The following is a 70,610-nucleotide window of genomic DNA, read 5'->3' as shown; positions in this document are numbered from 1 at the left end:
CGTCGCCATGACATCGCCTACAAGTGTGATCGGGGATTTCTATTGGAGAAGCAGCTTTAGCCTGTCTTTGGTGAAATATTTCTAAACAGAATGTTAAATGTCCCAGTCCTGTGGTTCAATGTGTGAGGGGTGTAAGGTGTTTGTAGTGCTTCTCACCTGATCTCTAACGTTCTTGTCAGGGTCAAAAGTGAGGGTACAGAGCGTTGGCAGTACTCGTGCTGCGCTCTCCGTCACACTGTAATAGTTGTGCGTTGCCGCGAAGCCCAGAACCCCGGCCGCCCGAGAAGCAGGAAACGGGTCCTTAGTGGCCCGAGAGAACGCAGAGATCAACACTCGCTGCCGCGTCTGTGGAGGAAAGGAGAGGGGCATAAATAAGAGGGGCAGGCAGAGGGAGAAGAGGTGGGCAGGCAGAGGGAGGGGAAAAAAGGGGCAGGCAGAGGGAGAGAAGAAAGGGTCAGGCAGAGGGAGGGAGAGAAAAGGGGAGATGGGTAAAGAGAGAGAGTGAGTTACCCCAGCGTTGAGGTAGGGGGCGATCTTTCCCAGGCACACGGTGGTGTTGCAGCGGATTGGTCCCTGCTCGTCTCTCGCCTGCAGTCGTGCAAAGTGCCTCATCAGCTCCTGATTCACATTACTCTCATTCAGTTTGGGGGCCAGCAGCAGCATGGACTGGGAGACAGAGAGAAAGACAGAGGCATAAAAAACACAACAACAGAGCGTTGGGAACACCATTAACCACAGGGAAGGAACCCTGTCAGTTCCACTTGAATGAAGAAGTGAGTGAAGCCATCAGGTCGTGTGAGTATGTTAATCACAGTCTGACAGACTGGGTGAGCCAGTTATACCTTGACAGTCTGTTCTCTGATGGCTGGGTTTGTGTCTGTGAAACCGTGAACAACATGAGGGAAGATCTGCGAGTTCACCGCTGCATCGTTTAGATACTGAATAAACTGCTCCATCTGAAGGAAAGAGAGATGAGGACGGGGTTGGAAAGAGGAATAAAACAAGAGATCTGCAGCAAACACTCATTCTGGTGTAATGGCCGTCTCTGTACTCTGACGTGTGGTACACTACCTGTTGAAGCAGTCGTATCCTCATGGCCCGGTCTGTAGAGGAGAACATCTTTACAATGACAGGAATGATCTTCTGCTGGTACTCCTCCGCAGACAGGAACTTACCCACCTGACAGAGACAGAAAGAACAAGGCGAGATGGAAAAGGGAACCTTCTGCTAAACACCAGTCGGAACGTCAACAGTGAAGAGGCGACTCCAGGATGCTGGCCTTCTAGGCCGATTTCCTCTGTCCAGTCTCAACATCAACAGTGAGGAGGCGACTCCAAGATGCTGGCCTTCTAGGCCGATTTCCTCTGTCCAGTCTCAACATCAACAGTGAAGAGGCGACTCCAGGATGCTGGCCTTCTAGGCCGATTTCCTCTGTCCAGTCTCAACATCAACAGTGAGGAGGCGACTCCAGGATGCTGGCCTTCTAGGCCGATTTCCTCTGTCCAGTGTCTGTGTTCTTTTGCCCATCTTAATCTTTTCTTTTTATTGGCCAGTCTGAGATATGGCTTTTTCTTTGCAACTCTGCCAAGAAGCCCAGCATCCAGGAGTCACCTCTTCACTGTTGACGTTGAGATTGGTGTTTTGCGGGTACTATTTAAGGAAGCTGCCAGTTGAGGACTTGTGAGGCGTCTGTTTCTCAAATTAGACACTAATGTACTTGTCCTCTTGCTCAGTTGTGCACGAGGGCCTCCCACTCCTCTTTCTATTCTGGTTAGAGCCAGTTTGCGCTGTCCTGTGAAGGGTGTAGTACACAGCGTTGTACGAGATCTAAAGTTTCTTGGCAATTTCTTGCATGGAATAATAGACTGATCAGTTTTCAGAAGAAAGTTCTGTTTCTGGCCATTTTGAGCCTGTAATCGAACCCACAAATTCTGATGCTCCAGATACTCAACTAGTCTATAGAAGTTTTATTTCTTTTATTACAGTTTTCAGCTGTGCTAACATAATTGCAAAAGGGTTTTCTAATGATCAATTAGCCTTTTAAAATGATAAACTTGGATTAGCTAACACAACATGCCATTGGAACACAGGAGTGATGGTTGCTGATAATGGGCCTCCGTACACATATGTAGGTAGATATCCAGCTACAATAGTCATTACAACATTAATGTCTACACTATTTCTGATCAATTTGATGTTATTTTAATGGCACAAAAAAAAAAAGTGCTTTTCTTTCAAAAACAAGGAAATTGTAGTGACCCCAAACTTTTGAACGGTAGTGTGTGTGTGTGTGTATACAGTTGAAGTCGGAAGTTTACATACACTTAGCTTGGAGTCATTAAAACTCGTTTTTCAACCACTCCACAGATTTCTTGTTAACAAACTATAGTTTTGGCAAGTCGGTTAGGACATCTACTTTGTGCATGACACAAGTAATTTTTCCAACAATTGTTTACAGACAGATTATTTCACTTATAATTGACTGTATCACAATTCCAGTGGGTCAGAAGTTCACATACATTAAGTTGACTGTGCCTTTAAACAGCTTGATAAAATCCAGAAAACGATTTCATGACTTTAGAAGCTTCTGATAGGCTAGTTGACATCATTTGAGTCAATTGGAGGTGTACCTGTGGATGTATTTCAAGGCCTACCTTCAAGCTCAGTGCCTCTTTGCTTGACATCATGGGAAAATCAAAAGAAATCAGCCAAGACCTCAGAAAAACAATTGTAGACCTCCACAAGTCTGTTTCATCCTTGGGAGCAATTTCCAAACACCTGAAGGTACGACGTTGATCTGTACAAACAATAGTATGCAAGTATAATCACCATGGGACCACGCAGCCATCATACCGCTCAGGAAGGAGATGCGTTCTGTCTCCTGGAGATGAACGTACTTTGGTGCGAAAAGTGCAAATCAATCACAGAACAGCAGCAAAAAGACCTTGTGAAGATGCTGGAGGAAACAGGTACAAAAGTATCTATATCCACAGTAAAACGAGTCCTATATAGACATAACCTGAAAGGCCGCTCAGCAAGGAAGAAGCCACTGCTCCAAAACCGCCATAAAAAAGCCAGACTACGGTTTGTAACTGCACATGGGGACAAAGATTGTACTTTCTTGAGAAATGTCCTCTGGTCTGATGAAACAAAAATAGAACTGTTTGGCCATAATGACCATTGTTATGGTTGGAGGAAAAACGGGGAGGCTTGCAAGCCGAAGAACACCATCCCTACCGTGAAGCACGGGGGTGGCAGCATCATGTTGTGGGGGTGCTTTGCTGCAGGAGGGTCTGGTGCACTCCACAAAATAGATGGCATCATGAGGATGGGAAATTATGTGGATATATTGAAGCAACATCTCAAGACATCAGTCAGGAAGTCAAAGCTTGGTCGCAAATGGGTTTTCCAAATGGACAATGACCCCAGGCATACTTCCAAAGTTGTGGCAAAATGGCTTAGGACAACAAAGTCAAGGTATTGGAGTGGCCATCACGAAGCCCTGACCTCAATCCCATAGAAAAGTTTTGGGCAGAACTGAAAAAGCGTGTGCGAGCAAGGAGGCCTACAAACCTGACTCAGTTACACCAGCTCTGTCAGGAGGAATGGGCCAAAATTCACCCAACCTATTGTGGGAAGCTTGTGGAAGGCTACCCAAAATGTTTGACCCAAGTTAAACCATTTAAAGGTAATGCTACCAAATACTAATAGACCCACTGGGAATGTGATGAAAGAAATAAAAGCTGAAATAAATCATTCTATCTACTATTATTCTGACATTTCACATTCTTAAAATAAAGTGGTGATCCTAACTGACCTAAAACAGGGAATTTTTACTTGGATTAAATGTCAGGAATTGTGAAAAACGGAGTTTAAATCTATTTGGCTAAGGTGTATGTAAACTTCCGACTTCAACTGTATGCGTGTGTGTGTATACACACACACACACACATACATACATATATACACATACACGATGTGTTCTTCAGACATACTACATATTCTATCCATCTACTCTTCATAATGTCTATACATCCCATCATGTGCACAAAAATATAAATGCAACATGTAAAGTGTTGGTCCCGTGTTTCATGAGCTGAAATAAAAGATCCCAGAATCTTTCTATTTGCACAAAAAGCTTATTTCTCTCAAATTTGGTGCACAAATTTGTTTACATCCCCGTTAGAGAACATTTATCCCAAGAAAATTCATCCACCTAAACAGGTGTGGCATTTCCACGAAGCTGATTAAACAGCATGAACATTACAAAGTTGCACCTTGTGCTGGGGGCAATAAAAGACCACTCTAAAATGTGCAGTTTTGTCACACAAAACAATGCCACAGATGTCAAGTTTTGAGGGTGTGTGCAATTGGCATGATGATTGCAGGTATGTCCACCAGAGCTGTTGCCAGAGATTGAATGTTCATTTCTCTTCCATAAGCCAACTCCGTCGTTTTAGAGAATTTGACAGTACGTCCAACTGGCCTCACAATCACAGACCACGTGTAACCACGCCAGCCCAGGACCTCCACATTCCGTTTCTTCACCTGCGGGATCTTCTGAGACCAGCCACCTGGATAGCTGATGAAACTGAGGAGTTTTTCTGTCTGTAATAAAGCCCATTCTGATTGGCTGGGCCTGGCTCCCCAGTGGGTGGGCCTATGCCCTCCGAGGCCCAACCATGGCTGCGCTCCTGCCCAGTCATGTGAAATCCATAGATTAGGGCCTAATGAATTTATTTCAATTGACTGACTTCCTTATATGAACTGTAACTCAGTAAAATCGTGGAAATTGTTGCATGTTGCATTTATATTTTTGAAGCTGATCGTGAGAATGCCAAGAGTGTGCAAAGCTGTCATCAAGGTAGAGGGTGGCTGCTTTGAAGAATCTAAAATATATATTTTGATTTGTTTAACACTTTTTTAGTTACTACATGATTCCATGTGTGTTATTTCATAGTTTTGATGTCTTCATTATTATTCTACAATGTAGAAAATAGTAAAAATAAAGAAAAATCCTTGAATTTGTAGGTGTGTCCAAACTTTTGACTAGTACTATATCTATCTATATACACACACGGACTCCGACATTGCTCGTCCTAATATTTCTTAGTTCCATTCTTTTACTTTATAGATGTGTGAATTGTTAGATATTACACTGCACTGTTGGAGCTAGGAACACAAGCATTTCGCTACACCCACAATAACATCTGCCAAATATGTGTATGCGACCAATAACATTTGATTTGATTTGTAAAAAGGGCTTAATAAAATACATTTGACTGATTGAGGAAGGGCGGGAAATGATTAGTTGCCAAAAGCATGTTTCCCCCTGAAGAAATGGCTTTAACTCAAACCACTTCCAATGATTATGCTTTACATAGATATTACATAGTTTTCCCACTTCTGCATAAAACAGAGGAGCAATTCAATGCCAGGCCGGTGATTCCTTCTCCTATCTGAATCCCTCCTCGCTGCCTCCACAGCACACATACCTTAAACAGAGGTGTGAGGACGACCGCACCAGCGTTGCCAAACTCAAAGGCGGTGAGTAGCTGTGGCAGCACCTTATGCTTACAGAAGTCCTCTGGGAATGAGTCCAGGTTCTCACTCAGGTCCTGAAAAAACTGATGCTTCTCTGCTGGGTCTTTGATCTGGATCACAAAGATATATGTTAGATAGACATAAGATACATAGATATTTCACACTTCACAGAATATTTTTTTATTATCGAAAAGCCAACACATTTCAATGAGATCTGTGTCATCTCTATCGTGTCAAGCTTTTTCTATAGCGGAGATGGAGGTCAGGAATTGTACCTGGATCTCCTCAAGGAAAAGGTTGCTCTCCACTAAGCTGTTGCTAAGGAATCCTCCAGGAGCTCTGCAGTTCTGGAGGAAGCGAGCTGGGTTCGGCCGGGCCCTGGCGTTGGCCCCTACCAACTCACAGTAGTGTGGCACCAACGCTTTAGGGATCTGAGGGACAACATACCATAATACATTTCAAATCACTTCCAATTAATTCATGACCTTTGATATTTTGACAGGATGATATTAGAATCACTTTAGGATTTCCTTAAAATGTGTGATGCTCTGGTAAAATGTTAGAAGGTAAAGGGTGGGGGAGGAGGGTACCTTTCCGAGGGAGCGTAGAGAGGAGGTTCGGGGCATTGGACCATTGAACACTTCCCAGATCAGACAGCCCAGTCGCCACACATCCCCAGCCCTGGAACACAGAGATTTGTTTTTTAAATTTAAGAACAAATTCTTATTTACAATGACGGCCTACCCCGGCCAAACCCAGACAACGCTGGGCCAATTGTGAGCCGCCCTATGGGACTCCCAATCGTGGCTGGATGTGATTCAGCCTGGACTCGAACCAAGGACTGTAGTGTTGCCTCTTGCACTGAGATGCAGTGCCTTAGACCGCTGCGCCACTCGGGAGCCCAAGAGATATACTTCATACTACAAATATTAAGTATCTTCAGAATACATCAAGCATTGAACTAAAACCTTTGTATGTGAGATACCAGCAATACAATTTGCAATAAAATCAGTATTTTACACCCTCTCATTCTTAACTGATTGTCTGTCCGTCTCACCATTTCTCGCCACCATTTGGTGATTCAGGGGGGTCGTATTTGTCCATGTCAGAGTGAACAGATTTAGCGGAGGGTAGTGATGTGGAGGCGTCCTCGTTCTCTGGGGTCATATAGTCCAGACCCCCAATCTTCCATTCTCCGGCTCGGTCCACAAACACAGCCCAGATACCCAGGTTGTTGTGAAGGAGGTGGCAGTCATTCACCAGGAAACTAAGGGCTTTCTACAAGGGGGAAATAGCATGTGTGAGCAATTATTTTATTAATTACTTTCCTGTATTTGATTTACTGTTGATATGGATTGCTATGTAATAAACATTATTTTAGGTATGGGAAGACGTAGACAGATGTATTCCCTTGGTGGGAAGTTAGTCTACAATCATCTGTTGTTACGGAGTACTGATGTTTCTACCTTCGACCTGTTTAACTGCCAGTATCAACTGTCTGCCAGTGTTGAATGTTATGGTCACATTTTGGCTCCATTCTGGGCCTGGGACACACTGATAATACACTGCTCAAAAAAATAAAGGGAACACTTAAACAACACAATGTAACTCCAAGTCAATCACACTTCTGTGAAATCAAACTGTCCACTTAGGAAGCAACACTGATTGACAATAAATTGCACATGCTGTTGTGCAAATGGAATAGACAAAAGGTGGAAATTATAGGCAATTAGCAAGCCACCCCCAATAAAGGAGTGATTCTGCAGGTGGTGACCACAGACCACTTCTCAGTTCCTATACTTCCTGGCTGATGTTTTGGTCACTTTTGAATGCTGGCGGTGCTCTCACTCTAGTGGTAACATGAGACGGAGTCTACAACCCACACAAGTGGCTCAGGTAGTGCAGCTCATCCAGGATGGCACATCAATGCGAGCTGTGGCAAGAAGGTTTGCTGTGTCTGTCAGCGTAGTGTCCAGAGCATGGAGGCGCTACCAGGAGACAGGCCAGTACATCAGGAGACGTGGAGGAGGCCGTAGGAGGGCAACAATCCAGCAGCAGGACCGCTACCTCCGCCTTTGTGCAAGGAGTAGCACTGCCAGAGCCCTGCAAAATGACCTCCAGCAGGCCACAAATGTGCATGTGTCTGCTCAAACAGTCAGAAACAGACTCCATGAGGGTGGTTGAGGGCCCGACGTCCACAGGTGGAGGTTGTGCTTACAGCCCAACACCGTGCAGGACGTTTGGCATTTGCCAGAGAACACCAATATTGGCAAATTCGCCACTGGCGCCCTGTGCTCTTCACAGATGAAAGCAGGTTCACACTGAGCACATGAGCACATGTGACAGACGTGACAGAGTCTGGAGACGCCGTGGAGAACGTTCTGCTGCCTGCAACATCCTCCAGCATGACCGGTTTGGCGGTGGGTCAGTCATGGTGTGGGGTGGCATTTCTTTGTGGGGCCGCACAGCCCTCCATGTGCTCGCCAGAGGTAGCCTGACTGCCATTAGGTACCGAGATGAGATCCTCAGAGCCCTTGTGAGACCATATGCTGACACATGCACATTTGTGGCCTGCTGGAGGTCATTTTGCAGGGCTCTGGCAGTGCTACTCCTTGCACAAAGGCGGAGGTAGCGGTCCTGCTGCTGGATTGTTGCCCTCCTACAGCCTCCTCCACGTCTCCTGATGTACTGGCCTGTCTCCTGGTAGCGCCTCCATGCTCTGGACACTACGCTGACAGACACAGCAAACCTTCTTGCCACAGCTCGCATTGATGTGCCATCCTGGATGAGCTGCACTACCTGAGCCACTTGTGTGGGTTGTAGACTCCGTCTCATGTTACCACTAGAGTGAGAGCACCGCCAGCATTCAAAAGTGACCAAAACATCAGCCAGGAAGCATAGGAACTGAGAAGTGGTCTGTGGTCACCACCTGCAGAATCACTCCTTTATTGGGGGTGGCTTGCTAATTGCCTATACTTTCCACCTTTTGTCTATTCCATTTGCACAACAGCATGTGCAATTTATTGTCAATCTGTGTTGCTTCCTAAGTCGACAGTTTGATTTCACAGAAGTGTGATTGACTTGGAGTTACATTGTGTTGTTTAAGTGTTCCCTTTATTTTTTTGAGGAGTGTATATCTGTGAGACTGTGTTATTCTGTAGCAGCTGATGTTGTGACTTCCTATGAGCCTTTCAGGCTGGTGTTTAGAGAACATTCAGTACTGTTTGATTAACATAGAAAAGGGCCTTCTCAGAGAAGATGGAGAGTCACCTTTCCATTGAGAAAGAGATTGAAAGAGAGAAAGAGAGAGACAGAGGAAGGGAGAAGGATAATGGAGTAGAGGTGGAAGAGGATTGATAAAGGACAAGCAGAACTCAACATACAGAAACACATGAGGAAATCAGAGCACTCATCTCCCCTCCAGTGTACTGACCACAATCTGATGAAGGCCCCAGGACATCTCCAGCTCCCCAGAGCCCCCCCGGTCTGACTGGGCCTTCAGGTGGGCTGCCAGGGGGGTGACCTGCTCTGTGACCAGGTACAGGCTCTTCTCCGTCTGCAACGCACCAGAAAGAGACAACATTAATGCATTCATGACTTGGTTAAAATGTGCATTACAGTCTTTTAATTATTTTTCTATTATATGGTGAGTACACCAACGACTAGCACACTAGCTACTGTTTCTCTATAGAACTGGTAAACAGGGGAACTAACTGATTCAGTCAATACTCACCACAGCCTGCATGAAAAACAATGAAAATAAAAACAGATACAAAAGAATGCGACAATGGTGACAGAAAAAGAGTTATAAAATACTGAAACCTGTTGTTTGCCTTTTAAATATCAACTATATTGTGATGTTACACTATATGCATGTGGTGAAACACACCGACAGACACACACCTCCAATCCATCTACGTAGGCCAGGATGTTGGGATGTCGAAGGGTCTTCATGCGTTTGAACGCTGCCTTTGCTAGCTGGGTCTGTTCCTCTGTCCCCGTTGACACCTCGTACACGAACACTGATACTGGCTCCCCACCTATCTGAAGAGAGAGATGTCAAAATGTGACAATGTCATGTTTCATCATTGGTATGAGGAGAGATGTTATTGTGGTTTAGTTGAGATGAAGTTACAGTCTCCATGGTGAGGCCAAAGGCCTCAACCACACTCACAGGAGAGGTGGTGTTTGGTTCTGTACCTTGCAATAAGTGTTGTTGTCATGTCACCACACAATTTGTCTCAGTCTAGTAGCTATTTCAGGTGAAACACATAACGACACCTAGCCAAGTCTGCCATCAAAAGTTATACCATTGCATTCCCATGGTTTTGAACAATAAGTAAAGGAAACAATGCAACCTTTGATGAGGAATGAAGTAGATAACGTTAGCATCTAGTTAGTTAGCTACCAGTCAAAACAAGACTGACACTGCAAACATCCTTATTCGTCATGATATCAGTGGTGGAAAGAGTACCCTATTGTCATACTTGAGTAAAAGTAAAGATAATTTAATAGAAAATGACTCAGGTAAAAGTGAAAATCACCCAGTAAAATATTACTTGAGTAAAAGTCTAAAAGTATTTGGTTTTAAAATATACTTAAATATACTTAAGTATCAAAAGTAAATGTAATGTAAATGTCAAAAATCATGTCAAATTCCTTATATTAAGCAAACCAGACGTCACCATTTTCTTGTTTTTGTATTTATTTATGGATAGTCAGGGACACACTCAGACATAATTTACAAACGTTTAATGAATCCCCCAGATCAGTTGCAGTAGGGATGTTCTCTTGATATGTGCGTGAATGGACCATTTTCCTGTCCTGCTAAAGCATTCAAAATGTAACGAGTACTTTTGGGTGTCAGGGAAAATGTATGGAGTAAAAAGTATATTATTTCCTTTAGGAATGTAGAAGTAAACGTTAAAGTTGTCAAAAATATAAAATCAAAAAACTACTTAAGTAACGCTAGTACTTGAAATTATTTTTTACACCACTCCATGAAATTAGTTGGTCGAAATACATTTCGCATGTAACTAACGTTAACTAGCTGACGTTGTTAGCTCGTTAGGCAGTGACTGGCTAGCCAACGTTAGATAGTTAGTGGAGATCGACGTATTCTCATACGTGGCCCTGCATAAACAAAACCTACTAGTTAGGTAGTATCTATATTAGCCTAGCAGTAACGTTAGCTAACAGTGCTGTTTTAGCTTCTGTAGGCGATAAATATCCTGACAATGTTATATATATATATATATCGTGATAATCATGTATGGAAATTACATTCAATTTCATCCCAAAAATAACTAGCTAGCGAGACCTTGACTTGTATCAGCTTACCGCTACCTAACTAACAAGACATAATTATTCTTTTAAAATATATTTCTGCCCCCACAATTTGATTTACCTTTCGTTTGCCCCGGTGTAGTATCCATATTCCGGACGTTTCTTGAGTTTCCGGTAAAATGTCATAATTAAAGTCCTTGACTGGATCCCGAGCGAAAAAGGACCACATCTCTGATTTCTTCCAGCCTACATCAAGTAAACAACAGCTATGGCGAACCGCAGCCTGCTAGCTAGCAAGCTGGCCACTCCAGAGAAAGCAGATCCTTCCTTTACGTCCCACACCTTGGGGAAAGCAGAGTGAGCGGTGGGTGACTCAAATGTTGACTTCTTTCTTCCAGAATTAATATTTTAATACCGATAAATAAATGATATTTGCCTCTGTGGTCATGGGAACATTGACCCTGTCGTTTTACGTTCTAGACCGATTTACAGCAGTGAGGAAGAGAAGCCCAACTCGGTGGGAAATATGTCTCCAACCAATAGGTTGCGTTGTTTCGACTACCAGGCAACATGTTTTGTATGGAGGTCAATGTCGAATTTGGTCAACCTCAGAACATGAATGGCTTATTTGCTACGTGAGGTTTATTTGATCGAATATAAGTTTCGTAATGTTTAAGTTGTTACGAGTGTAATGATAAATGTAGGACACGTGACATTCCGTCAACTATGAGAAAAAACACTCAGTTGTCTCGGATGGCTATGGATATTCATCAAATGGGCTAGTAGCATAGCATCGCTGCACCCTATTGAATACAGGCGGTTGACGTCAACACAGAATATTCAAAAAATAATTACAATATGTATGCACCAATACAACGAAAGGTTACTAGCTCCCAAATTGTGGGGTGGGCCCCCCAAAACAAAACAAAAAACTCTTGAAAGTTGTAATAGACTGCACAAGGTGCAATTTCAAAATTGGGAAGTCCATCAGTTCTTGTCATGTTAGTCATTGCGTACCTTCGAGAGCTATGTATAACTTTCAGAACAGTCCAGGTCACGTTTAAAAAAATGATTTAGCCTTTGGTTTTCACTCATCACAAGAGAACACAAAATGTATAGATTTGTAAGAAATGTTGCTTTAACAGGTTTACATGAAAAAAACATGCATTGCAGGAAATAAGCTATATTCTTTCCATCATGAACAGTGCTTGAGCCCATGCACGCAGGATGTTCCAATGCTGGAAGGGGGCCCCACAGTGAAAGAGTTTAGGAACCCCGAGTTAGACAAACCCCCCCATGACGCTTTGTGTACAACTGTTGGATTGACTTGTCAGTATAGCCACACTTTAGAGGGCAAAGCTATCATTTACTGGTTCTCCATGGAAATTGTACCCACAAACCTGACATTGCAAGCCCCATGCTCTACCAACTGAGCCAGACAGAACCGGTTTGTATATTTAGTAAAACATTGGCGAATCAGTAAATGACACACTGAATGCAGTGTGATTGTACTTAAAAGCACCATTGCCTCTGGTACTTGATCAATCCTGTCAGAGCAAGATACCGATCACAGCCAATCTGTAAATAGCACACTTAACTACCTCATTGTTACTCATCCTCTTGCACATCAGTGTTAATGCTAAATTGTAATTATTTGCCTCCATGGCCTATTTATTGCCTTACCTCCCTACATTTGCACACTATATTTCTATTATGTTGACTGTACATTTGTTTTTAACTGTCGCACTGCTTTGCTTCATCTTGGCCAGGTCGCAGTTGTAAATGAGAACTTGTTCTCAACTGGCCTACCTGGTTAAATAAAGTCCAAAAAAAATACAGCCCCATTCCTTGGTTATGTAGGCTTACTCTACTCAGTAAAGAAAATATACTTCAGGCCACTAAAATTGGATTAGTCAAATATGAAAAGCACATTAAAACATGTCAAGTAATATTATAATGTATAACCCAAATATATCCAGGGAATTGAAAGTCAATATTGAAGACATTGTAATGAGGTATGACAGCACACAATTGTACAGTTCATAGATTTTATTCATAAAATAGTAAATCAAACTCATCTCTTGAACTGCAAGTCATGATGTCTCATAACCAATAGACTAAACAAAATAAATTCCAGTAGAAACCAGTTTCTTCTTTCTGACATTTATGGGTTGGCAAACAAGCCTAAGTAGAAACATTGTTGGAACAGTTCATATTTGGTTGCAATTGAGAATTTTATGGATGGAAAGTTTCCACAAGGGGCGCATACTAAACACTCAATAACTATGGCAACTCAATATTTTAAAAACGCAATAGTTGAATGACTTAAAATCACAATATGACCCTAGAACTTATTTTAACTACCTAGGTTCCCATTTTAACTAGCTTACCCAACTAAGCAGCAGGTTGAGAAAAGCAAAGACACCGCAGGGAATTGAACCCCGTCCTGAGGACTATCAGGAGTGCCACCACCGGAGTCTTTTGCTTTTTTTGCGCAAGGACAAAAAGCAAAACCTGGAAGAACAAACCATAGGGTTTGTTAACCCAGGAAAAGAAAAACCCTTGCACCTGCTGCTCTACACGAACCTGAGGACTTTAGCATCATCGCAAGCCTGAAACTAGAGGAAAAGACAACTGGTTTCCCCATCCCCAGCAAACCCCAGAAAGACACTTCATGCCATAAGAGCAATTCCACATCATTACTACATGTCATCCATGATACCAGTAAGACAAATTCACAACATAAGTGTAGATCTTATCACCGACATTGGTCCAGATTCAGAGGTCAGTAAAACTTGCGATTGAGCTGTTAGATTTGAAGCTGTAAAGACAAGAGGAACAATTACCTCCACCCCCCCCCACACAAAACAGATCCCTGAAAATGAAAATATTTTAAGCTGTCATTTACTTTGACTGACAGAAACTGTACAAACCACAACCAACCGGTTTCTCTACACTGATGCTCTCAACTTCCTAGAACTGGATCAAACCAAGACACTTCCCGTGACTCCCTGCAGCTGCAAGCACTCAGTAACGACAAGTTCACTCAAGAGATATCTGAAAGGAAGGAAGAAAGTGTTGCACCCACCCTCCCAACATCTACTGGAATGTGCCTATTTTACACATTAACTATATGAAAGTTATGTTGCTGTTATGCAGAGCTGATATGCATGCAGAGTCAAAAGGTTGTGTTAAAACATAGCCATGGTGTGTTCAAAATCAAAAGGGAACCAAAATGACTTAACTTAGTAACCAAGAAACTGAAGTGATGTTCAATTTTCAGCAAGACAAGCTTGTGGCTCTTGATCTGAAAGTGACTGGGTTCTCAGTGTTCCATCACGCAGTTAGAGGCAGATAAGATGCCAATTCATGACAATTTTACGTCGGATGAGAAATTGTCACCTGAGAAACCAAAACGGGGAAAGGAAAGGAGCACAGACAGCACAGAGGGAGGAGACTGAAGACCATCGAGTGGGGGGGGGGTTGACAAGGCTCAAGCGCAGAGGGGGTAGATGGTAGGTACTTCATTCAGGGGACACATTCATTTGACGAGTGTCCTGCGACGGCGTTACATTCAGATGGAGGCGCAGTCAGCGGACAGTGACAGATAATGATCTGAAACAAAGAGGTTTCTACACAAACCACCACAGTATTCACATAACATACATGACGTTTTACTCAACTTTAAAGATGCAAAGCAGTAGGGCTCTGAACCAAAGAAAAAGGGCATATGCCAGTAAAAGCATGACGATGGTTATTAACGATAGGTTAACAGAAAGCCAGTTCAAGATGTCCATTGAACCAAACTAAAACATGGCAGGGGTCTGGAGTTTGATTTGAAATGAAGACTGAAAAGGTACACCAACACCTTACTACGTGCGCCAGGTCAGAAGACTTCATTCGTGCTTCACCAAGACGCACTCAGATTTCTGTAGAGAAAAAGTACAGAATTCCCCTCCCAACCCTCAACTACCAATCCAAAGCAAAACAATTGCACTGCACAGCCCAAATTACAGCTGCACAGTTGCGCAGTGTTCCTCAGCTACCTTAATTTGGGAACGCTGTCAGTTGCATGACAGCTACAAAGGAAAACCAAATATGCTATACAGTTGAAGAGGACTGAAAGTCTACTACGATACAAGACTGCTTGCTCCTTGCACAGTTGCACAAGTGCTGGTAGCTGAGGAGAGCCATAAGCAAACTAGAAATGGTCTAATGTAATGAAGGTGTCCAAACTGTCCTGCCTGTGTAGAGGAGTTCAAAGGAGGGGCGATTCCTGTGGTCATGTCATGGGTAGATGGCAGTCGTCGTTTGGGCTTTTGTAATTCTGAAAGATCAAAAACAAACAGCCATATCCCCACCCTCATAGCACTGACATTTGTTACCCGTAGACAAAATATGCTTCATATAATTAGCATAACAGTTTGAGTTGACGTCTCCAAAGAGATTTGCACTCAGTGAAAGCACAGCAGTGCAACTTCTACATACCACAAGTAGTGGCGGAGTTGTTGTATTGCTAAGTAGATGCTTCTCTATTGAAGACCAATCAACTGAGGCGCAATAGGGCCCATTCAGACAACCAGGTGCCATGTCATGAATTTTCCCACTTTTGGACAAGATACAAGCTGGATTGAACTTATCTGAAACCGTCACTTTCCACCTTGTAAGAGCTGCCATCAAGCCCAGGTCACTTCCGTGATCTAAAAGCACCAAGCTAAGTCATACCTGAAAAAGCACAAGAAAAGCCCCCACACAAAGTCATACCTGAAAAAGCACAAGAAAAGCCCCCACACAAAGTCATACCTGAAAAAGCACAAGAAAAGCCCCCACACAAGAGTCGCCCAGAATAACAAATGCATACCAAAACTGTCTTCAATCACAACAAGCTATGCATTTATTACCAATTATGATTCCTTGACAGAGTTCAGTTGCATCAATACAAAACATTTAACTAATTTGCAAAGGAGTGCAATTAAGGGAAGTTGCCAAATGTCATATTAATGAAATATAAAATGTGAAAACATTTGTACGGGACCTTACTTGAGACCTAATGAGGTGTTTTGAAGCAATAGTAAACCTCTACATACAATGAGTTAGGGGCGTTCCTGTTGATCTTCAGTATTGAAAGCGTAGGACACAGCACACTGGAAAACGCAAAAGGGAAAACAAGACTTCCACCATTCCCACCCATACAAACCCAGACAGTAATCAACCCACTATCAAAATTGTATTAACAGTTGCTAAAATACAATTAAAATACACAAATTCACTAACACCAAGTCAATAACTTTCCACAAGAAACAGTTAAATACCACTGGCCTCAAGGCATCAGCTGTTCTCCTTAAGACGGGGGAGATGTAGACCTCCAGTTTCTTTCATTGAGGGGTGGGTCATAATCTGGAAGAGTCACAGTTAAGCCCTCCCCTGAACCCAGAAACCCCAAATGCAAATTTCAACTCCAGGATATAAAATGCATCAGCCTAAAAGTTAAGGGTTACCACACTCCCTGGGAGAACAACGCAAGTTCACATCCCAAAATGTGGCCCGCCTCCTGCTACACCATTGTAGACACCAAGGAATATCCACACCACAAGGCAAAAGGAAACCCGAAAGACGTGGACCACCAGGTTGACTCCTTGCTCCTCAAACCTCAACGCTAGCCATTTGGATCTTTAAAATGCTGCTTTACACGAAGCTGTGTGAAAAAAATTCTAGGAAAATATTTGATTAACACCCCCACAACCCTCCCAGAACCCAAGTGTGTATCCCTACAAAATATTGGAAGAAAAACAGTATATGCAAATGATTAACTTCACTACAGAAAACCAGCACAAAATACCTTCCTACGTGACTTTAACACCAGAGGTTTCCCTTGATCCATCCTTAGAATTATCTGTTAGGGGACGTGCTCAACCGTTTTGATTAATGTGGTGGGCTGTACTAAAGAGGGACTCCCTTGGATGGTCAGGTTTGCTTTAAGGTGCGAGCCTGTGAAAAGAAGAACTCGGAAAAAGTCTCCCCCCCACCATCCACAAATGCACCACAGTTTGACCAATACTACAAATTAAATGCAGGGATAATCCCTTTGTTACCATTACAAAGGCAAATAGAAATTTGATATCAATATTTATTGAAGGGAATAGTTACTCCCCACATGATCATCTCATGCATTTAAACTCACTGCTCACTTTAACCAGCAGATGTAGCTGCTCAGCACCAAAGCAGCACGAACGTACAGAAGAATTTCGACTCTCAACACTGCCATGTAGACCACTTCTCAGGGGGGTAGACCTATTGAACTCAATGAAGAAGAAACTCCTCCGCCCAGCGGGGGTACTACATCTGCGCTGCAGGAGGGTGAAATCCTTTAAGACAGTCCTCTCGCCAGTGCACTCTACCAAGTAGGCCAAGGGGGACTCATCACAGCAGACATCACACAGGTAGGGGCCGCAACCAGGAAAATTAACACTTTACCATTACCTGAAAGAGGAAGAAAACTTCGCGAGCAAATGTGTTGACAGATTTAATATTGACTAATTGCAAAGATTTTTGGCCTAGTTAAACATTACTGTATACCGCTACCCATCATACAAACACTTTTATTGTCACTTGCGAAGCTAGTTGACCCTTTCTCGTCTGCCTCATTGCTGCTGGGACCCACTGGCTGCTTTAGGGCAACGCTCGACCTGGGACTGCTCCGCTCTCAGCTCACTCTGGGATGATCGCTACCCTGCCATCTGGCTCGCTCCCTCTGATGAACTCTGCTGCGTGCCGCTCGCTCAACTGGGTCCCATCTGCTCCTCCCGCAATCCACCTGGCTCCCCGCTGGTCCTCCCAGTTTCCCTCTGCCTGGTTCTTGCCTGATCCTGAAGTCGTCCTTCCTCGTCTGATCACAAACTGCCTACTAGCTAAGTGCCCCCCCCACCCCTTCAAAAAACAAACTCAGTCCATTCTTCTACAGAAATCTTCTTTTCTTCGCCAACTAGAGCCAATTGTGTTTAGAAAAAGTTAATCAAAGCGTGACAAAGCAACGTCACGAGCCTGCAACTCCTTGAACTACCGCTAGTGCTAGCAAAGCAACTGCTGTACTTGGAAATGTAATCGGCATCACATCTTGTTCGTTTTAGGCTCAAAACATTTTTACTTCTTGAAGCAGCTTAAATGACTAACAGGCACTGTTGGTTAAATTATCTTCCAATATTTAGTTTGCTATTGAAATAAGGTTTCCCATCTTAAGCACATATTGTACTTCGCTTCAGGTTAAAAAAATAAAAAATAACTCAAATGATCAAAAGGCAACTGCAGCCCAAAATCCAATAGGCTATTCAAGAGGCTTCACAACTTCTCATATGGTTCAAGATCAGTAACTTGGTTATTTCACATGTTGCCTATACTGATACGAGACAAACTACCAGCACTTACTCAGTTTACATAAAACCTAAGCCATTTTTTGCTGGCTATAATCAGAGCGTAAACTTTTGAAAAGGTTAGTCTTGTACCTTGGTTCCTTTTCCACTATAAATTGCATTTCCTGATGCGCAACCAATTAAAAGCAACACTTCTAACGCATTGAAGTATATAAACTGCCTCCGATATAAGGGACCTACGCTTAACTTGATCAAATATTTAGCTGGCCATTCTCATTTCTTCAGAAGATGCTCGTCTTGTAAATGGTATATTTTACTGCCCATTCCCAAGGGTTCAAAATTCTTCTCTTGTAAGCTAGTCGTCATTTTAAGTTAACAAATTACTATCCGCATTGAAATAGCTATACTGTCTCGGATAAGTGGGACCTACGCTCAACTTCTATTCAAATATTTAGCTGGCTATTCGAATGGCTTCACTCCTTTCATAAAGTTCTGGTCTTGTAACTTGGTTCTTTCAATGACACTTATACAACCTGATTCTTTCATGATCTTCAAAAAAATTGACTTCAGATAGCTGCACCAGCACTGAATCACCCGGGCAGCCATTTCTCCACTATATCTTCACACGTCGCGATTTTTTTAATCAGGCCTACAACTGCGCCACAACACGCTCATTTTGTTTGGAAAAGAAGCCTTCTTGGCTAGGTACCGTAGTTAACAAATGTGACTTTTTCGCTGTTACTTAGCGTAGAAAAATAAGCATTCTTCTGTGTTTAACTACGTAACTGACGAGGACAACAATACCCTGGCACCTAACGATAACCTCGTTGTGGCGTTCATCTTTTGAGACGGACACGTCAGCTTGATCGTTTCTTACAGCTATACTGTTAATGTTATTGCATACGAATCGTAAGTAATTCAGTACTCAAGTAAAAGCAACAATCGCAAAAAAGCTATGAGGCAACAAATAATGTAGGCGTCGAAAGACAAGCTAGCGGTAACGTTAGATAGCTACTTTATCTGATCAATTTAAACTTCCATACTACACTCTTCACACGAGACCTGTTACATATTAGTCTTAGCTATCATTCGTCACCACTAAAATTAAAGTAACCTAATAAAAGATTCAGGAAAGCTACATCTTGCCGAAAACGAACCGTCAGCCAACAAAGCACAATAAAACCGCATCAATAAAGAGTTTGAGTTGGAAGGGGGTTGCGGGTGGTATTTATACACGACTTGTGATGCGGCTAACGTCACAATGAGAATACCTCCGACCTAGTGATTCATGAAATAGGGCCACATTTGTCGCGCATTTATAAAATGGCTGCGTACTTTTACTTACACTTTTTTTTACTTCACCGTGAAACACAAGCGTACAAACCTACTTATTGGTCATAAAAAAAGAGTTTTGGTAAATGTGGGAGTCTATCAAATTGTACTTACTTGCATTGCTTTCATCTCACTCATGAACCAACCTATCTATGTACATTTGTTAACAACAGCGTCAAACTTGCAAATCATAATACAGTACTGTAAATATTGCCATTATGTATTATGACGTGTTCTCATTTCGCGGGTTACAACGGCTGCTGTTGTAAAAGGGAGTCATTCGACATACTTTTCGAATAACAACAGCTGACGTCACCGCATTTGGTGCTCGGATAAATACAGAGCAAGATGTGAACAGTCCATACAACCCGGATTAAACTGGAATTCACTGGTTCATTCTACCGGGTCTACTTCCCTTATACTGCATTGCTGAATTTGAATTTACTTAATGTCGAACATTATGTAGCCTACCAACCAATAAATCTCACCCGTTTTTTAAACAATGTAACAACTAGACATTTGTAGAAGAGCTAGTTGATAACTGTGGGAGAGCAAACCAGTTTCCTTTTACTTTAACAAAAATAAGTGGAGGAGCTGTAAAATGACTCATCATGGGCATTCCAAATATAACATCATCAGAAAAAAACTCAAGATGGCTACAGTAGCCCATAACAAACCTGTACGGTCTATATGCTGTAAAAGAAATGTCATTTAGCCTACATCAGCAACCAAACCCCTATCTATTCACCAGCAGGTTTGTTTGTGTTTTATAATGAGCTTTTCCATTAGATATCTTGGCACAACAAGATGATGGAATAATTGGGGGGGTAAATGTTTGAATTATCTAGGTCAATCTGTCTTTTTAGACACCCAATTATCAATATCAGCTCACCAAGGACATTTTTTGCCTCTCATATCTAGAAGATTCTACAAAAGAATCTTGAGAATCGAACAAAAGTCTCAGTATGTGATTGTGAATCTGTATGGAAAAGTACAGACTGGACTCTGGAGGGCATAGGAATGAGTTTGCCTTCACCACCAGATGGCACAAAGCTACTTCACAGAATTCCTGCATCACTCGCTAGTTAGATGTCGTGATGGCGATCAAACTAGGAATTAATCATCTCTAAAAGCAATGCAGGAGGCCCCAAAGCCTATTATTGGATCTGAGTAGGCTGTCTCCATCACACTGACATAGGGCTCCCAAGTGGCGCAACGGTCTAAGGCACTGCATTTCAGTGCTTGAGGTGTCACTAGAGACACCCTGGTTGAATTCCAGGCTGTATCACAACCGGCCGTGATTGGGAGTCCCATAGGGCGGCACACCATTGGCCCATGGTCATCTGGGTTTGGCCTGTGTAGGCCGTCATTGTAAATAAGAATTTGTTCTTAACTGGCTTGCCAAGTTACATTTTTTAAAATACATTACAATGAAATCATAAGGGACAAGCCCAGACCAGTCTAGCAGGTTGATGAAGGAGAGTACAGTCTTAGAATAAAAGGTGCTGTCTAGAACCTCAAAGGGTTTTTCGGGTGTCCCCAAGGGAGAATCATTTTTGGTTCCAGGTAGAACCTTTTTGAGTTCCATGTAGAACCCTTTCCACAAGATGTTTCTACAGTGCCTTCAGAAAGTATTCACACCCCTTGACTTTTTCCACATTTCATCTCTGTTCCCCACACATACGATTATTTGTAATGTCCCTCAGTCGAGCAGTGAATTTCAAACACAGATTCAACCACAAAGATCAGGGAGATTTTCCAATGCCTCGCAAAGAAGGGCACATATTAGTAGATGAGTAAAAAAACAACAAAAAAAACAGACATTGAATATCCCTTTGAGCATGGTGAAGTTATTGGGGATTCTGAAAACTGGTCCTAAAATAGTGTATAAGAGATCATACAAAATATTTTGTATGACTCTTATGTGGATTATGTTACAAATATTTGTTGGTCTGATGGGATTAATAAGTAGCATCCAGATGCTGCACTTGATGAATTTATGAAATTGCTTCTTCCAATTATTGATAAACATGCACCTGTTAAGAAACTGACTGTTAGAACTGTTAAGGCTCCATGGTTTGATGAGGAATTGAAAAATGGTATTGTTGAAAGAGATGGGGTAAAAGGAGTGGCAATAAGTCTGGCTGTGCATCTGACTGGCTGACCTACTGCAAATTGAGAAATGATGTGACTAAACTCAACAAAAAGAAGAAGAAACTGTATTATGAAGCCGAGATCAATGATACAAAGAATGATGGAAAAAAACTTTGGAATACTTTAAATGAAGTTATGGGCAGAAATGAAATTCAACTCCATCTTTCATCAAATCAGATGGCGTAGTCATCACAAAATCATTTTATGTTGCCAATTAGTGGGCAAACTTACGCAGGAAATTCCAACAACAAACAGCGAGCCATTGTACTCATGCATAAAAAAGAAAAGCATTGCAAGTTTGAATTTTGTAAAGTTTGTGTGGGAGAGGTGGAAAAAATATTGTTATCAATCAATAATGACAAACCTCATTGCATTGACAACTAAGATGGAAAGCTACTAAGGATGGTAGCTAACTCTATAGCCAATCCTACCTGTCATATCTTTATCTACCCAAGAGTGGTAATGCAGCGTTTACTGGTTCTAACAGCAGCCCGGTTAGTTGGCTGCCAGCTCTTAGCAAACTGTTCGAAAAAATTGTGTTTGACCAAATACAATGTTATTTCTCTGTAAACAAATGAACAACATATTTTCAGCATGCTTATAGAGAAGGGCATACAACATCTACTGCATTGACACGAATGTCTGATGATTGGTTGAAAGAAATTGATAATAAGAAGATTGTGGGAGCTGTACTATTACATTTCAGTGCAGCTGTTTGATATTATTGACCATAACTTGTTGTTGACAAAACGTGTTATGGCTTTTCAACCTCTGCCAAATCGTTGATTCAGAGCTATCTATCTAATAGAACGCAGAGGGTTTTCTTTAATGGAAGCTTTTCTAATGTCAAATGTAAAGCATGGTGTACCGCAGGGCAGCTCTCTAGGTCCTTTACTAATTTCTATTTTTACCAATGACCTGCCACTGGCATTAAACAAAGCATGTGTGTCCATGTATGCTGATGATTCAACCATATACGCATCAGCAACCACAGCCAATGAAGTCACTGAAACCATTAACAAAGAGTTACAGTCTGTTTTGGAATGGGTGGCCAGTTATAAACTGGTCCTGAACATCTCTAAAAATAAGAGCATGATATTTGGTAACACTCATTCCCTAAGTTCTAGACCTCAGCTGAATCTGGTAATGAATGGTGTGGCTGTTGAACAAGTTGAGGAGACTAAATTACTTGGTGTTACCTTAGATTGTAAACTGTCATGGTCGAGAACATATAGATTCAATGGTTGTAAAGATGGGGAGAGGTCTCTCCATACTAAAGAGATGCTCTGCTTTTTTGACCCAACAGATCCAAAAAGCAAGTCCTGCAGGCTCTAGTTTTGTCTTATCTTGATTATTGTCCAGTGGTGTGGTCGAGTGCTGCAAGGAAATACCTAGTTAAGCTGCCCACACAATGCCATACACGTGGTCTGCGGTTGTGAGGCCGGTTGGATGTACTGCCAAATTCTCTAAAACAACAGCATGCCAATTGCACGCTCCCTCAAAACTTGAGACATCTGTGGCATTGTGTTGTGTGGCAAAACTGAACTTTAGAGTGGCCATTAATTGTCTCTAGCACAAGGTGCACCTGTGTAATTATTATTCTGTTTAATCTGTGTAATCATTCTGTCAGGTAGATGGATTATCTTGGCAAATGAGAAATGCTAATTAACAGGGATGTAAACAAAGTTGTCCACAAAATTTGAGAGAAATATCCTTTTTGTGCATATTTTATATATTTGTGTTCAGTGTAAGTACACTTTGGATGGTGTATCAATACACCCAGTCACTACAAAGATACAGGCATCCTTCCTAACTCAATTGCCAGAGAGGTAGGAAACCACTCAGGGATTTCACCATGAGGCCAGTTACAGTTACAGAGTTTAATGGCTATGATAGGAGAAAATTGAGGATGGATCAACAATATTGTAGTTACTACACAATACTAACCTAAATGACAGAGTGAAAAGAAGGAAGCCTGTACAGAATAAAATATTCCAAAACATGCATCCTGTTTGCAATAAGGCACTAAAGTAAAACTGCAAAAAATGTGGCAAGAAATTCACTTTATGTCCGGAATACAAAGCATTATGTTTGGAGCAAATCCAACACAACACATCACTGAGTACCACTCTTCATATTCTCAAGCATTGTGGTGGCTGCATCATGTTATGGGTATACTTGTCATCGGCAAGGACTAGGTTTTTTGGGGGGAGATAAGAAGAAACGGAATAGAACTTAACACAGGCAAAATCCTAGAGGAAAATTGGGTTAGTCTGCTTACCAACAGACACTGGGAGACAAATTCACCTTTCAGCAGGACAATAACATAAAACACAAGGCCAAATATACACTGGAGTTTCTTACCAAGACAACATTGAATGTTCCTGAGTGACCTAGTTACAGTTTTGACTTAAATCAGCTTAAATGGCTGTCTAGCACTGATCAACAACCAACTTGACAGAGCTTAAAGAATAAAAAAAAATTGTATTGTGCAAATATTGTACAATCCAGATGTGCAAAGCTCTTGGAGATTTACCCAGAAAGACTCACAGCTGTGATCGCTGCCAAAGGTGATTCTAACGTGTATTGACTCAGGGGTGTGAATACTTATGTATCTGTACTTCTGTATTTAATTTTCAATACATTTGCAAACATTTCTAAAAACAAGTGTTCACTTTGTCATTATGGGGTATTGAAAAATCTATTTAATCCATTTTGAATTCAGACTGTAACACAACAATATGTGGAGTAAGTCAAGGGGTATGAATACTTTCTGAAGGCACTGTACATGGAATCAAAAAGAGTTCTACCTGGAACCAAAAAGGCTTCTCTTCTCCTATGGGGACAGCCAAAGAATCCTTTTGGGAACCTTTTTTGCTAAGAGTGTAGCCTACATAGAAAAGAACAACGGCCTAGCCTATAATAGCACATGTCGAACAAGACATACATCACACCGTCTAGTACACCCAAATACAAAAAGAGTTCTTCACGCACGCACACACACACACACACACACACACACACACACACACACACACACACACACACACACACACACACACACACACACACACACACACACACACACACACACACACACACACACACACACACACACACACACACACACACACAATACAATACAACAGACTGGGTTGTGTCTGAACATGTACATTTTTAATGACACTATCTATCAGTCGCTCCAGGCGAAAAACACTATCAGTCATTGTGTTTTCATTTTTAGAGGACTGGGCAGCCTGCTCTCTTAGGCAACTAATCTATTGATCGGGGAGAGTAGGGAGTGGATTTCTGTCCTCTGGATGTTGCTAGTTTAAGCATCTCATCATGAACTCAAAAGATTCAATGTAATCATGTCTTGTCTGGTGGGGGTTTAAACAGGATATTTTTTTATTTTTAAAGCTTTTGTTTAGGCTCTGTTTAGTAAACAAATGTGGTAAATAAGCTGTTTCAGTTTCCACCTTATTTGCATATAGATAATGACTAGTCCCTGTTAGGCATGGGTGTGAGTCACACAAACAAACAATTGTTACGGCAAATTTGCATTGAATGGTCATTGATGATGCGTGAGTTTTAAATTGATAGGTCTGACATCAAGATTGTCAAAGTAATTTGGGGGGCCATTTTGTAAACATAATGGTCTGTAGTGCCACACTTTGGCAAACAAAAAGTTGATTTACATGCCTCTATTTACAGTAGCCTATTGTCATCGTATAGTGTCGGCCTCAACAGCATTACATGTGAATTCACTTCTATTAGGCAGCTGGAGTTGGGGGTACAAGTCTGGGCCCACATTCAACCAGATGGCAGGCTACAAAATGGCCCCTAGGCTGCATGTGTTTCATGTTTGACAAGCCCTACCTTACTCTCAGACTGACTGTAGTGAAACTGGGGTACAAGGCCTACATATAATCCATAATCATCAATGATAATAGGCCTGTAAGTGCGCCGCCAGAGGCCAAGGGTAACCCCAAATTTATATCAATAATCCAGAGCAATGGGCTAAATGAACTGCACTAATGTTCTTGTTCCAGCTGTGTCGGTTCGATCCTGTTCTGCATTCACAAGGACAATTGTCTGTCTCGCGCTTTCAATTGGTTCGATGAAACACCATTACATCAGGATTCGATGCAGTTTGACTGATGTTGGGTCAGGGATGTGGCATATTTCTTCCACTGTCACGCAGCTATTCTAGAGTTGGAGGGTGAGGGAGACAGAGGGATAGCAACAAGATGAGAGGCTGATAAACTGTCCAGAATAACTTAACAGCTGGATACTTCATTGAGATAATTACTTTCCCTTTCAGCAGAAACAGCGTTGGGTTAGATAATTGGAAACATTTCAGATTTTCTTTTAAACCCTTTTTGGACATTTAGGCATTAGTGGTGCACATATCTTGAAGGATTTCGTATTCATTTCTCATTCATACAGAACATAAGTAACACTGGTAACCAGCTGACAGAGTGATGGTTGTTCATCTTCTGGAGCTATGATCTCTGAGGCTGACAGACAGGGAGCAGTTAGACCCAAGAGGTCACCATCAGACGGGCACAGGGATAGGGACAGGGACCGCAGCCCCAGACAGAGAGCAGAAGCTGATCAACACTATGTTTTACAGGAGAGACATCAGGAGGGCATCGACGACCTCCCTGCAGGGAAGAGACAAATGATGGAGAAGTTTTTCACTCCTGTTCATAGTCCTTCTCCAGGTGGGATGAAACCAGGGAAGCACCGCCATCACAACCCCGATCATCACCACCAGCACCGGGATCAAGAAAGGGAGACACACAGGTTGGATCACTATTGAGTTTCCCTTTTATTAAAGTTTCCTTTTTTAAACAGTAATGAGGAATGCACATTTGATGAAGACTATAATTGAGTGTGGTTATTGAATGAATACATCATTACTACTTAATCTCTCAATATCAGCTACAGCAGGTTACGGGACAATGATAGACGCAGCAGTGAAAGCCACGGTCACCACCATACCCATGGTAACCATCTCCAAGATGACCAGGAGCAACCCCTTAGACGCCACCATCACCATCCTCAGCACCTTCATCACGACGACGAGATGTCGGACCACCACACTACCGTCACCCTCTCCAGAGCATCTTCCTCCTCCCTCTCATCTTCCCCCTCCGACTCTTCCACCGAATGGTTCTCTGAGGCCGGCATTGACGACAAGTTCTCCATGAAGCACGCCAGCCGGCCGCAGCATACCATGTCCTGCTCCAACATTGCGGGAGGACGACAGCTCCGTGAGGACGACAGCGAGCTGCAGGTGTACGCCACCGTCAAACAGGGGCAAATTCACGGAGGAGGCAGTCCTGGGACCCATCCTCGGGCCCAGGGAAGGGGAGGACGCGAGCCCAGCTACTCCGAGCTAAACCGGGGCCACAGCCGCAGTGAAGAGGGGCTGCTGCAGAACACAGGAACTGACAGAGGGAAAGTACGGACACCCCCACACCTGAAGCACGGATCCCTCTACAAGACAGCCAGCCTGGGCCGGAGCCTGGCCTTCAGTGAAGAGGTCTTGGCTGGGCCGAAGAGGGCGGTGTCCTTTATCCAGCTCCCCAGTAAAGGCATCCTGAAAAACAAGGAGGCTCCACAGGACATCCGCAAGGCCAAGTCCATGGAGGTGCTGTCCCCCCGGGTGGCAGGCAAGGCGGCAGGGCCCAAGGGGAAGCAGGATGTGGAGGCTCTGAAGGATGCAGCCAGGCAGAGCATGGTGAAGGGGAAGATACAGTTCTCTGCATTCCTGGATGAGATCACTAAACAGGTCATCAGTCCCGCTCGTCTCAATACTCTGGGGGTCCCTGTCGAGACCGTAGGACCGTGTCCAGCCAAAGCCCCAGCATCCCCCAAATCTCAACCGAAAAGTCAGCCCCAGCTTCCCTCGAAAAAGCAGGGAGATGGGCAGGGGGAAGAGAGGGAGCCGGCTACTAAACCGCAGGCCCTGCCTAGGAAACTGAGGAATGACTCTGACGCACGGTCACGTATTATATCTCTCCCTTCAAAGTTTGGGTATGAAAGCAAGAACCACAGTCCTCGTCTAGGCAGCCCCCCAACCCTCCACTCCGGCCAACCCTACCCGCCCCACCCACCAGCTGGCTATGAAGACCAACCAGCTTCCCTGCCTGACTTCCAGGGTCCTGTCGGTAATAGGCATGGGCGGTATGGCCCGCTTCTTACAGATGGCACTGTCAGCTCCAGCCCTGAGCCCAGCCATCACAAACACCGGAGCTACAAACACCTTGACCAGAGCCACAGGCCCAGCCATAGCCCACCTTCATCTCCACACACCCAGCAGCCCCAGCTACCCCACCACGCCCCGATCCACACACATTCCCCTCCTCTAGTACAAGGGCCAGAGTCGGAGTCTCCCTCCAGCAAGTCGGACTCGTCCCGGAACAGAGAACAAGACACGGCCAGCCCCAACTCCGAGCAGAGCGACCGCCACAGCCAGTCAACCTACCGCTGGTGTCCTACTTCATATAGGGTGAGAAATAACTGATGTCAACTACAGATGTAGGATCTTAATTTGTGGAAGTTTGCTACAGTAGGAAAATAATCCTGCAGTAAATGGAAATGTCTTATGTAGATTATAATTAATGGACATTTTTGTAGGGGTTGATACATTTTTCATTAGGGCAAATCAAGTCTGAAATTTCAAAGTGAAAATGTCTAACTTTAGAAGCCTTTTTAAAACTTAAATACACTACACGTTTGTATTTCCTGCTCTGCAGGAAAATTCTCAGCAACAAAAGAGTGATCAAATTAAGATCCTACATCTGTATGCCGATGGTGTCAAAGAGTCGAAATACATACTATAGATAGTAGGTCCTAACTGTGGAGTTAGGTAAATCATGCATTGATGTCGTTGTGATACCCAAGTAGGATTTGTACCAATGTGCTGTAAAGTTCTCAAAGTGATTCAAACCAGACAGGGAGTGTCAGTTGGTGTTCTAAACCACAAAGTAGCAGTTATATAAGGAGAACTCAAGCGTCATCCTCTGTCTGTGACGCTTGTCCACACTGAACCATATTAAGTAACGAGTAACCTTTATAAGCATTGTGTTGCATTTGGAATAACACGCTACCCAACGCGAAAGGGCCAGCTAGCACAGAGAGGGCCAGTTAGCACAGAGAGGCCCCGCTAGCACAGAGAGGGCCAGCTAGCACAGAGAGGGCCAGCTAGCACAGAGAGGGCCAGTTAGCACAGAGAGGGCCAGCTAGCACAGAGAGGGCCAGGTAGCACAGAGAGGGCCAGTTAGCACAGAGAGGCCCCGCTAGCACAGAGAGGGCCAGCTAGCACAGAGAGGGCCAGCTAGCACAGAGAGGGCCAGTTAGCACAGAGAGGCCCCGCTAGCACAGAGAGGGCCAGCTAGCACAGAGAGGGCCCGCTAGCACAGAGAGGGCCAGCTAGCACAGAGAGGGCCAGTTAGCACAGAGAGGCCCCGCTAGCACAGAGAGGGCCAGTTAGCACAGAGAGGGCCAGCTAGCACAGAGAGGGCCAGCTAGCACAGAGAGGGCTAGTTAGCACAGAGAGGGCCAGCTAGCACAGAGAGGGCCAGTTAGCACAGAGAGGGCCCGCTAGCACAGAGAGGGCCCGCTAGCACAGAGGGCCAGTTAGCACAGAGAGGGCCAGCTAGCACAGAGAGGGCCCGCTAGCACAGAGAAGGCCCGCTAGCACAGAGAGGGCCAGTTAGCACAGAGAGGGCCAGCTAGCACAGAGAGGGCCAGCTAGCACAGAGAGGGCCCGCTAGCACAGAGGGACCAGCTAGCACAGAGAGGGCCAGCTAGCACAGAGAGGGCCAGCTAGCACAGAGAGGGCCAGCTAGCACAGAGAGGACCAGCTAGCACAGAGAGGGGCAGCTAGCACAGAGAGGTTCAGTTAGCACAGAGAGGGCCAGCTAGCACAGAGAGGGCCAGCTAGCACAGAAAGGACCAGCTAGCACAGAGAGGGCCAGCTAGCACAGAGAGTTTCAGTTAGCACAGAGAGGGCCAGCTAGCACAGAGGGGTTCAGTTAGCACAGAGAGGGCCAGCTAGCACAGAGAGGGCCAGTTAGCACAGAGAGGGCCAGCTAGCACAGAGAGGGCCAGCTAGCACAGAGGGGGCCAGCTAGCACAGAGAGGGCCAGTTAGCACAGAGAGGGCCAGCTAGCACAGAGAGGGCCAGCTAGCACAGAGAGGGCCAGGTAGCACAGAGAGGGCCAGCTAGCACAGAGAGGGCCAGGTAGCACAGAGAGGGCCAGCTAGCACAGAGAGGGCCAGATAGCACAGAGAGGCCCAGCTAGCACAGAGGGGGCCAGCTAGCACAGAGAGGGCCAGTTAGCACAGAGAGGGCCAGCTAGCACAGAGAGGGCCAGCACAGAGAGGGCCAGCTAGCACAGAGAGGGCCAGAGTAACCCTGCTGTGGCTCTGGCTCTATTAACGTCACTGATCCATATCTGACACACAATCCATAGCTTTTCTTGGAGCGTATGAACTCAAGTTCAATAAACAATCCCTTTGGCCCTGTTATGTCCCTATCATTCTCTCTGTCGTTTTCATCTCTGTCCAAAAAACATTCAATTGAGTTTATGAAACTTTATTAGCAAGTGAAGAAACTGCACTGTACATTGTCAAAGCTTATAGTAACAATATCCAAAGTGAATGATGTGTATAGTAATGAGTCAAATAATAATCAAAGATTTTTTTGTTGTTGATAATAACATTACTAATACAACTAATAGAACTGTATTAAAAGTTATTAAATTAGAAAATCATTGAGAGTTATCTTTAATCTTCTCTTTTGCTGTCTCTCCATAGGCCTTGACGGGTGACATTGGCGAACTCCAGTGAGTGTGATTTTTTCCTTCTTCTCTTCCTCTCCTCTCTGTTTATCGATGCACTCTAAAGAGCATGCTTTTGTTTGTGAAATGTCACTGGATATGGATTCCACTAATGGCTTCCAGAGCTCTCTCATCACCTCCATCAGTAAAGATGGATGAAGAACATGGTCAGATAAGCTGTATGAAAAATGTGTGTAACAGTGGTACAACACACAGTGTTCAGTCTGGATTACCTAGGCTATGTGAAATCTCTAGAAGCTGACACGAGCTGCATCTAATGTGCTAAAATGGCCTCCTCAGGAAATGTGACTGCATTTTAAAAATAAACCTCCATCTCCCATGATCCTCCTGTGTGTAAATAGGACACTGCAGGAGGAGAATGCTGAGCTGCAGCAGAACCTGATGCAAACAGTGGTCTGCATCGAGAGCCTGGAGGCGGAGCTAGCCAGGGCCAGGGAGGAGCTTAGCCACATGAAGGAGAAGTTCAAGAGGTCAGGGCTCATGATAATATGGTGACGGCAGTGGAGGCTGGCATTGGAGGAGCTATAGGAGGACGGGCATACAACATAGGCCCAGAATTCATAGCCCTGCTTATGATGATCCCTGCTTATGATGCTGTCTCTCTCTGCTGCAGGCTCCAGGACACACACACAGGTACCCAGCACACCAACAGCCTTCTGGGAGAGAAACTGCACTCAGCGGTAAGAATCAGGTCAAACATGAAAGATGGAGAGTCAAAAGAGAGCGAGAGAGTGGCCTCCCGAGTGGTGCAGTGGTCTAAGACACTGCATCGCAGTGCTAGCTGTGCCACTAGAGATTCTGGGTTCGAGTCCAGGATCTGTCGCTGCCGACTGCGACCGGGAGACCCGCACAAGGGGAGGGTTTGGCCGGCAGGGATGTCCTTGTTCCATCGCGCACGGGCGCAGTGTGCGCTGACACGGTCGCAAGGTGTACGGTGTTTTCTACGACACATTGGTGCGGCTGGCTTATGGGTTAAGTGGGCATTGTGGCTTGGTTGGGTTGTGTTTCGGAGGACGCATGGCTCTTGACCTTTGCCTCTCCCGAGTCCATGAGAGAGAGAGACATAGTTCTGAATATCCTTCTCCTGCTCTGTCACCTCTACGACAAACAGTGTTGTGTTGACTGATGTCCTCTGTTCAGTCGTTGAAGACTGAGAGCACAATTAGTACTACTGTTATACCATCTGTAGTGAACATGTTGAGTCATGTACTCTCCTCTATCCCTGCAGACTGAGAGCCTTAGCTCTGAGAGGAAGTATATGGTGCAGCGTATCGCCCATCTCAGCACAGAGCTGGAGCAGGCCAACGCCACCATCGCCTCTCTGGAGAACATCAATGTGAGCACAGCACCATCTACTGCACAATACCCACACTTTCTTTGTAAAGTTGATAGTGGCCTAATATAAAACACTGTATCCATAATCTCCTCAACTCGTGTTCAGCTACATGATCATTTCTTGTAACTCCTCTACTGGTTTCTCTGTGTCTGTTGTACTGTATGAACTGAGAGGATGTCTGTGCTGTCCTCCAGGTTCCCTGTCTGATCAAGGAGCTCCTAGAGAAGCACTTTGACTCTGGAGACGCTGTCAAGCAGTTCCTGAAGAACGCCTTGAAAACCGGCCAATCTACGGGCGACATCGACTCACCGGCTCCAAAACTGGAGCAGAAGCCGTCTGATTGGTCAAGCGTAGGACTGAGGGAGTTTGAGGCAGGTCCACAAAATGTCACTGCTTTTATGCCCTGGAAGCAGGAGGAGGGGTTTGGGGTGATAGGTCAGACAGGAAATGAGGATTCTAGCTCGATGAGTCCCCCTTTCTCCGTCGCTGACATCAGTATGGCTATCTATAAGAAACTAGCTGCCAGCCAAGCAGCAAGACAGCCCCGGCCTTCCAACTACCAACCTCACACTGACACCCCTCCCGACCCATACCCTCTGGTGGAGCTGGGTACAGGGGGTGCAGCGGGGGAGGGTTACCTTGTGCCTGCTGTCAAGGGGTGTGTGGCAGAGGCAGGGAGAGCAGCTGAGAGTAAGCAGGGTGCTGTTGTTGATGTGTCCTATCTGACGACCCAGAGGGTTTTAGATGACTTCCTGCACCAGCTGACGCACCCAGAGGATGCGAGTGGAGGTGGGGGGGAGGGGCAGAACTGACGAGAGGGGGGCGGAGTGAAAGGAACCTATGAACTTCTGTAATTGTAACCTAATCTCGCATAGGCTAGGATTGTTCAAATTGTGACGGTTTCTTTGTGATGGTTTGTTTGTGATGGTTTCAGGCCTGTAGTTCTGCATTTATTTGACTCACTAAATGTCACTATACATTTCAGTGATAGCATTGTAAATATTACATTCTGTTTCCTTCCCAAATATCTTGTTGTGCAGTGGTAAAGAAAGTATTAGACTTAAACAATGAATTTGCATACTCACAGAATATAATTATTAATTAAAGTTTACAATGTGGTACAGTTCCTTCTTTCCCTTATGAAGTGATGCAGAATTGAAAGAGTTTTTGGTTCATGTCTAGACAGTGAGTAGAATTTTCTATTTTATAACAATGACTGCTATTTTGTAAGCTCCAGTAAGCCATTGAAGTAACCTTCTTACCTGAAAAACATCAATCCAGCTGCTACCCACTGTGTTTTGGGCTATCATGTCACAGGACCTAGATTTGAACCTTTCTTTTAAGCCTTATCCAGAGATATTAATTACACCAACAATGAAAGTACTTGTCTGAGGATGGTGCTGGACCATCTGACATAAAAAGAAAAGTGGACAGTTTGATGAAAATGCTTTAAATAAAGGTTCAAATCCAGGTCATATGACATGATTGTCCAAAACACAGGGCCCTACTTATGAATGCTATGCTGTACATCCTAATAAACTCTCTTAGCTAAAACTGTATAAAGTTGCTGTCATCCCCCCAAAATACATTTCATGTTGTAGATCAATAAAAGGACTGATTCTAAAGATGTCTGACAAGATTTCTTGATTTGTCTTTACCGAACATTACCCACTTCCGGTGTTAAGCCATCACTCTCTCTCCTATTCTAACCTATGCTGAACAAAAATATAAACGCAACATACAACAATTTCAAAGAGTTTACTAAATTACAGGTCATTTAAGGAAATTAGTCAATTTAAAGAAATTCATTAGGCCCTAATCTATGGCATTCACATGACTGAGCAGAGGTGCAGCCACACCCACTGGGGAGCCAGGCCCAGCAAATCAGAATGATTTTTTCCCTACAAAAGGGCTTTATTATAGACAGAAATACTCCTCAGCACAACATTTGAGAGAAATAAGCCTTTTGTGCATATGGAACATATCAGGGATTTTTTTCCTTCAGCTCATGAAACACTTTACATGTTGTGTTTATAATTTTGTTCAGTGTCTGTATATCCCTCTCCCCCAGTCCCTCGGCCTGTAAGCTTTATCCATCTCTCCCTATCTACCTGTATAAACTATAGCTCTGCCCCCCCTCCCCCCAGTCCTCTGTCTCAACTCTCTGTGAGTCTACCCGTCATAACCGTCAAATCCAACCTGTAGGCCCAGAACACGTTTGCTGATCAGACACTGGCCTGCTTTCCTATTGGTGCTCCTCTCCTAATAGGATCCCAAGGACTATGATGGGGGATTACCATATCCATACTGTACAATCGACATTGGCCAGTTCGTGTCCTCCACCATGGCCACAGCAGGAATTTAAGGATGCACCTTGACCACTCACAGACCACACCAGAAGGGTTCCATCCAAAACAAACTGGGGTTGTCATCGTCAGTTATTGTGTGAATCGAAGAGTCACTGTCGTGGTGCAACCATAACCTGATGATTTGAAGGATTATAGTTTTGCTGTAAAAAAAAAACGTGGATTATCAAATATCTATTAGATTCATTATTTTCTTGGGCTTCAGTTTTTGTCTCACAACTTCAATTGGATTACTACGGAGATTCCTAATATTTTCCTTTCTACGTGAAAGTTTTGGATTATCGTCCCAACCTGAACCTGTCCTTCAACATCAGACAGGTCTCCCTTCTTATCTCGGCCCACAGGAACAACTTACAGGAGATCAACCTGATAACTCACCAACGCACCCTGGAAAGGCCAAGCCATACCTGTCTGTCTAATACAACAACCTTCGCATAACCTACTCCTATGAATCGCAGTAGTCCACCTTATTTTTTTGCCCAGAACTTTCCTTCTTTGAACCTACCAATATTCTTTCCTCATCCTTCACTGCTATCTCTCTCTACTTGATTATCTCAACATCTCCTCCCTCTGTCCTTTTCTCTATCCTCTCGCTTTCTCTCTGTGTGCTGTGTTGTTTGTTGTGAGCACCAGCCATGGTGCTGCTGAAGCTGCAGTTCCCTCTGCAGAGGCGTGTGCGTCTGGCCCAGGGTCTGTGGCTGCTGTCCTGGCTGGCCGTGCTGGCTGGGGCCTTCACCTTCTCCCTGGGAGTGTACCTCAAGACCGAGCTGCTCCGCAGGGCAGAGGTACTGGCTGGAACTATCACACACACACACACACACACACACACACATACAACACCTGTTGTATTTCACATGGCACACACACGTGTCATGCTCACACACCACACACACACAACTGTCTGTGTCACTACTGTTTCTGTGGTCTATCCTGGCTGGTTCCACTGTGTTGTGTCTCTTAGTGTGGCGTCTGTCTGACACACCTTCACCTATCAAAGCTTCATTCACACTGGGCTGTCATTATGCAGTTGGCTTAAATCCGGACAAGCTTTGTGTGTATGTGTGGGGAAGGGGGGGTGTATTGGTGTGTGGGGGGGAAGGGGGGCATATTGGTGTGTGGCTGTGTGTGTGTGGGGAAGGGTGGTGTATTGGTGTGTAGTTGTGTGTATGTATGTGGCTGTGTTCATGACTCATGCTATGTATTGATTGTATGTATGGAGTGGGAGGGAGGGAGAGGGGTTGGTCGAAGCTTCACACTTGTGACATTTTGGAAGCCGTAACCTATCACTCAGATATGTCGGGTGCACCGGTACAGTATATCTCCAATGAACCATTGACTATGGGTGGCTTCAATCTGGGGCCTTTCAAAAAAGGAAACATTGTTTTTCGGTACATCCGCTGGTGACAAACGCCTAGCTTCAACGCTCATTGATTTTCTGGATCTGACAAGTTGTTACATGTTACATGAATGTTACTGAAAAAGAACAACAACATTCCTGAACTCAATAACACCAATACAACAGAAAAAACAGACAAATGATGTAGTTGATTGCACTTTACCTACAGTGTCATAGTACTGAAGTGGATATAGTGGAGCACTAGAAGTAGTTATGTAGGGTGCTGACTACGACTCATATTGCCTTATATGAACGTACATAAATGGAATCATCATCATGGAATGGTACATGGCAGAACATATCTTCTGGTGCTTAGCTCTGTAATGTAACATAGATAGATTGTTTAGATGTAGTTTATTACTGCGTTATAACTAGTATATTGCCTTTGTTATAACTGGTATAGTAAGGTGACCCTAGGTTTGACCTTTGACCCTCCAGGTGATGGATAACACAGAGATCCACGTGGTGCCCAACATCTTGATGCTGGTGGGCTTGGTAACCATGGGGATCAACCTGTTTGCTGGGCGGGTGTGTCAGGACTCCCTGGACTCTGCCCGGTTCCCCCCCTGGAAGCCCTTCCTGCTGCCCTGGTATGGCCTGGCCTGGATGGTGTGTGTCTGGTTGCTGTCTGCTGTGGTGCTCAGCTATGCCCTGCAGGGACACCTCGAGGAGTCACTCAAGGTAAGGGCCTCTGGGATGAAGAAGGATGAGACAGTAAATGCTGAATAACATAATGACAACACTTGGGTCCTATCTCAGTTAGTCTGTCTGTGATTCCTCGCATCCTATCTCCTCACCTGCGCCACAACCGTATTGGAGGAAAAGGTCAAGGTCCCCCCACCCCTCTCCAACTCGTTTTGAGAAGAAGGCAAGGACATAAGAACTGAGGAATCCAGGAAAGATTAACTGAGAACAAGCCTTGGCTCCCATGAGTACTTCCTGGTCTTTTTATGACATCATCTCTGTCCAATCCCAGGTGGGCCTGAGGAACGGTATCCGGTTCTACCGGGACACGGACGTCCCGGGCCGCTGCTTCCAGAAGGAGACCATCGACAGGCTGCAAATGGAACTGCGTTGCTGCGGCAACACCAACTACAGGGACTGGTTCGAGGTGCAGTGGATCAGCAACAGATACCTGGACTTCACCTCTAAAGAAGTCAAAGAGTGAGAGATGGAGGAGGGAGAGAGGGGGTGGAATGGAGGGGGGAGAGAGTGGGACGGAAGGGGTAGAGAGGGGGATGGAGGGGTGGGATGGAGGGGGGTGGAGGGGTGGGATGTAGGGGGATGGAAGGAGGAGAGAGGGGGATGAAGGGGGAGAGAGGGGGATGGAGGGGGATGAGGGGGAGAGGGGAATGGAGGGGTCGGATGGAATGGGGAGAGAGGGGGATGGAGGGAGAGAAAGGGGGATGGAGGGGGGAGAGGGATGGAAGGGGGAGGATAAGGAGTGAGGGGGATGGAGGGGGGAGGAGAGGGAGTAAGGAGAGGGGGGACAGAAGGGGTGGAGGAGAGGGAGTGTGATGGAGGGGGACAGAGGGGGGAGGAGGAGAGGGAGTAAGGGGGAGAGGGGGGGTGGATGGAGGGGACAGAGGGGGGGAAGGGGGAGGAGAGGGAGTAAGGGGGAGGGGGAGAGGGGGGACAGAGGGGGGGACGTGGGAGGAGGAGAGGGAGTGTGCGAGAGGGGGGATGGAGGGGAGAGGAGGGGAGAGGGGGGAGCATGGAGGGGGGACAGAGGGGGATGGAGGGAGAGAAAGGGGGATGGAGGGGGGAGAGAGAGGGATGGAAGGGGGAGAGAGGGGGGAGGAGGAGTGAGAGAGAGTTTGGGTGGAGAGGAGAGGTGAAGTTAAGCCCACAAACCATAGTTGTTTGCCTTATCTGAGGTGATGATGACTCACGTGATTTCCATACACCATGTCTCCAAGCTCCATCTCATAAATGTGTCATCCATCAATAAAGCCAGTGTCATTTATGTAAGGTAAAAATGTACAAGGGAAACGCTCAATCAAACCGTTAACCTCTCCTCTCCAGTCGTGTGCGTAGCAACGTGGACGGTCGTTACCTGATGGATGGAGTCCCCTTCAGCTGCTGTAACCCCGGCTCCCCTCGGCCCTGCCTCCAGAACCACCTGACTGACAACGCTGCTCACTACAACTATGAGCACCAGAGTGAGGAGCTGAACCTGTACAACCGCGGCTGCAGACAGGCGCTGGTCGACTATTACATGGGCCTCATGAACACCATCGGCCCTGGGATTCTGTCGGTCATCTCCCTGCAGGTATACATATGCACAAACACAGAGAGAATTTTTTGGGGCCTGTAATGTGGTGACAGTAGTTTTCATTGGTGATTTTGTTACCATCAACCTCTACCCCTGTGATAAGGTGGCTTTAGATATACATTTTGTAACCTTGGCTTTGAGTTGAACCTTGACCCCTGTAACGTCATCTCCACAGATATCAGTGTTGGTGAGCCTGCGGTACCTGCAGACGTCTCTGGAGGGCGTGGACCCGGAGAACCCCGAAGCTGACAGCCAGGGCTACATCCTGGCGAAGGGGGTTAAGGAGACCCTGATGGATGTCAAGACCACTGTGTTCAAACTGCTGCAGTTCGGACAGGTAGTGAACTACAGTACCCATAACGCTCTGTGAAACATATCAGGGGTGTGTTCAGGGACGTGGAACGCTCTAAATGTTGCAGATAGAAGGAGAATAAAGTGGAAATTACAAACTTTAGAAGCCTTTTTAAAACTCAAATACACTACAAGGTTGCATTTCCTGCAGTGCAGGAAAATTCTCAGCAACAAAAGAGTAATAAAATGAAGATCCTACATCTGTACCTGTCCTACACAAAACATTTATATCTTAACATTCTGTAAAAATACATCCTCCTGATCAGACCGTCAGTGTTGTATGATGTACTACAGTACCCGCAATGCTTTGGGTGATGCATTTGGTTGTATCTCACTAACGTGTCCCGTCTCTTTATCAATACAGGTGGAAGCAGGTGACGAGGCAGACGCTGGGGCGGACGGCGAGAAGGCAGCCACGTCCAGCTAGATGAAAGATAATATATAACCATATATGGGTTTGAGAAGGGGAGTTAGGCTGCTTTGTCACGTGACATGGTGGTCTTGCCTGTCACCAGGCTAATGGTGGGCTAGCTAGCGCTCTGTGTTGGGTTTGACACAGGCACTGATCTTTTTGGCTTGATTTATACTGCAACAATGTATGAGCACTAAAATACATAGGGAATCTTATCATGAATCTTATTTTATCATGCTCCGCACAGACTAGACATGACAAGATCTAACAATCCAGAGGTTTTTTAATTTGACAGAATTTGTAATTATAATCTTTGAGACACAATGTTGTGTCCTGTTGCTCCTGATGGACAATACATCAAGTTGAGGGGGAGGGTGATGTTTCATGTGGTGGAGAACAATCAAAGTCAAACTACTGAAAGGCACCCAAGAACACACACATACATTTTGTAAATATACAAAAACAATATTCACATACTGGTACATGAGTAAATGAAAAATCACACACACTTTGAAGTAAACTGATGTTCTGATCTTTGATTCGGATCAGACAAAATCTAAATCACACAGGTAACAACTTAATAATACAAACATTCACCCCGTGTGAAGAAGGCCTACAGTCAATTGAATGCTGGACTGGCTATAGAGTTTGTTAACGCACTGCTAAGTAACATGTGAAGTTGGCATCTGGCATTGAGTATATTAAAGATAGTTGCTTTTAATGGATTTGCGGAGTTGAGTCCTTTTGTACTAGATAAACATTCAACTGAGTTGGGTTATTTCAGTTCACCCAGAGGTATAGGATGATGATGTGTGTAATGACTGAAAGTGATGCCAGTGATACAGTAGGCCTAAGCTACTGTAGGTTTATGACAGTATGGAGAGGAGTGACTGTATAATGTAATCTGGGCTGCTAGGTATACTCAGACAGCTCTCATAACACCTTCATAATCCTATTTAGCTAATCTATATGCTACTGCTACAACAGTTCTCTGCACAGCAACAGGAACACTCGGGATGTATGACTATCAAACATACCACAACAATGGACAGGGTTAGGAGAAAGTTCACGTCAAAGTGTGGTCATGTAGAAAGTTGTAATTACATTTTCCATTGTGTTTTGACAACAACAAAAAAGAAATGTCGAGTGCATTATAAACGTGCACTATCTTACACATAGCAAACATGTCTTAATTTGTAGTGGCTGTTTATTTTGTTCCTTTGTCAAATGGTTCATTCACTCTGATCTGTGTTTAAAGACAATGTTCACTCAACATCTTTATTTGATAAGTAGGATGTTCATAGATAGTAGACTACCGAAATGTACACCATAATTCCACCAGGGTTCGCCATTGCATTACACCTGAAAGCGCAACGAACTCACGTCCTACTGAATTTACCATTTCGAAATTGTTTAGAGTATATCTTGATCAAACTGATGCATAGGCTACAAACAACTGCATTGTAATATAAACATTGTTACAAACGTCTAGGCAAGGAACCACTGTGCGCACAAAGTAGTCTAATATTTTCCATCCATCTCAAACCACCTATTCATTTGTCATTGAGCGACTTTGTTTTCTGGAAACACTCACTGGTAAAGGTGGTGATTGTTCCGGGTAGGCCTAAAGCACTAATGAAATGTGTTCGTTAAGAAATTCCGGTGTGGTTTTGCAATGTGCTCACCGCCAGCACTAACTGAAAAAGTGAGATAGAGGAAGAGAGAGGGAGAGGAACTGAAATGACGAACACAGAATGGATTCAGTAAAATTGCTTTACTAATGTAGGATATATTTTATTTATATTTTTTATAGAAGTTTGTAAATTATTTATGCGACACCATGGACTCTAACATAATGGACATTCTAGAAGAATTCATGGAAAGTGCGTTGGTGACTTGGGTATGTGTCAAAGCTTATTTAAATCACTTTCAGATGCTATAGTAGTAGGCCGAGATATACGTGATGATAGTCTTTTATAAAACATCAAAACACATAGCCTATTGCTGTTGTTTTGTTTTTATGGAGTATCAATACATACAAATCCTGTAAATAAACGATGTGTAAATGTTTAAAAAAAACACACATATAAATTATGCATTTTATAAATAATGTATAACTCTTTATTTACAAAAGTTAAAACAATACGAATGGGTTGAACTTGAATCAGATGTAAATGCTTGTCATAACTTTTGTTACATGAACAGGACAGCAAACACTTAGTTCTTAAACTTCTCCTTTTCACAGCTTTCTCTACAATGGCTCATAGAATGTATCTTGTTGTTTTACCTTATATCTGTGACTTCCTATTCCCTTTCTTATTATCTTTCTCAGTAAAATATGACCATCTCGGGTTTCATTGATCTACACCACATATTCCAGATAACAGTTTTCTCTGTTTGCAGTGATCCCCTTATGGACTCCATATCAATTGTTTAGGTTGCACAGTGCCTTCGGAATGTGTTCAGTCCCCTTGACTTTTACTGCATTTTGTTACGTTACAGCCTTATTCTAAAATGGAATAAATCGTTTTCCCCCCTCATCAATCTACACACAATACTCCATAATGACAAAGCAAAAACTGGTTTTTAGAAATTCTTGCTAATTTATAAAAAATCAAAAACATATTTACGTAAGTATTCAGACCCTTTACTCACTATTTTGTTGAAGCACCTTTGGCAGCGATTACAACATCGAGTCTTCTTGGGTGTGACGCTACAAGCTTGGCACAACTGTATTTGGGGAGATTCTCCCATTCTTCTCTGCAGATCCTCTCAAGCTCTGTCAGGTTGGATGGGGAGCGTCGCTGTACAGCTATTTCCAGGTCTCTCCAGAGATGTTCGATCGGGTTCAAGTCCGGGCTCTGGCTGGACCACTCAAGGACATTCAGAGACTTGTCCCGAAGCCACTCGCGCGTTGTCTTGGCTGTGTGCTTAGGGTCGTTGTCCTGTTGGAAGATCAACCTTCACCCCAGTCTGAGGTCTTGAGCACTCTGGAGCAGGTTTTCATCAAGGATCTCTCTGTACTTTGCTCCGTTCATCTTTACCTCGATCCTGACTAGTCTCCCAGTCCCTGCCACTGAAAAACATCCCCACAGCATGATGCTGCCACCACCATGCTTCACTGTAGGGATGGTGCCAGGTTTCCTCCAGACGTGACGCTTGGCATTCAGGCCAAAGAGTTCAATCTTGGTTTCATCAGAGCAGAGAATCTTGTTTCTCATGGTCTGAGAGTCTTTAGGTGCTTTTTGGCAAACTCTAAGCGGGTTGTCATGTGCCTTTTACTGAGGAGTGGCTTCCATCTGGCCACTCTACCATAAAGGCCTGATTGGTGGAGTGCTGCAGAGATGTTTGTCCTTCTGGAAGGTTCTCCCATCTCCACAGAGGAACTCTGAAGCTCTGTCAGAGTGACCATTAGGTTCTTGGTCACCTCCCTGACCAAGGCCCTTCTCCCCCGATTGCGCAGTTTGGCAAGGCGGCCAGCTCTAGAAAGAGTCTTGATGGTTCCAAACTACTTCCATTTAAGAATGATGGAGGCCACTGTGTTCTCGGGGACCTTCAATGCTGCAGAAATGTTTTGGTACCCTTCCCCAGATCTGTGCCTCAACACAATCCTGTCTCTGAGGTCTACGGACAATTCCTTTGCCCTCATGGCTTGGTTTTTGCTCAGACCACTGTCAATTGTGGGACCTTATATAGACAGGTGTGTGCCTTTCCAAATCATGTCCAATCAATTGAATTTACCACAGGTGGACTCCAACCAAATTGTATAAACATCTCAAGGGCAATCAAAGGAAACAGGATGCACCTGAGCTCAATTTCTCATAGCAAAGGGTCTGAATACTTATTTAAATAAGGTATTTCTGTTTTTTATTTGTAATATATTTGTAAACATTTCAAAATACCTGTTTTCGTTTGTCATTATGTGGTATTGTGGGTAGATTAGGATTTTTATTTATTTAATCAATTTTAGAATAAGGCTGTAACGTAACAAAATGTGAAAAAAGTCAAGGGGTCTGAATATTTCCGAAGGAACTGTTTATTGTGTTTCTATAGAATTTAGGGCTTGATTCAATCCGTAGCGCAGAATATCTGCGTTGTGGCGCAGTTCACATTTAAAGGTCATTTCCGTCATTTCCGATTGAGCCAACATACACTACATGACCAAAAGTATGTGGACAACTGCGAACATCTCATTCCAAAATCATGTTTATTAATATGGAGTTGGTTCCCCTTTGCTGCTATAAGAGCCTCCACTCTTCACATTGCTGTGAGGTCGGGCACTGATGTTGGGCGATTAGGCCTGGCTCGCAGTCTGCGTTCCAATTCATCCCCAAGGTGTTCGATGGGGTTGAGGTCAGGGATCTGTGCAGGCCAGTCACGTTCGTCCACACCGATCTCGACAAACTGTTGCCACAAAGTTGTAAGCACAGAATTGTCTAGAATGTCATTGTATGCTGTAACATTAGGATTTCCCTTACCTTCACTTCACTGCTCCAGAGTCCAATGGCGGCGAGCTTTACACCACTCCAGCCGAGGCTTGGCATTGCGCATGGTGATCTTAGGCTTGTGTGCGGCTGCTCGGCCATGGAAACCCATTTCATGACGCTCCCGACGAACAGTTCTTGTGCTGAAGTTGCTTCCAAAGGCAGTTTGGAACTCGACAGTGAGTGTTGCAACCGAGGACAGACCATTTTTACGCGCTTCAGCACTCGGCAGTTCCATTCTGTGAGCTTGTGTGGCCTACCACTTCGCGGCTGAGCCGTTGTTGCGCCTAGACATTTCCAATTCACAATAACGGCATGTACAGTTGACCGGGGCAGCTCTAGCAGGGCAGAAATTTGACAAACTGACTTGTTGGAAAGGTGGCATCCAATGTCGGTGCCACGTTGAAAGTTACTGAGCTCTTCAGTAAGGCCATTCTACTGCCAGTGTTTGTCTATGGAGATTGCATGGCTGTGTGCTCAATTTTATACACCTGTCAGCAAAGGTTGTGGCTAAAATAGCAGAATACACTAATTTGAAGGGATGTCCACATACTTTTGTGTATACAGCGTTTACTGTGAATGCAGTCAACATTAATTGTTGATCGCGCTATAAAACGGATCTTCACTGCTACGGATTGAATTAAAGGCCCTAATAGGATGCCCCCTCCCTCAGGTACAGCTCTTTGATGGTGTAGTGGACAGGGAGGAGAATGTCATGCTCTACAACCAGTACATGGAGGTGAACTCCAAGTCCCAGAATTCCCATGACCGCTACCTGAGGCTGACCAATGGGATCTTTCTCAACGAGGTCATGAGGGTCATGTAAGTTCACACCTTTGCACAGGCTTCAAATGTTGTGGCCATGGAATGTGTGCTGAAGGATTCAATGTAATACATTGATTTGACTTTACCTGGTCAAAGGTATTATAGCTGGTGAAATACTGGGCTGGGATAGGTACCTCTGCCAAGAGGTGAGAGCTTTTATGGCACAAGTAGACGTGCACACTGGCTCAATCCCCACTCTGGCTATTGTACTAAATAAGCTGTGCCTTTCACCTCCGTCCGTCCGTCTGTCATTCCCAGAGACCCCAACCCCAAGCTGGAGCATTTGTACCGCAGTGGGAGAGATGACCAGATGCTCCGAGTCCAGAACTTCTCCATCCTCAACCGACACCTCAGGGCCTTCTACCAGGTATTGGTGTTTGTGTTGGGTTTGATACACAATCACATCTCAGAGTAATTTACCACACAAGGTCCAGACTCGAGCCGAGGGAGACATCCAGGCAAATCTCTGTGAGAAATTAACTTTAGTCCGATACAATGTACAAAACACACAAAAACATGAGTCTTCACTGTTTGAGTTCCTGCTTTTGATAAGTAATTCAAACCCTCTGAACAGTGGAGCATCATGGGAGGGACACCAGCAAGTTTCAAATAATATTCTGGGATTTATTCAGAAATGTTTTGGATACAATTTATTGACAGGACTGTTTGTCATGACAACAATTCCGTTTTGTCTGGTGTTGCTACGATGTCATTTAGTTTTTTGTGGTTTCACTTCTTGCTTCGTGTTTCCTGGTCACACTGGCAGGGCTGTGAAACCTTAAACTACCAGCAGCATGTGGTCACTCTGCAGCCTAATTTCTCTCTACCAGGACTTGTGTCTGAGAACCAAATATAGTCATGGTACTACGTAGAAACATACATGAACAAATTGGCCTACTTTCCCCTCTGATGTCATCTGTGTTTGTATTCTAAACTGAACTAAACTGGAAGGTTTTGTCATTTCAATGTTGATTTGAATACAGTAACTGCAATGTGGTTAGGGAAATTACAAGAAATACATATTTTTATCCCTTCAAGCTCTCCCTTTGCTCAAACCCTCTGATTCTGTCTTTAGGAAGACCTACAGCAGCTGATTCTGATGCCTCTTCCGAACATTGCCATTTTGGGGCAAGACCCCCTAACAGGTAAAAAGAGCCAGTTGAAAGTACAGAATCTCTGATTGGGCTCCTATGTTGTCTATGAGAGTATGATGGGAACAAGATAGTCATAAGAGTGGCATCTGTGTTTTCAGAGGCAGCAGTGGAGGAGTTGAGGAGATTGCTACTGCTTTTACTGGGATGTGCTGTACAGGTGATGTCTCTCTCTCTCTCACACACACACACATATACGCACGCACGCACGCACACACACACACTGCAATTGTAACTGAGCCAACCTTACTGACTACTCTTTGTTGATCAACAACAGTGTGAGAGGAAGGAAACATTCATACAGCAAATCCAGTCGCTGGACATCGAGACTCAAACTGCCATTGCCAACTGTATCCAGGAGGTCAGTTCAGTTCCCTACTCATCTACCCATATCCACCATTAACGTTCACCACGTCAGCCATTTTGTCCCGGAATGCTCAGTCACATACTGTTATTACCATAGAGAGGTGAGAAACTGTTGTTCCTGCAGGTGACCCAGGACCCCAGAGCGGTGCTGCCGCTGCAGTGGGAGGAGCTGGGAGTGCTGGAGGGGGTGGAGCTACAGCTGCTGTTTGGCTCCATGGCCAGACAGATCCAAGGCCTGCTGGCACAGAGGGACACACACCTGGAGGTACACAGACAAATACTCACAAATAGGTCCAGAACAACAGAAGAGGAATTGAATGATGAAACCAGGCCTTTCAGCCCTTATAGGAGAGTGTATTCCCAGTGAAAGCATCACTGTGTCAAACCTGATTTAAAAAGCTCTGAGGGTTACTTCCTCTCACAGATTCACACAGAACCTGGTCCTGATTTCATCACCTTCCTGTCATCTCTCTCCGTCTCTCTTTTTCCTTCCGTCTCTCCCTCCGCCCTCTCTCTCAGAGGATAGCAGAGTTGTGTTGGAAGAGTGAGGTCCAGCAGGCTGAGTCTGTCATGGCAACCCGAGGTGGTCACGTTGACGAGCAGCCCCAGGGTCTGGCTGTCCAGCTAGCAGACAGCAGGGCCAAACTACGACGCCTCAAACAAGAACTGTAAGACGTGTGTGTGTGTGTGTGTGTGTGTGTGTATGCTTGTGTGTGTGAGACAGTCATGTCAGTGTGTGCATCAAAACGTTTTTATGTTGGAGGAGGACTTTTCCTTGAGAGATGTCTGGTAACTGCTAGAACTACAGTATGTCGTCCATTTCTAGGGAATACAAAGACAAGTGTGTGTGTGTGTGTGTGTGTGTTTAAGGTTTTTAAATTGGAAGAGGACTATTCTGTAAGAGGTGTCTGTAGTTTAGTAGTACAATACTATTGCAATAATGACGTCTGTTTCTAAAGGGAAGACAAAGGGGATCAACTATTGGATCACAAGCAGGAAGTACAAACTATGGACGAGCAGCTGAAGAAACTTCAGAAGGAGGTAAGATTTTCTCTGGTATCACTACCAGTAACTGGACCAGAACTTTCTGCTACTTTTGTCCTCCTCTAACCTCACCTCTATCTTGTGTGTGTTGGGCAGAACCGCAGTCTTCAGGGTGAGGTGCGGGGAATGCGAGCGTTGCGTGATGAGCTGGACTGTCTTCGTGACCGTGCAGGCAGAGCCGAGCAGCTGCAGACAGAACTACAGAGCTGCACTCATAGACTACGCAGCCTGGAAGTCACTCGCACACAACTGAAGGTATCGCCACCAATACACTGCACACTGTTTAGTACACAGAGACACTATTGATGGTTTCTCCACCTATACACCACACACTGTTTAGTACACAGAGACTCTACTGAAGGTATCGCCACCAATACACCACACACTGTTGCCACACACAGGCACAATTGAAGGTACCACACCACCTCTACCGTCAACTGTAGCCACACTCAGCTGATGGTTGGCCCATTCCCAAAACAACCCTCAGCCCCTTCCCTCTAGCTACTTCCCTCTGTGTTTGCAGATGGGCTTACAGTAGGTGAGCTCCCTCAATATTGATAATACTTTGCAGTTTCTTCAGATCTGTACATACCTGTAGTATTGGTGCTAGGTACTGTAGGTGCTATGCCTTGTTTTTCTACTGGGACATTGAATGCTGTTACCTGTCTCTATCCCATGTCTCTGTCTCTATCCCCTGTCTCTGTCTCTATCCCCTGTCTCTGTCTCTCTCTCTGTCTCTCTCTCTGTCTCTATCCCCTGTCTCTGTCTCTATCCCCTCTCTGTCTCTGTCCCTCTCTCTGTCTCTGTCTCTGTCTCTATCCCCTGTCTCTGTCTCTATCCCCTCTCTGTCTCTGTCCCTCTCTCTGTCTCTGTCTCTCTCTGTCTCTATCTCTGTCTCTATCCCCTCTCTGTCTCTGTCTCTATCCCCTCTCTGTCTCTGTCTCTATCCCCTGTCTCTGTCTCTATCCCCTCTCTGTCTCTGTCCCTCTCTCTGTCTCTGTCTCTGTCTCTAACCCCTGTATTTCTCTCTTTCTCTATCCCCTGTCTCTGTTTCTTTCTCTCTCTCTGTCTCTATCCTCTGTCCCTGTCTCTCTCTCTCTCCCCCTGTCTCTCTCTCTGTGTCTATCCCCTGTCTTTCCCTCTTTCTCTATCCCCTGTCCCTGTCTCTGACTCTTTCTCTCTCTTTGTCTCTGTCCCTGTCTCTATCCCCTGTCCCTGTCTCTCTCTGCGTCTCTGTCCCCTGTCTCTGTGTGGCGCCCCCCGTAGGAGCAGCAGCAGCTGTGTGTGGCACTGCAGGAGACCCGGGTCCTGCTGGAGGAGCAGCTGGCGGACACACGACAACGCTGCTCCAGCCTACGGGAGCTGGAGAGAGACAATCTACTGCTGCGACGAAGACTCATAGACCTGGAGGGGGTATGTAATGATGGTAATGTGTGTGTGGTAATGTGTTTCTGAATCACAAGTAAGGAATTTGGTATCTGCTGGCCGGGCTCACGTAGACATTTTCCCTAATTTGTTGGTGTGTGTGTGTCTGTAGGAGCGGGATACTGAGAGGCAGAGGGTCGATGAGCTCTTGGAGATGAATATGGGCCTGGAGGCGGAGCTTAGACAGGAGCTTAGACATAACAACAACAATACAGGCACGATGACAGCTGCTCCACATTTCCACCAATTGGAGGAGGAGTCTGACGAGGAGGCTGGGCTAAGAGTGGAGCTAAGAGAAGAGATTGGTCAGTCAGTCTGCCTGTCTGTTGTGTGTCTTTTCAGTTAAATTATTTGATTATTGTCCACGACCCCTCCTCTCTAATTCAAATTCAAATAAGCTTTAATGGCATGAATGGTACCACTGTTGCCAAAGCAATGAAATATATATCCCTCCCTCCCTCCCTCCCTCTCCACTCCCTCTCTCTCTCATTCTCTCTCTCTCATTCTCTCTCTCTCTCTCTCTCTCTCTCTCTCTCTCTCTCTCTCTCTCTCTCTCTCTCTCTCTCTCTCTCTCTCTCTCTCTCTCTCTCTCTCTCTCTCTCTCTCTCTCTCTCTCTCTCTCATTCTCTCTCTCTCTCTCTCTCTCTCTCTCTCTCTCTCATTCTCTCTCTCTCTCTCTCTCTCTCTCATTCTCTCTCATTCTCTCTCTCTCGATCTCTCTCTCTCTCTCAGATCTGAAGCCTCTAAGTGTGGAGGTGGGCGAGGCATCGTCACTGAGGCTTCTGGGAGCTGAGAATGAGAACGCTGAGCTGAGGAGACGCCTGGAGGACCTGCAGTCCGAACAGGAGTTCAGGGGTCAGAGGGTAAGGGTCACGAGGGTCAATCTATCAAAATGGATTGAGTCTAGGTTAAAACTCCAGAGAGCAGGCAAAGGCAACAGTAGCAAGGAACAGTAAAGAAGAATGAGACTCGACACAGGGAGCCTTGTGGCTTGCCAAGTACTTGTATTAGTGTCCAGGCTAAGGGCACTGCTATTGGAGGATCCAACTGTCTGCTATATTTTGCAGCAAGCTGATTTGCCGGAGGTGAGTGAGGAGCTGGCCTGTCTGGAGGCAGAACATCAGAATACGCTAAGAGAGGTGAGCTGATGTGACCGACTGTGTTAACCCTCTGAGCTAAAGCCTAGGCATTAGGAGGCTAACAAAAGTCTTTAGGTCTAAGAGAACGCTATTCGTCATGTGGGTGTGGTTCTCTAAACCGTTACAGTGACGTGTACCGTGCATTCAGAAAGTATTCAGACCCCTTCCCCTTTTCCACATTTTGTCACGTTACAGCCTTATTCTAAAATGGATTAAATAAAAATGTCCTTATCAACCTACACACAATACCTCATAATGACATCACAATACCTCATAATGACATCACAATACCTCATAATGACAAAGCGAAAACAGTTTTTTAGAAATGTTTGCAAATTTATTAAAAACAAAAAAGTGAAATACCTTATTTACATAAGTACTCAGACCCTTTGCTATGAGACTCGAAATTGAGCTCAGGTGCCTCCTGTTTCCATTGATCATCCTTGAGAGGTTTATACATCTTGATTGGAGTCCACCTGTGGTAAATTCAATTGATTGGACATGATTTGGAAAGGCCCACACCTGTCTATACAAGGTCCCAAAGTTGACAGTGTATGTCAGAGCAAAAACCAAGCCATGAGGTCGAAGGAATTGTCCGTAGAGCTCCGAGACAGGATTGTGTCGAGGCACAGATCTCAGGAAGGGTACCAAAACATTTCTGCAGCATTGAAGGTCCCCAAGAACACAGTGGCCTCCATCATTCTTAAATGGAAGAAGTTTGGAACCTCCAAGACATGACAGCCCGCTTGGAGTTTACCAAAAGGCACCTAAAGGACTCTCACACGGAACCCAAACTGGCTGTGCGCGTGCACCATCGTGCATAAATGTATTTTGTTCCCCCCACACCAAATGCGATCACGACACACAGGTTAAAATATCAAAACAAACTCTGAACCAATTATATTAATTTGGGGACAGGTCGAAAAGCATTAAACATGTATGGCAATTTAGCTAGCTAGCTTGCACTTGCTAGCTAATTTGTCCTATTTAGCTAGCTTGCTGTTGCTAGCTAATTTGTCCTGGGATATAAACATTGAGTTGTTATTTTACCTGAAATGCACAAGGTCCTCTATGTGTGGACAATTAATCCACACATAAAACGGTCAACCGAATCGTTTCTAGTCATCTCTCCTCCTTCCAGGCTGTTTCTTCTCTTGACTTTATATTGCGATTGGCAACTTTCATAAATTAGGTGCATTACCGCCACCGACCTCGTTCGTCTTTCAGTCACCCACGTGGGTATAACCAATGAGGAGATGGCACGTGGGTACCTGCTTCTATAAACCAATGAGGAGATGGGAGAGGCAGGACTTGCAGCGCAATCTTTGTCAGAAATAGAACTGACTTCTATTTTACCCCTTGGCAACGCAGACGCTCGTTGGCAGGCGCGAGCAGTGTGGGTGCAATAATTGAATAACATAGATTTCTACATTTATTTTGCGACGCTCGCCCAGGCGACGCACGTGGTGTAGTCAGCCTGTCAGAACATGAGAAACAAGCATCAAGTGTCACGTCTGGAGGAAACCTGGCACCATCCGTACGGTGAAGCATGGTGGTGGTAGTATCATGCTGTGGGGATGTTTTTCAGTGGCAGGGACTGGGAGACTAGTCAGGATCGAGGGAAAGATGAACGGAGCAAAGTACAGAGAGATCCTTGATGAAAACTTGCTCTAGAGTGCTCAGGACCACAGACTGGGGCGAAGGTTCACCTTCCAACAGGACAACGACCCTAAGCACACAGCCAAAACAACGCAGGAGTGGATTCGGGACAAGTCTCTGAATGTCCTTGAGTGGCCCAGCCAGAGCCTGGACTTGAACCCATTCGAACATTTCTGGCGTCATACCCAAAGAGACTCAAGGCTGTAATCGCTACCAAATGTGCTTCAACAAAGTACTGAGTAAAGGGTCTTAATACTTATATAAATGTGGTATTTCAGTTTTTTTTTTTTTATACATTTGCAAAAATATCAAAGCACCTGTTTTTTCTTTGTCATTATCGGGTATTGTGTGTAGATTGATGAGGGGGAAAAAGTATTCAATCCATTTTATAATAAGGCTGTAACGTCACATGTGGAAAAAGTCAAGGGGTCTGAATACTTTCTGAAGGCATTGTATCTAGATGTGACTTCACTGTGTCGTCTGACATGTATCTAGATGTGACCTCACTGTGTCGTCTGACATGTATCTAGATGTGACCTCACTGTGTCGTCTGACATGTATCTAGATGTGACTTCACTGTGTCGTCTGACATGTATCTAGATGTGACCTCACTGTGTCGTCTGACATGTATCTAGATGTGACCTCACTGTGTCGTCTGACATGTATCTAGATGTGACCTCACTGTGTCGTCTGACATGTATCTAGATGTGACCTCACTGTGTCGTCTGACATGTATCTAGATGTGACCTCACTGTGTCGTCTGACATGTATCTAGATGTGACCTCACTGTGTCGTCTGACATGTATCTAGATGTGACCTCACTGTGTCGTCTGACATGTATCTAGATGTGACCTCACTGTGTCGTCTGACATGTATCTAGATGTGACTTCACTGTGTCGTCTGACATGTATCTAGATGTGACCTCACTGTGTCGTCTGACATGTATCTAGATGTGACCTCACTGTGTCGTCTGACACATTAACTGTTCTTGACATTGTCTACCCTCCTCTCCACTCTCAGTTTCAGAACGTCAAGAATGAAAATGCCACTTTGAAAAAGAGCCTGGAACTGCTGTTGACAAAGCATCAAAGTATTGAGGAAGAAGGAGAGAAGGAGGAGAGGGGAGAGAGGGGAGTCCAAGGTTCTGAGTCCTCAAGAGGAGAAGGGGAGGGTACTGCCCGGAGAGGGTTGGGCAGTGAGAGGGGAGCCAACATCATCAGAACCCAAAGAGAAGCTGGAGTTGGGGCAGAGCTGCTCCATCCTGAAGAGAGAGAGGTGCAAGTAGACGATCAGGTGCTGAAACCCAAAAAGAGAGAAGAAGAAGCAGAATGTGAGAAGATAGAGAGAGAGATAAAACATGTTACAAATGAGAAGGAAGAAGATCTTGGGAAGGCAGATATTGACCGGAAAGAGATACAAGACCCCAGCCCAGCCACTGAAGAAGAGAAACTGCCAAAAACAAAGGAAAGAGAAGAGAAAGAAAAGTCAGTGGAACTCAGTGAAAAAGACGTGTGTGTGTTCCCTGTGCCAGACGTGGAGCGTCTGGCCTCTGAGCTCCAGCAGGCCTTGGAGGAGGCTGACAAGCAGGTGTCTGTAGCCCAGGATCTGCGCTCCAAGCTGGGGGAGCAAAGCAGGAAAGCCTGGGAGGCTGAGCAGAGACTGGTGCTACTGGAGGCCGAGGGCCAGAGACTGAGGAAGGCTACAGAGAGCCTGGCGGAGGCTAGGAGACAGATAGAGGTATGGAACCAATCACGATCCGAAAATCATATACTCTGCCAGTAGTTTCATGTACCAGACTCATAGGTCTTTCTTCCTTCACATTGCAGCTGTCGTAGACAGTTACTTAATCCCTTGTCCATCCATCCATCTGTCCGTCCATCCAGTCTTCCATAGAGTACCATCGTCTGTCTTTTAATTCTTAGTCTTCCTAGTCCTCCTTACTGTAGTCTGTCTGTCAGATGGTCCGTCCCTCTGTCCCTTCCACATCATTCCTCTCTGGTGTGTGTTAGGTGCTGCAGGCGGAGCGCCTGCAGATGGAGGAGGAGCTATGTCGTCTGCGGAGCCAGGCTGAGCTGCAGCGGATGCAGGCCTCGGTCATCGCTACTCTGGAGGGGGAGCGAGCCACGCTGGAGAGAGAGAGAGAGACCCTCCGTAGCTCTGTGGACACCCTACGCACTGCCCAACGCAAGGTGCCACTGCTGCAATACACACACTATGCACTGCAAAACACACACAAATTACTACCAACAGAAAGATCAGGACTAGATTACACAATGTCACTGAATACTGTGATCCTGAACGCTACCTTGTTTGCCAGGGTGACCAATTGGAGCTGATGACCCAAGCCCTGAGGGCGGAGCTAGAGCGCCAGGGGAGGAGTCTAGAATCCTCACGGCGCAATGAGGAAGAGCTAGAGGCGGAGCTTCGCGAGGTAGCACTAGAGGTGGAGTCTCTGACCCGGGGGCGGGACCAGGCTCTGCTGGAGGCCTTGCGATTGGAGCAGGAGAAGGAGGCGTGTCAGGGAGAGCTGGACAGCCAACGAAAGGAGCAGAGGCAAAGGGAGAGGGAGGCGGCCAGGCTGAGGCAGCAGCTACAGAGTACAGCATCAGCCCTGGAACACAGCAACCAGAGGGCCTGTAGTCTGGAGACAGAACACAGGTGATACACAAACACCTGGAGCTGCGCACGCACGCACGCACGCACACACACACACACACACACACACACAATTCATTTAAAATAGAGGTAGCAGAACAGTCCCCTCCATGTACATAGTGTGTTTCTGTACTATTACCATATTATGGGTCTGACCTAGTTGATCTCTCTGTCTCTGTAGGCATGTGTGTCAGGAGCTGTCTCAATCCAAGGAGCTCTGTGCTCAACTACAGGACCTGGAGCAGGAGCTCGGTACTCGGCTACAGGGTCTGGAGAAGGAGAGCCAGGAGCTTAAAGAGCTGAACACAGAAGCCCAGGATAAAATCAGATCTCTGAATCAGGTGTGTGTGTGTGTGTGTGTGTATGTGTGTGTGTATATGTGTATATGTACAGTGGGGAGAACAAGTATTTGATACACTGCCGATTTTGCAGGTTTTCCTACTTACAAAGCATGTAGAGGTCTGTAATTTTTATCATAGGTACACTTCAACTGTGAGAGACGGAATCTAAAACAAAAATCCAGAAAATCACATTGTATGATTTTTAAATAATTAATTTGCATTTTATTGCATGACATAAGTATTTGATCACCTACCAACCAGTAAGAATTCCGGCTCTCACAGACCTGTTAGTTTTTCTTTAAGAAGCCCTCCTGTTCTCCACTCATTACCTGTATTAACTGCACCTGTTTGAACTCGTTACCTGTATAAAAGACACCTGTCCACACACAATCAAACAGATTCCAACCTCTCCACAATGGCCAAGACCAGAGAGCTGTGTAAGGACATCAGGGATAAAATTGTAGACCTGCACAAGGCTGGGATGGGCTACAGGACAATAGGCAAGCAGCTTGGTGAGAAGGTAACAACTGTTGGCGCAATTATTAGAAAATGGAAGAAGTTCAAGATGACGGTCAATCACCCTCGGTCTGGGGCTCCATGCAAGATTTCACCTCGTGGGGCATCAATGATCATGAGGAAGGTGAGGGATCAGCCCAGAACTACACGGCAGGACCTGGTCAATGACCTGAAGAGAGCTGGGACCACAGTCTCAAAGAAAACCATTAGTAACACACTACGCCGTCATGGATTAAAATCCTGCAGCGCACGCAAGGTCCCCCTGCTTAAGCCAGTGCATGTCCAGGCCTGTCTGAAGTTTGCCAATGACCATCTGGATGATCCAGAGGAGGAATGGGAGAAGGTCATGTGGTCTGATGAGACAAAAATAGAGCTTTTTGGTCTAACTCCACTCGCCGTGTTTGGAGGAAGAAGAAGTATGAGTACAACCCCAAGAACACCATCCCAACCGTGAAGCATGGAGGTGGAAACATCATTCTTTGGGGATGCTTTTCTGCAAAGGGGACAGGACGACTGCACCGTATTGAGGGGAGGATGGATGGGGCCATGTATCGCGAGATCTTGGCCAACAACCTCCTTCCCTCAGTAAGAGCATTGAAGATGGGTCGTGGCTGGGTCTTCCAGCATGACAACGACACGAAGCACACAGCCATGGCAACTAAGGAGTGGCTCCGTAAGAAGCATCTCAAGGTCCTGGAGTGGCCTAGCCAGTCTCCAGACCTGAACCCAATAGAAAATCTTTGGAGGGAGCTGAAAGTCCGTATTGCCCAGCGACAGCCCCGAAACCTGAAGGATCTAGAGAAGATCTGTAGGGAGGAGTGGGCCAAAATCCCTGCTGCAGTGTGTGCAAACCTAGTCAAGAACTACAGGAAACGTATGATCTCTGTAATTGCAAACAAAGGTTTCTGTACCAAATATTAAGTTCTGCTTTTCTGATGTATCAAATACTTATGTCATGCAATAAAATGCAAATTAATTACTTAAAAATCATACAATGTGATTTTCTGGATTTTTGTTTTAGATTCCGTCTCTCATAGTTGAAGTGTACCTATGATAATAATTACAGACCTCTACATGCTTTGTAAGTAGGAAAACCTGCAAAATCGGCAGTGTATCAAATACTTGTTCTCCCCACTGTATGTGTGTGTGTGTGTGGGTGGGTGGGTGGGTGGGTGGGTGGGTGGGTGGGTGGGCGTGTGTGTGTGTGGGTACCTTGAGCCTAGAAATATGTTTTCATCCTCTCCTTTTCCCACAGGAGCTAGCCAATGAGAAGGTGCAGTCTCAAAAACTGTCCAATGAGGCTGCACTGCTGAAGCAGGAGTTGGAGAGGGCAGAGGCTGAACTGAAGACAGTTACCGCTGACCTTCTTTCAGAGAAGCGGGAGAGAGATGCCGTTCCTGCTAATTTCCCACCAGAAAGCCCTGCTAACACACAGCAGGCTACATCCTCAGACACACTCACATTAGAGCACCCAGAGGCTAAAGATGCCCAATCAAAGGAGGGCCATGACCTCCCTACGACCCCAAAAGCTAGAGTAGAGAAGATGGACTGGTCTCTGAGTGAACGACTGATAGACCTGGAGAGAGAGGTGTGTGTTCACCTGTCGTTATTATTTGATTTGTTGATATTTGCTGTGCCATATCATATGCCCTAGATAACAGAAGCTAGCTACAGAGGACCGCACCCTGTCCCCCAGTGTACGTCTCTAGGAAGAATATTCTGCTTATACCCTAATCATATTTGTAATCAACTCTTTGTAATCAACTCACCTCCCTCTCAGAATGCAGTGGTGGATGCGGAGCGGGAGGTGTGTGTCTGTGTGTGTTCACCTCTCAGATTCTAATCTGCTGATATATGCTGTGACAACTAGTCATGTGATTGTCAACTTTCTCTAGTCAAATCATCTCTTTCTCACCTCCCCCTCAGAATGCAGCGGTGGGTGCGGAGCGGGAGGTGTTGCTTTCCCAGCTGTCTCAGTCCCAGTCAGCCGGTAGCCACCTGAGGGAGCAGATAGACACCCTGCAACATCACTCTATCAGCCTGCAGGAGACCTGCACCAAGCTGCAAGCACTCAACACTCAGCTACAGGTATCATACAGCTACTATTGTTTTATATAGTTATTATACTGAAAGTGTTACCTCTCGCCACTTCAGAGACGGTAGTACTGTCACCTGTGTCAGAGTCACAGTGTTTGGTTTCCAACACCCCCCCCCCCCCCCCTCCCCTTCCCCTCTCCCAGGTGGACCAGGCGGCCCTGAGCTTCCAGCATGCAGCAGTGTTGGCGAGGTGCAGCGAGAGCGAGGCCAGGTGTGCTGCTCTGGAGGCGGAGTCTAAGGTGTGGGCCAGGGAGCATGAGGAGTCATTGGCCAGGACGGAGGGGCTGAGGAGGGACCAGGAGCGAATGACAATGTTGCAGCAGAGACAGGAGGCGGAGCTAGAGGAGCTGCTGGATAGACACTCTGACCTGAGGAGCAACAACCGTAACCTGGAGACACAGTACAGGGAGCTGGAGGGAAGGTAGGGAGCTGGAGGGAAGGTAGGGAGTCGGAGGGAAGGTAGGGAGTCGGAGGGAAGGTAGGGAGCCGGTAGGGACCCGGAGGGAAGGTAGGGAGTCGGAGGGAAGGTAGGGAGTCGGAGGGAAGGTAGGGAGCCGGAGGGCCGGTAGGGAGCCGGAGGGAAGGTAGGGAGTCGGAGGGAAGGTAGGGAGTCGGAGGGAAGGTAGGGAGCCGGAGGGAAGGTAGGGAGCCGGAGGGAAGGTAGGGAGCCGGAGGGAAGGTAGGGAGCCGATAGGGAGCCGGAGGGAAGGTAGGGAGCCAGTAGGGAGCTGGAGGGAAGGTAGGGAGCCGGAGGGAAGGTAGGGAGCTAGAAGGAAGGTAGTGATCACCAAGTAACACTTTATTTAAAGAAGTATACATAAGGCATTCGTAACTTTATGAAACCAGTCTGATTGTAATTTCATATGCCATTGAATACACTGTAAACTGACTTGTGAGAAAAACCCTGATAAAATAACGTTTATGAAATTAGTCATGACACCTTAATGAGTGTTTAAGTATAAGTCATAGCAATGTTCATAACACCTTCATGTTCTCCAGGTATCAGGAGCTCCTGGGCCTCAAATCCCATCTGGAGGAGAAAGAAACAGAGATGAAGATGGAAAGAGAGAAGATGGAGGGAGAGGTACAGAAGAAAGCGGAGAGAGAAAGAGAACTAGAGAGACTGAAAGAGGATTATGAGAGGTAAAAAAAACACCCTCTCAGTCAAACAACTAACTGCTCCGTCATCACTTATTCTCTTCAACTTATTTCATGTAATATAACTTCTTGTTCTATTCAGTTCATTCCTGATCTATTCAGTTCATCCCTGATCTATTCAGTTCATCCCTGATCTATTCAGTTCATCCCTGATCTATTCAGCTCATCCCTGATCTATTCAGTTCATTCCTGATCTATTCAGTTTGTCCTTGTTCTATTCATTTCATCCCTGATCTATTCAGTTTGTCCTTATTCTATTCAGTTCATCCCTGATCTCTTCAGTTCATCCATGATCTCTTCAGTTCATCCCTGATCTATTCAGTTCATTCCTGATCTATTCAGTTCATCCCTGATCTATTCAGTTCATTCCTGATGTATTCAGTTTGTCCTTGTTCTATTCAGTTCATTCCTGATCTATTCAGTTCATCCCTGATCTATTCAGTTTATCCCTGATCTATTTAGTTAATTCCTGATCTATTCAGTTAATTCCTGATCTATTCAGTTCATCCCTGATCTATTCAGTTCATCCCTGATCTATTCAGCTCATCCCTGATCTATGCAGTTCGTTCCTGATCTATTGATTATATTTCTGATCTATTTAGTTTGTCCTTGTTCTATTCATGTAATCCCTGATCTATTCAGTTCATTCCTGATCTATTCAGTTCATTCCTGATCTATTCCGTTTGTCCTTATTCTACTCAGTTCATCCCTGATCTATTCAGTCTGATACCAAGCAGTTGGTTGTTTGACTGACAAATAGCCTGAGTTGCTGCTTCACTGTCTTATTTTGTCAAGTAATTCCTTGGTTTTCTGTCTCTGTCTGTCGGTCGGTCTGTCTGATCTGATACTATCTGGTTGTGTTGTGATGTATGTTGTTCTGTTCTCCCAGGCTGCAGGGCGTGCAGAGGGAGTCAGCTCAGGTACAGAGTGAGCTGCTGGCTCAGGGCTCGATGCTGCGGGGTGAGCTGAGTGCTGCACAGCTGGAGAGGACCAGGCTGGAGGGAGAGATCAGCTCTCTGAGGGAGAACAACCAGAGACTGGAGCTCAGCACTGACCGCCTCACCAACCAGTACCAGGTCAGGAGGAAGGCAGGGTCTCACTCACACACACGTTGGTTTTACTATCCAAGTTGGGACCAAAAAAGTATATTTTCCCTTACCCTAAAACTAAACCTAACCCTAATTGTACCCTAAACCCTGAGCACAAAATAGCATTGTTGCTTTTAGGGACCGGCGAAATGTCCACACTTGTCAAATTGTCCTTGTTTTACTATCCTTGTGATGACTTTTGGAACACAAAAGTATATTTAAGTTAGACCTTGTTTACTAGAAATAATTCTGAAACCTGTGTGTGTGTAGCTGCTGACCCAGCTGAAGGGGAACATGGAGGAGGAGAACCGTCACCTGTTGGAGCAGAACCAGAGTCTGACCAATCACAACAGAGACCTGATGGAGCAGAGCCTGGAGCGCAAGGACCAGCACCACTCACAGCAGAGAGAGTACCAGTCAGTACACACACACACAAATGTAAATATTATTCTATTTTCGCCTAACTTCTCATCTCTCTTCAACTCTCTTCTTTCCCCTCTCCTCCCTCTCTCCAGGGAGAAGATGGGTGAGCTGCGTAGAGAGAAACAGAAGCTGGTGGAGAAGATCATGGACCAGTACAGAGTCCTGGACCCCAGCATGCCTACACCCAGCAAGGCCAAGTAAAGACACACACACACACACACACACACACAGGTTGTCCATTGAAGTCAATGATGTGCCGTTAAGATTGGGGCTGTGGAGGCTGATGCCCCTCTGTAAAGATGCTGTCATGGACAGGTGGACTTGTCGAGAGAGGTTCCAGCGTTTCTTCTGGACTCCTGCAATTCGTTTGGATGCAGACACAGATCAAGGCCAAATCCCTCTTTTTGTCGTCGTCCCCTCCAACCACTCTCTCCATCTCCCTCACTTTTTATTGATCTTGATCTCCCTCACTATGTCTCCTTCCTTTCCTCCCTTCCTCCTCCATCCCTCTGTAGGAAGTCCAACTGGATAGCAGACAGGATGAAGAAGCTGATTAAGCCTAAAGGAGGAGGAGTAGGGAGAGAGGGACGTGCTCTGTTCTACGCTGCTGGCAGTATAGAGAACCTGGCTGACAGTGCAGACTACCCACCAGACACACAGACTGCTGCTGGTTCTGGTGAGACTATACAAGACAGACAGACAGACAGAACAACAACTCGTGAGAGACCACAGACACTATTATACACAAATCACATTCAAATCCCTACATGAGTCATTTGTACTGATACTACTGCTCATATGTCTCTCTCTCTCCCTCACTGTCCCCTCTGTTCTATCTCCGTTACATCTTACCCATCTGTTCTCTTTCTTCTCTCCTCCAGAACCCCGCAGTGCCCCCGTCTCCCCCTCCCCCCTGCGACATGCCCCCTCCCTGGGTGACTCTGACCAGGCGGGAGGGCTGTGTGGGCTGCCGCTGCGTTCAAGTTTGCGGGGCCGTCGAAAGCTGGGCTCCCATCGAAAGCTGGGCTCCCAGTCCTTCAGTCCCGGAGACCAGAAGACTTCGCCCCTCCAGCGTCTCCAATCTGCAGACAGAGTGATGTGGGAAAGGCAGAGCAGCCCTACAGACACACCCAAAACCACACCCATGACCTCAGCCAACAACAGCCAGGAGAATGTGATGGAGGAGGGAGGAAGAGGTGAGGAGGATAGAGGTGAGTTGGATGAAGAGGGAGGGAGTGGGGGGAAATGGGGGAGAGGTGAGAAGGTATAACAAGGGAGGGAGGTAGTGGGAGGAAATGGGGGAGAGAGGTAAGGAGGGATCAGAGGAAGGAGTGGGGGGAGTGGGATGGAGAGGCGAAGATGCAGAGGTGGACTATAGGGGAGAGGTGGAGGGAGGACGGAGGGAGGGGTTAGACATGAGCTGGCACTGATGTCCCTGACCAACCCTGACAAATTGAAGTGAAGTGACTGGTTTTGACAGGACCTCTGTGTGTGTTTGGTTTTAGCCGTGAGTGGGGACAACATTGAAGGACATCTCAACTCAGACCCCTGCTGTCAGTCCAGTAAGGATAAACCGGCAAACTAAAAGAGAATGTCTGCCTTTCTGCTTCAACTGGAATGATGATCCTTTGCACACATCCGACCTCTGCATACACATCTGATCTAAATCCAGATAGGGACTCAAATTAAAAGTGTCAAAGCAAATGTTTTGTCTGATTTTTGTAAAAGGTGCCAGAAAATACAGTATTTCCGATTCCATAGACTGTAAACGAAATGTTTTTCTACCAGCTAGTACTGTATTTGTATATATCATTGAAGAGATGTCTCTGTTCTTCTGGGGTGATAAGCAGCAGTTTCTCCTCTGTGGCCAATAGGTGTCAGTGTAGAGCTAGTTAGACACCAATACAGATCAGATGCGGGAGAATCTTTTAAATGAGAAACATGGCCTGTAGGTCCATCACGAATGTAGGGCCTCTCTGGTTCCCTGCATCCCACACCAAGGGAGCAACACATCAGCATTTCAGCTGGGGAGGGTGGGGGGATGGAGGGATTAAAGGGAGCGAAGACTGACACTAAAGGATAAAAGCAGAGAGAGAGGCTCTCCACCGAAGCCCCGGTGAATTACGATTCAGAAAAAGACAAATGGAAGGCTAATACAATTCATGAATTATGTAGTTGTCATGGCAACATTAATCAAAATGAGGCCCCAGCCTCTGAACATTTTGTTTATGAAATTGAGATGCATCCAGCGTGAGTGAGTGTGAGTGTGGAGGATGATATTGGGCCTGCCACTCAGTCAGACATCTCCATCTGACACCTGCAAACAGACAGCAACCACAAGGTGAAAAAAGCAGTGAAATAAAAACCCAGAACAAAGACAATGAAACTCCTTCTCATTCCTTACATTCAATAAAACTAAATGCATTGTACATCTGTGCCAGTTGTCATTAACATGTACGTTTGAAGAGTAGGGGTGTAAAAAAGAGACATTTGTGATTCCTTTCAGCCAATAGACTAGAATAAAAGTCAAATGACATATACAGAACACAGCCCAGTGTTCATCTTAGCTTGTCAGTATGTGTCTGTAGTGGTGGTTCAATACAGGGCCTTCAGAAAGTATTCACACCCCTTGACTTTTTCCACATTTTGTTGTGTTACAGCATGAATTTGAGATTTTGTGTCACTGGCCTATAAAAGATACCCCATAATGTCAGTGGAAATATGTTTGTTTGGGACAAATCCAACACATCACTGAGTACTACTCTTCATATTTTCAAGCATGGTGGTGGCTGCATCATGTTACGGGTATGCTTGTCATTGGCAAGGACATGGGAGTTTTTCAGAATAAAAATAAATGGAATAGAGCTAAGCACAGGCAAAATCCTAGAGGACAATCTGGTTCAGTCTGGTTTCCAACAGACACTGGGAGACAAATTCACCTTTCAGCAGGACGATAGACACTAGTTTTCTTACCAAGACAACATTGAATGTTCCTGAGTGGCCTAGTTACAGTTTGGACTTAAAATCGGCCTGAAAATGTCTGTCTAGCAATGACCAACAACCAACTTGACAGAACTTGAAGATTTTTAAAAATAATAATGTAAAAGTATTGTACAAGCCAGGTGTGCAAAGATCTTGGAGACTCACCCAGAAAGACTCACAGACTCACAACATTTACTGACTCATTGGTTTGAATACGTATGTAAATTAGTCAATAAATGTACAAAAATGTCTAAAAACATGTTTTCACTTTCTCATTATGGGGTATTGTGTGTAGATGGGTGAGAGAAAAAAACAATAATACATTTTGAATTCCGGCTGTAACACAACAAAATATGGAATAAGTCAAGGGGTATGAATACTTTCTGAAGGCTCTGTAATTGACAAGTGGAGTGGTGTAATGCCATCTGTGTTTTTCTGTCAGTGAAGAACTCTCTCTCTCTGTCTTGAGTCTGTCTATTTAACTATTTCAGCCCTTGACATCAAATGTGAATGTGGGTGGCCTTCTCTAAAGAGCCACTAATGGCCAGCTTTTTCTTTACTGCCTGCCTGAAATCACACTGACCTGGCAAAAACTGAGAGACAGTAACACTTGGACCCAGCAAACACCAGGGTCCGGTTTCCAGGACACAGACTAAGCCTATTCCCCGACTAAAAAGCACGATGAATTGAGACTTTGGAAATATTAAATTCCTTGTTTTTGATGTATTATTTACTCAGAGATGGCACTGTAGTTACCGGCCCTTGGTGATATCAGATATTCAAGGTATATCTTTATTTTTGTTGCTGTATTATTTCCTCAGGCGGAGGTGCTAGCTACCTGTAGGACTAGAGCAGGTACAATGAGAGACCTAGAAAGCTGAATTCTGATCAAGAGAGAGGAATAAAGTTTCATCTAATTAATTAAAGTCCAGCCCCGTGCTGTGGAGACGCTCTGAGATCGACGAGGATTTGCTGAGAGGAGAAAAACATAAACACAACAACAGACAGCAGGAGAGAGAGAATAAGTGTTTGTCTTAACTCAGAGTCTGACCCTGCAACCTTGCATCATCACAAAACTGTCAAAATCTCAGAGCTTTCAGGGCCTTTTAGTCAATGAGGCTACCCCTAAGGTAACTATCCTCACACTTTCTTCTTTACCACTCCTCCCTCCATCTCTCCTTCCTTCAGTCTGTCCCTCTCTCTCTCCTTCCCTCCCTTCCCTATGTCTCTCTCTCCCTCTCTCCCTCCCTTTCAGTCTTTGTCCCTCTCTCTCCCTCCCTCTCCCTCCCTCCCTCTCTCCCTCCCTCTCTCCTAGTGTATTAAAGGGTTTGTCCCTCTCAGTAAAAGCTGATTTATTCTCTTGTGGTATCGATCGGTCGCTGCATTAAAGATTATAATTCATTACCTCGGCCCTTTTAATACATTAAACACTCAAAATAAAAATAAAATAATCCTAACCTCCCCAGGGTGCAAGTAAACGTTCCGGGAGAGGAGACGTCCGTCCCGTCCACCGTCCCCGGCCTTCAGCACGTCTGGAGTGTGTGTGTATGAATGAGAGACACACACTTCGATCACACACACACACCCCCAGGCCACAGTCTATATTGAATAGTGTCTCAGTCAAACTTTCCACAGGTCAGCGCGCACACAGACTCAGTCTTGTTCGCATACAGATGCAGATCTCCCAGCAAACACACGCACACTTAAACACATGAATATCACACATTCTCAAGTAGACAATGTAGCGGTTCGTGGGAATGGTCGGGAACTAAAGGAACAGAATTAAGTAGGTCTAAAAGAACCGTGTTGAGAACTCCAGGTTACCCAAGGACAACGTTCCTTATGGGGTTGTACATGTGGTGTTAACATGTGTCTGAATTGTGCTGGTTTTTTATTGTGATTGTGTGTGTGTTTTGGGACAGAGGGAAGTGGTTGAACACTACTACACTACTCAGTTTATTACCTGTCTCCCTCTTGAGCACCCCGCATTTCCCTCTCTCTCTCCTTCCGTCTCAGGATTCTTCTCCCACGGGCTCTGCTCAAACTTCTCCCCTTCTCTTTCACTCCCTCCCGCTCTCCTCTCCTCCACTCCCTCCCGCTCTCCTCTCCTCCACTCCCTCCCGCTCTCCTCCACTCCCTCGCTCTGACAGGCTTTCAGGCGGTAAATCAGAAACATTTATCCAGCAGCAGCGCCCAAGTGTCCTGGATTCTGCTAAAGAGCCATTTTCATTTCACTAGCAGTTTACCACCCTGCTCCCCCATCCATAAACATCACCCCACCCCTCCTCCTCCTCTCCATCCCTCCTCCCATTAGACCCTCCTCCATACACATCACCCAACCCTCCTACCTGATCCTCTATCCCTGCATATACTCTCCATCCTTCTCTCTCTTTGACTCCCACTTGGTGATGGCCTGACTGAAAGAAAAACAACTCTCCACCCAGAAGAGAAACAGCTAAAACTTTGAGAAAAAGTATACTAATAAAACAGACTGTAAATAGACTGTAAACTGCACAGCAGCGCCTCTTCCCCCTCAGGAGGCTGAAAAGATATGGCATGGGCCCTCAGCTCCTCAAAATGTTTTACAGCTGCACCATCAAGAACATCTTGACTGGCTGCATCACAGCTTAGAATGGCAAATGCACCACCCTCGACCACAAAGCGCTACAAGGGGTGGTGTGTACAACCCAGTACATCACTGGGGCCGAGCTCCCTACCATCCAGGACCACTATAACAGGCAGTGTCAGAGGAAGGACCCAAAAATTGGCAAAAGACTCCAGACACCCACGTCATAGAATGTTCACTCTGCTACCCTCCAGCAAACAGTACCGGAGCATCGGCTCTTGGACCAACAGGCTCCAAGACAGCTTCTATCCCCAAGCCATAAGACTGCTAAATAGTTATTTCAATGGTTACCTGCACTATATGCACAGACTCTATCTTTTTAACATTGTTTATTGAACCTTTATTTAACTAGGCAAGTCAGTTAAGAACAAATTCTTATTCACAATGACGGCCTACCCCGACCAAACCCGGACAATGCTGGGCCAATTGTGCGCCGCCCTATGGGACTCCCAATCACGGCCGGTTGTGATACAGCCTGGATACATCTTGCACTGACTCTATGCAAACTCACAAGACTATATATACACACACTCACTACACCGACACACACACACACACACACACACACACACACACACACACACACACACACACACACACACACACACACACACACACACACACACACACACACACACACACACACACAGACAACACAAACACACACACGTCAGTTCAAATGTACATTTGGTTGAGTTGCCAACTAACGTGACTTCAACGTGAAAACAAAAAACATCACAATGTTATTGGATTTAGGTAAAAACGTTTTGTGAAAAAAATACTTAATTCTATTATGTTGATTACTTTTTTCAAACACACACACACACACACACACACACACACACACACACACACACACACACACACACACACACACACACACACACACACACACACACACACACACACACAGTCTATATTGAATAGTGGCCCTGAGTCAATACTTTGTAGAAGCACCTTTGGCGGCGATTACAGCTTTGAGTTGTCTTGGGTATGTCTGTATCAGCTTTGCAAATCTGTATTTGGGGATTCTCTCAAGCTCCATTAAGTAAAATGGGAAGCGGCAGTGAAATGCAATCTTCAAGTCTTTCCACACATTTTCAAATGGGGTTCAAATCTGGGCTTTGGCTGGGCCACTCAAGGACTTTCACATTCTTGTTCTGAAGCCCTTCCAGGTTTGACTTGGCTGTATGCTTGGGGTCATTGTCCCGTTGGAACGTTTGCACTCTGAAGCAGGCTCTCATCAAGGATTTGCCTGTATTTGGCTCCATTCACTATTCCCTCATCCTTACCAGTCTCCCAGTCCCTACCGCTGATAAGCATCCCCATTGCATGATGCTGCCACGGGTGATGTGCTGTGCCTGGTTTTCTCCAGACATAGCGCTTTGCATTTAGGCCAAAGAGTTACATTTCTGTCTCATCAGACAACAGAATATTTAGCATTATGATCTCAGTCTTTCACTTGCCTTTTTGAAAACTCCAGGCTTGCCGTCATGTGCCTTTTCTCAGGAGTGGCTTCCGTCTGGCCACTCTCCCATAAAGCCCAGATTGGTATAGTGTAGAGACTGATGTCCTTCTGGCATGTCATCTCATCTCAGCCAATAAACTTTATAGGTCTGTCAGAGTGGTCATTGGGTTGTTGGTTACCTCCCTGGCCAAGGTCCTTCTTGCCCGGTTGCCCAGTTTGGCATGACTGACAGCTCTCGGCAGAGTCTGGGTAGTTCCATTTTTTCAATTTCCCAATGATGGAGACCACTGTTCTCTTGGAAACTTTCAACACTCTAGAAATGGTTTTATTACTTTCCCCAGATATATGCATCATCACAATTCTATCTCAGAGATCTACGGACAGTTCCTTGGACTTCATGGTCTAGTTTCTGCTCTGACATGCATTGTCAACTGTGGGACCTTATACAGTGCCTTCGCAAAGTATTCAGACCCCTTGACTTTACAGTTACAGCCTTATTCTAAAATGGATTAAATTATTTTTTGTCCTCATCAATCTACACACAATCCCGTATGATAAAGCGAAAACTGCTTTTTTAGAAATGTTTGCAAATGTATTAAGAAAGTAAAACAGAAATACCTTATTTACATAAGTATTCAGACCCTTTCCTATGAGAATCGAAATTGAGCTCAGATGCATCCTGTTTCCATTGATCATCCTTGATGTTTCCAGAGATGTTTGATTGGGGCACCTGTGGTAAATTCAATTAATTTGACATGATTTGGAAAGGCCCACACCTGTCTATATAAGGTCCCACAGTTGACAGTGCATGTCAGAGCAAAAACCAAGCCATGAAGTCGAAGGAATTGTCCTCAGAGCCAAGGCATAGATCTGGAGAAGGGTAATACAATACATTTCTGTAGCATTGAATGTTTTTCAGCAGCAGGGACTGGGAGACTAGCCAGGATCGAGGGAAAGATGAACAGAGCAAAGTACAGAGAGATCCTTGATGAAAACCTGCTCCAGAGGGCTCAGGACCTCAGACTGGGGCGAAGGTTCACCTTCCAACAGGACAAAGCCCACAGCCAAGACAGCTCAGGAGTGGCTTCGGGACAAGTCTCTGAATGTCCTTGAGTGGCCCAGCCAGTGCCCAGACTTGAACCCTATCAAACATCTCTGGAGAGACCGGAAAATAGCTGTGCAGCGACGCTCCCCATCCAACCTGCCAGAGCTTGAGAGGAACGGCAGAGAAAAATGGGAGAAACTCCCCAAATACAGGTGTGCCAAGCTTGTAGCGACATACCCAAAAAGACTCGAGGTACTGAGTAAAGGGTCTGAATACTTATGTAAATGTTAAATTTCCTTATTTTTATTTTTTTTAAACTTTTTATACATTTGCAAACATTTCAATTTTTTTTTTGCTTTATCATTATGGGGTATTGTGTGTAGATGAGTAAAAAATAAAATGTAATCAATTTTAGAATAAGGCTGTAATGTAACAAAATGTGGAAAAAGTAAAGGGGTCTGAATACTTTCCGAATGCACTGTATAGACAGGTTTCCTTTGAAATCCTGTCAGAAAAAAATATTTGAACACAGGTGGACTCCAATCAAGTTGTAGTGACATCAAGGATTAGCAAAGGAAATTGGATGCACCTAAGCTCAATTTGGAGTGTCATAGTAATGGGGTGTGAATATATATGTAAATGAGAACTGTATTTAGCAAAAATGTCTAAACATGTTTTCACATTGTCATTATGGGGTATTGTCTGTAGATTGGTGGGAGAAAAAAAACAATTTAATCTATTCTCAGACTAACACAACAAAATGGGGAATAAGTCAAGGTGTGTGAATACTTTCTGAAGGCACTGTACATATCTACCTCAAATACCTTGTACCTCTGCACAGTGATGTGGTACTGGTACTCCCTGTATATAGCTCTACATTAATCTAGTACTGGTCCTCACTGTATATAGCTCTACATTGATCTGGTACTTCCTGTATATAGCTCCACATTAATCTAGTACTGGTCCTCACTGTATATGGCTCTACATTGATCTGGTACTGGTACTTCCTGTATATAGCTCCACATTGATCTGGTACCCTCTGTATATAGTTCTACATTGATTTGGTACTGGAACTTCCTGTATATAGCTCCACATTGATCTGGTACTGGTACTCCCTGTATATAGCTCCACATCGATCTGGTACTTCCTGTGTAAAGCTCCACATTGATCTGGTACTCCCTGTATATAGCTCCATGTTGATCTGGTACTTGTACTCCCTGTATATAGCTCTACATTGATCTGGTACTTCCTGTATATAGCTCCACATTGATCTGGTACTCCCTGTATATAGCTCCACATTGATCTGTTACTGGTACTTCCTGTATATAGCTCCACATTGATCTAGTACTGGTCTTCACTGTATATAGCTCCACATTGATCTGGTACTCCCTGTATATAGCTCCACATTGATCTGGTACTCCCTGTATATAGCTCCACATTGATCTGGTACTGGTACCCCCTGTATATAGCTCCACATTGATCTGGTACTTTCTGTATATAGCTCCACATTGATCTGGTACTTTCTGTATATAGCTCCACATTGATCTGGTACTCCCTGTATATAGCTCCACATTGATCTGATACTTCCTGTATATAGTTCCACATTGATCTGGTACTGGTACTCCCTGTATATACAGTCATATGAAAAAGTTTGGGCACCCCTCTGAGGCTGCATAATAATTTACTCTGTCATCACAGAAAATGATCACAGTGGCATGCCATTCATTTTCTAATAAAAACTGAGTACTGGGGTATTGTCCAGACAAAGATTTTTAGTGTAGCAATATTAAGTTGTATGAAATTAAATCAGATGTGAAAAATAGGCTATGCAAAAATGTGGGCACCCTTGTCATTCTGTTGACTGAATACCTGTAACTACTTAGCACTGATTAATTGGAACACACAATTGGTTTGGTGAGCTCATTAAGCCTTGAACTTCATAGATAAGTGCATCCAATCATGAGAAAAGGTATTTAAGGTGGCCAATTGCAAGTTGTTGTTCTCTTTGACTCTCCTCTGAAGAGTGGCAACATGGGGGCCTCAAAACAACTCTCAAATGACCTGAAAACAAAGATTGTTCAACATTATGGTTTAGAGGAAGGCTACAAAAAGCTATCGCAGAGATTTAAGCTGTCAGTGTCCACTGTGAGGAACATAGTGAGGAAATGGAAGACCACAGGCACAGTTCTTGTTAAGGCCAGAAGTGGCAGGCCAAGTAAAATATCGGAGAGGCAAAGGCGAAGGATGGTGAGAACGGTCAAAAACAGCCCACAGACCACCTCCAAAGACCTACAACATGATCTTGCTGCATATGGTGTCACTGTGCATCGTTCAACAATTCAGCGCACTTTGCACAAGGAGAAGCTGTATGGGAGAGTGATGCGGAAGAAGCCTTTTCTGCACACACGCCACAAACAGAGTCGCTTGAGGTATGTAAACGCACATTTGGACAAGCCAGCTTCATTTTGGAATAAGGTGCTGTGGACTGATGAAACAAAGATTGAGTTATTTGGTCATAACAAGGGACGTTATGCATGGCAGCAAAAGAACACAGCGTTCCAAGAAAAACACTTGCTACCCACAGTCAAATTTGGTGGGGGTTCCATCATGCTGTGGGTCTGTGTGGCCAGTGCCGGTACTGGGAAGTTGAGGGTCGCATGGATTCCACTCAATATCAGCAGATTCTTGGGAATAATGTTGAAGAATCAGTCACAAAGTTGAAGTTATGCCGGCGCTGGATATTTCAACAAGACAACGACCCAAAACACTGCTCAAAATCTACCCGGGCATTTATGCAGAGGAACAAGTACAATGTTCTGGAATGGCCATCCCAGTCACCAGACCTGAATATCATTGAGAATCTGTGGGATGATTTGAAGCGGGCTGTCCATGCTCGGCAACCATCAAACCTAACTGAACTGGAGATGTTTTGTAAGGAGGAATGGTCCAAAATACCTTCATCCAGACACTCATTAGAGGCTATGGGAAGCGTCTAGAGGCTGTTATTTCAGCAAAAGGAGGCTCTACTAACTATTGATGTGATTTTTCTATTGGGGTGCCTAAATTTATGCACCTGTCTAATTTTGTTTTGATGCATATTGCACATTTTCTGTTAATCCAATAAACCTCATTTCACGACTGAAATATTACTGTGTCCATCAGTTATTTGATAGATCAAAATGAAATTGCTGATCCAAACACCCAATTATTTATAAATGGAAATCATGGAAATTGTCAGGGGTGCCCAAACTTTTTCATACGACTATAGCTCCACATTGATCTGGTACTCCCTGTATATAGCTCCACATTGATCTGGTACTTTCTGTATATAGCTCCACATTGATCTGGTACTCCCTGTATATAGCTCCACATTGATCTGGTACTGGTACTTCCTGTATATAGCTCCACATCGATCTGGTACTG

At 45.0% G+C, this 70,610-nt stretch overlaps 4 protein-coding genes and 1 long non-coding RNA gene across 10 annotated transcripts in view; 3 read left to right on the top strand and 2 right to left on the bottom strand.

Moving 5' to 3' along the window:
• scyl1 (SCY1-like, kinase-like 1) overlaps positions 1-11,197 on the bottom strand; it is a 17,891-nt gene extending 6,694 nt beyond the window's left edge. For all 4 annotated transcript variants that reach the window (XM_071399324.1, XM_071399326.1, XM_071399327.1 and 1 more), the window contains exons 1-11: positions 10,952-11,197; positions 9,448-9,588; positions 8,978-9,100; positions 6,602-6,822; positions 6,135-6,225; positions 5,820-5,975; positions 5,496-5,654; positions 1,072-1,179; positions 843-956; positions 511-666; positions 157-345 (exon numbers count right to left, since the gene is read on the bottom strand). In XM_071399324.1, the coding sequence (XP_071255425.1) occupies positions 157-345; positions 511-666; positions 843-956; positions 1,072-1,179; positions 5,496-5,654; positions 5,820-5,975; positions 6,135-6,225; positions 6,602-6,822; positions 8,978-9,100; positions 9,448-9,588; positions 10,952-11,059 (1,566 nt within the window). In that variant the 5' untranslated portion in view covers positions 11,060-11,197. The remainder of the gene's footprint in view (positions 1-156; positions 346-510; positions 667-842; positions 957-1,071; positions 1,180-5,495; positions 5,655-5,819; positions 5,976-6,134; positions 6,226-6,601; positions 6,823-8,977; positions 9,101-9,447; positions 9,589-10,951) is intronic.
• Positions 11,198-12,869: 1,672 nt separating this feature from the next.
• On the bottom strand, positions 12,870-15,726 carry LOC139574594 (uncharacterized). The gene is made up of 2 exons (XR_011674799.1): positions 15,634-15,726; positions 12,870-15,594 (listed from the first exon to the last, which is right to left on the bottom strand). It is a non-coding gene; the product is annotated as an uncharacterized lncRNA (long non-coding RNA).
• Positions 15,727-19,474: 3,748 nt separating this feature from the next.
• On the top strand, positions 19,475-33,519 carry LOC139574593 (serine/arginine repetitive matrix protein 1). The gene is made up of 7 exons (XM_071399323.1): positions 19,475-26,492; positions 26,631-28,203; positions 30,516-30,544; positions 30,901-31,029; positions 31,173-31,239; positions 31,788-31,895; positions 32,090-33,519. The coding sequence occupies exons 1-7, from the start codon at positions 26,191-26,193 to the stop codon at positions 32,705-32,707; spliced, it is 2,826 nt and encodes a 941-aa protein (XP_071255424.1). The 5' UTR covers positions 19,475-26,190; the 3' UTR covers positions 32,708-33,519.
• Positions 33,520-34,896: 1,377 nt separating this feature from the next.
• Positions 34,897-38,710, top strand: LOC139572655 (RDS/peripherin-like protein xRDS35). The gene is made up of 6 exons (XM_071395333.1): positions 34,897-35,046; positions 36,096-36,338; positions 36,634-36,821; positions 37,683-37,929; positions 38,108-38,269; positions 38,648-38,710. Exons 1-6 carry the CDS (start codon positions 34,897-34,899, stop codon positions 38,708-38,710), a joined length of 1,053 nt encoding a protein of 350 aa, XP_071251434.1.
• Positions 38,711-40,412: 1,702 nt separating this feature from the next.
• ccdc88b (coiled-coil domain containing 88B) lies at positions 40,413-60,770 on the top strand. 3 transcript variants are annotated; one of them, XM_071399321.1, is made up of 28 exons: positions 40,413-40,595; positions 43,859-44,001; positions 44,263-44,371; positions 45,080-45,149; positions 45,257-45,315; positions 45,433-45,516; positions 45,646-45,786; positions 46,041-46,189; positions 46,481-46,562; positions 46,662-46,820; positions 47,832-47,978; positions 48,103-48,295; positions 48,723-48,853; positions 49,058-49,129; positions 51,809-52,525; positions 52,798-52,977; positions 53,106-53,446; positions 53,625-53,784; positions 55,556-55,888; positions 56,227-56,388; positions 56,541-56,818; positions 57,397-57,540; positions 58,445-58,631; positions 58,914-59,059; positions 59,159-59,263; positions 59,582-59,742; positions 59,948-60,277; positions 60,572-60,770. In XM_071399321.1, the coding sequence occupies exons 1-28, from the start codon at positions 40,536-40,538 to the stop codon at positions 60,649-60,651; spliced, it is 4,923 nt and encodes a 1,640-aa protein (XP_071255422.1). In that variant the 5' UTR covers positions 40,413-40,535; the 3' UTR covers positions 60,652-60,770. The 3 variants fall into 3 exon arrangements, with proteins under 3 accessions (XP_071255422.1, XP_071255423.1, XP_071255421.1); XM_071399322.1 differs by having other exon boundaries at positions 43,853-44,001; positions 59,948-60,262; XM_071399320.1 differs by having other exon boundaries at positions 43,853-44,001.
• Positions 60,771-70,610: the final 9,840 nt, after the last annotated feature.

Source organism: Salvelinus alpinus, chromosome 4, assembly GCF_045679555.1.
Source record: "Salvelinus alpinus chromosome 4, SLU_Salpinus.1, whole genome shotgun sequence".
Classification (NCBI taxonomy): Eukaryota; Metazoa; Chordata; class Actinopteri; order Salmoniformes; family Salmonidae; genus Salvelinus; species Salvelinus alpinus.
This window is presented reverse-complemented; position numbering and strand designations above follow the sequence as displayed.

What these genes read in the sequence shown, in the direction of transcription:
- LOC139574593 (XM_071399323.1), top strand. Translation starts at nt 26,191, where the DNA reads ATGATCTCTGAGGCTGACAGACAGGGAGCAGTTAGACCCAAGAGGTCA. An exon ending in CAAGAAAGGGAGACACACAG is followed by an intron (nt 26,493 to 26,630) that starts GTTGGATCACTA and finishes TCTCAATATCAG; the next exon opens with CTACAGCAGGTTACGGGACA. An exon ending in GAGAGAAACTGCACTCAGCG is followed by an intron (nt 31,240 to 31,787) that starts GTAAGAATCAGG and finishes CTATCCCTGCAG; the next exon opens with ACTGAGAGCCTTAGCTCTGA.
- LOC139572655 (XM_071395333.1), top strand. Translation starts at nt 34,897, where the DNA reads ATGGTGCTGCTGAAGCTGCAGTTCCCTCTGCAGAGGCGTGTGCGTCTG. An exon ending in AGCTGCTCCGCAGGGCAGAG is followed by an intron (nt 35,047 to 36,095) that starts GTACTGGCTGGA and finishes TTGACCCTCCAG; the next exon opens with GTGATGGATAACACAGAGAT. An exon ending in ACCTCTAAAGAAGTCAAAGA is followed by an intron (nt 36,822 to 37,682) that starts GTGAGAGATGGA and finishes TCTCCTCTCCAG; the next exon opens with TCGTGTGCGTAGCAACGTGG.
- ccdc88b (XM_071399320.1), top strand. Translation starts at nt 40,536, where the DNA reads ATGGACTCTAACATAATGGACATTCTAGAAGAATTCATGGAAAGTGCG. An exon ending in TGAAGAAACTTCAGAAGGAG is followed by an intron (nt 46,563 to 46,661) that starts GTAAGATTTTCT and finishes TGTGTTGGGCAG; the next exon opens with AACCGCAGTCTTCAGGGTGA. An exon ending in TACGCACTGCCCAACGCAAG is followed by an intron (nt 52,978 to 53,105) that starts GTGCCACTGCTG and finishes CTTGTTTGCCAG; the next exon opens with GGTGACCAATTGGAGCTGAT.